Raw genomic sequence first — 72,089 nt, 5'->3', positions numbered from 1 at the left:
TTACAGTAAGAGATTTTCTATGATCGTTAAACCAAGTGAACGAAACAAACCTATATCTTTGTGTAATGTAATTTTGATCACTGCATAAAGGCTATTTAATGATTCCTGACTACATTTCTTGTACAATATAACGATGTGTACATTTTTTTTTTCCAAAATATACCGGTGTATTGGATCTATGGACCGTGTTCTTATGAAAAAATCAAAACACTGGCCAGACATCCACGGATAGGCGACCAGCTGTGTACACGGATCGCTGTATGTAGCCGTCCGGCTTTTGTTTGTAAACAAAACTCGGACAGCTCAGTACAGCCTGACACTCACGGACACGACACTGCCATTCCAAGTCAGCAGCATCTCCTTTCCGTCTTTTTTGTTTAGTATGGAGGAGATGATGACCCCTAAGGCTGAAAATGCCAATAGAGGAAACCCAGGTGGACCGATGGCGAGAATTTTCTTCCTCGTCCAGTTAGTATATGAGGAAAGATGTAGCCTGAAGGGCTTCACTCATTCAGCGGCACACTAAAGTTGCATGGTGCTCTATTACTAAGAAGGTATCTGAGACACTCCAACAGCAGGTTACATAAAGGTCCAAGGTCATCATTGCTGCACAGATGCATTTTCCATTGGCTAAATAGCACTGTAATTATCACTTAAATTACTAGCATCATTGCATCACTCCTTCCTGTGTGGCTCTCCAAAGCATCTCCTGCCAAATATGTCACAAATAACACTCCTGCAATCTTATTCTATATATGTCCAACAGTTCAGAGTCACTCAGATCATCGAGAACTTCCTTACGCGGCTGATAATTCACTATGTAACAAACTTTCACTTTTATCTTGTCCTTGGCCACAAACCACAATGTTCCAGTTATTTCCATCTAAACAAAATAGAAAAAAAGTTATTTTGATCCTAAAACTTTGCTTTTGTGGTTAGAACAATGAATTTACATTTTTGCCTTATTTCATTATAGTATGGGTTACTATTAGTTTTCATGTCAGGTAAAGATCTTTGCAAAATTTCAATTGCTTATCTAATTGCTTTTGAAATGTTGCAAATAAGTTAAAACAACGAAAGAAAGAATATAAAATGTTCTGAAGATTTTTAATCTTAATAAGATCATTCTTGAACTGACCAGATCGAGCAAAAAATTTCTCATACTTAGAAGAAGTTGTTTACATTTCAGAAATTTTCTCAAATCTTCCAGAATGTTCTACGAGACACTTTAAGAAGTTTCTAGAACATTTTAGGACATACTATTCAATATAAACATTTCCAGAATATTGTAGAACTTTCTAGAATACAGTAGAAATATGTAGAAGTATCAAGAATGTTCTAGAATCTACAAGAATTTTCTAGAATGATTCAGAATATTCTAAAGTAGGTTCAGGAATATTCTAGAAATATTGAGAACATTCTGGAACACATTCTAGAAAGACTAAGAATATTCTAGAGTACTGCTTGACAATATAAAAGTAGGGGCTTGCAGACCACCAATCAGTTCTGCTTTGGCTGCCTGAGAAGACACATCACAAGAGGTGAAATTTCATTAAGAGGGTGCAGTCATTTTCCAGATGTATTCTGCTACATATGTGGTCAATTCATCAAGACAAGAGCAAACAAGTTCTCTGTGACAGCATCTGGAAAAATGGTGAAATTTAGCTGTTTTGGGGCAAAAAAATAATTCTAAAAGCCACAAAAGCAAAGTTTGACAGAAATATTGAACATTTTCTATTATTTTGCAATGAAAAGAGTTGGAAAACAACACTTGCTTGTCAAAGACAAGAATCGTGTTACATAGAGGTAATTCTTGTGGTGGTGGGCTCGGGCTCGACGGTCTGCCATCTTTGTTTGGTTAACTTAGTCTTAGCGTAATTCTTAAAGTTGAGCAGACTTCGGACCTGTCTTTAAGACCTAGACTAAACACAACTTGGGAAGTTAAGCACAACTCTAAGCTTAAGAGTTGGGCTAAGTCTAAGTTAGGAGTATTTGTTAATACGGCCCCTAATGCTTATCACTTGGTGATTTGTCTTACGGAGCACTTGATGTCCTCGGCGATGAGCCTCTTAGTAAAGATTCCGTTACTAATTTGATGCCCTACCCATCCCATTCCCTTTATTTTCATTATTTTATATATTTAAGACTCAGTACTTTACTTACTAGTGCATGTCATTGCATGCATGCAGACAGCATTGTAGTCGTCTGTAATAAATGACCGAGTAAAACACCAATATAAGAAGGGCTGGGTAGCCATTTTTGTTGTGACATTATCAGAACACAGCGTACCACCTCGATTTGGGTAACCCCAGTCGCTCGAGCGGGCGACCCGCGCCGCGCAAACAGAGCGTTCAGTTGAGAATTGGGCGACCCAGGTAAACCGAGTCGCCCAACTAAATGCACCACCACTGGTTCTCAGCGACGAGGAAAACTTGACAAATTTTGTTATTTCTCATTTACTAGATCGATTTTTGCATTTTCCTTCCAGCTATAGTTGAAGAAAGAAATTATCTATCCACATATGCCTTCAGAATCATCATACATACCAGTATAACAGTGAAAAAATTTGTGATAGTATGGTTCGGAGCGATCGCAGGAATGGCTTGATCGGAGGCGAAGGGCGGAAATATTTTGGCTTGTAATATAGTTAACAGTGAGCATTTCTCACTGAACGTTTATGTGGAGACGCATGAATTATTCTTTTGTGTACAGTATTAAAAGAAACTTGAAAATCCATCCAGTTACTTTAGAAATTGAAAGTGCACGCACCTATGTCGAGGCCAGCGGAATCGCCGTCTAGGAGACGAAGTGGGAGATTTTATAATATTTGATAAATGAAAATTATAATAGTATCGCTGATATTTTCTTTATCCTTATACTAACGAATGATGAGCGCGCTTGTTCTAGAAGCAATATCAGTCAAAAATAACCCCCATAACCAAACCTAACTTAACCAAAATTGATTTAAAAAATTGCTGTCAGCATTATAAATAATTTGGTTTGGTCGACCTATCCCGAAGCGCTGAGCTGGAAAAGTGTTTAAAAAATCGGAAACAGCTACGTTGGTATTAGTAAATACTAACACCATGTTTAAAAAATCGGGAAACAGACTAATGAAAAGATGCATGAAATGAGACAGACAGACACCACCACCACTACCACCACCACCACGACCATCATGTCTATCGCACGCATAAGCAGAGACAGACACGAAGAAAACACATGACATGAGACGAATGTAAACCACCACCATCATCACTACCTCATAAACAGGATTATGCATATACATTCCCTCCACCACTTTCACCACCAACATCACCCCCACCAGCACCACGACCCTGATCTTTATCGTATGCGTAAGCAAAGACAGAGACGAAGAAAAAGATAGATGAAATGAAACGTACAAACACCACCACCACCACCACAACCACCACTACCAAAACCTTCACTATCTCACAAACAGGTTCATGCACTCATACCCTTCACTTCCTCCTCCTCCACCACCACCACCCACCGACAACCACACTGTGGCTCCACCTACGATATATATATATATATATATATATATATATATATATATATATATATATATATATATATATATATATATATATATATATATATATATATATATATATATATATTTTTTTTTTTATTTATTTATATATTTTATTTATTTATTTATTCTTTATGTAGGAGGGACACTGGCCAAAGGCAACAAAATTCAAATAAAAAAAAAAGCCCACTGAGATTCCAGTCCCATAAAAGGGTCCAAAGCGGTTGTCAAAAACTGAAGGATAAGTGTCTTGAAACCTCCCTCTTGAAGGAATTTAAGTCATAGGAAGGTGGAAATACAGAAGCAGGCAGGGAGTTCCAGAGTTTACCAGAGAAAGGGACGAATGACTGAGAATACTGGTTAACTCTTGCATTAGAGAGGTGGACAGAATAGGGATGAGAGAAAGAAGAAAGTCTTGTGTGCAGCAAGGCCGCGGGAGGAGGGGAGGCATGCAGTTAGCAAGGTCAGAAAAGCAGTTAGCATGAAAATAGCGGTAGAAGACAGCTAGAGATGCAACATTGCGGCGATGAGAGAGAGGCTGAAGACAGTTAGAGGAGAGGAGTTAATGAGACGAAAGCTTTTGATTCCATCCTATCTACAAGAGCGGTATGAGTGGAACCCCCCCAGACATGTGAAGCATACTCCATACATGGACGGATAAGGCCCTTGTACAGAGTTAGCAGCGGTGGGGGGGGGGGATGAGAAAAACTGGCGGAGACGTCTCAGAACACTTAACTTCATAGAAGCTGTTTTAGCTAGAAATGAGATATGAAGTTTCCAGTTCAGATTAGTTTCCAGTTCAGTAAAGGACAGACCGAGGATGTTCAGTGTAGAAGAGGGGGACAGTTGAATGTCACTGAAGACGAGGGGATAGTTGTCTGGAAGGAATGCACACACCACAAGGAAGGGTAGACGTAGACCTCACTTACTTACTTACTTATGAGTAAGGAGGAGCCTTCTTCTGTACTATCCTATCTTTGTTAGCGTAGATTAGTTACCCAAACAGCCTAGAAAGGACCTTACGGTCTGTTGCCATTTAGACTTTTTTGTATTCCTCTGTATTCCTTTGTATACCACCACCACCACCACCGCCATCAAACACCTCGCATGTACACACTGAACACGTAACACATTTCCTCGTCCCCTGCAGCGCCTCTTGTAGTTACCTGAGCGAGGACCCTGCCACGGGGAAGGTTGAGGAGATGACGTGCACAGAATGGGACTTCGATAACACCACCTTCACCTCCACAGTCACGTCAGAGGTTTGGAGGCAGGGACAGCTTACCTAGTGTGTGTGTGTGTTGGGGGTTTTTGGGGGCGTTTTTGTGAATGTGTACGTGGGTGAGTGGATGGATGTGTGTGTGTGTGTGCGAGTGTGAGTGTGTGTTTGTGGGTGGATGTGTCGGTATGTGAGTGGGTAGGTGAGTGTTTGCGTGTGTGTGTGTGTGTGTGTGTGTGTGTGTGTGTGTGTGTGTGTGTGTGTGTTTGAATGCAAGCGTGTGTGTGTGTGTGTGTGTGTGTGTGTGTGTGTGTGTTTGAATGCAAGCGTGTGTGTGTGTGTGTGTGTGTGTGTGTGTGTGTGTGTGTGTAGAGTATTATTAGTATATGCAGTTAAGCAACGCCTCTTCACTATACCTTTTTTGTCTTTTTTCTTTTCCTTGGCCAGAACCTCTTATGAATTAAAAAAAAAAAAAGCTTAACATACACAACTTGAGTCAAGATATTACCAAATTTACTCCATTCAAATAATAAAATCAGCTTCATTTCTTCGGTCCTGCTTTAGAGGCACCAGCGATGTGTCACTTCCTCACTATCAGTCGTCCTCCTTGAGAAAATAGTTATCCCACTAAGCCTAAGGTCACTAGATAGAGGAAGATGCAAGGGACAAACAACTGGGGGAGACTCGTGCATGGCGCCAACCCCTAACTTTAGGGAAGCAGCGAAAGGAGAAGACCTAGCTCACTAGATAGGAAAATTTGGCTACATTATTGTATCAAGCAGTCATTGTAGAACATATCACGCAGGGAAGCCACAGAACGCCTGACTTCTGATCTTTCTAAAATTTCTGACTGGGGCAGAGCAAACTTGGTATTGTTCAATGCCTCAAAAACTCAATTCCTCCATCTATCAACTCGACACAACCTTCCAGACAACTATCCCCTCCTCTTGAATGACACTCAACTGTCCCCCTCTTCTACACTGAACATCCTCGGTCTTTCCTTTACTTATAATCTGAACTGGAAACTTCACATCTCATCTCTAGCTAAAACAGCTTCTATGAAGTTAGGTTTTCTGAGACGTCTCCTCCAGTTTTTCTCACCCCCCCAGCTGCTAACTCTGTACAAGGGCCTTATCCGTCCATGTATGGAGTATGCTTCACATGTCTTGGGGTGGTTCCACTCATACTGCTCTTCTAGACAGGGTGGAATCAAAAGCTTTTCGTCTCATCAACTCCTCTCCTCTAACTGACTGTCTTCAGCCTCTCTCTCACCGCCGCAATGTTGCCTATCTAGCTGTCTTCTACCGCTATTTTCATGCTAACTGCTCTTCTGATCTTGCTAACTGCATGCCTCCCCTCCTTTCGCGGCCTCGCTGCACAAGACTTTCTTCTTTCTCTCACCCCTATTCTGTCCACCTCTCTAACGCAAGAGTTAACCAGTATTCTCAATCATTCATCCCTTTCTCTGGTAAACTCTGGAACTCCCTGCCTGCTTCTGTATTTCCACCTTCCTATGACTTGAATTCCTTCAAGAGGGAGGTTTCAAGACACTTATCCATCAATTTTTGACCACTGCTTTGACCCTTTTATGGGACTGGCATTTCAGTGGGCATTTTTTTTATTATATTTTTGTTGCCCTTGGCCAGTGTCCTTCCTACATAAAAAAAAAAAAAAAATGACACGATTTCCGGAACTCAATGAGGGAAGAAAACAGTGATTAAAGCGAGTATGATTCAGGGAATAAAATAATGTGAGGGAATGAAATAGTGTGATTTATGCTCTTATCTTTATGCTGATCGTCAATACTTTTAGCGAATATGGGAATTTAGGTCAATCTCTCCTCCTCTTGAGTAAAAAGACCTTGATACTGACCGCCAAGTATCTTACTGGCACAAATCACTGTCCTCATTAAGCGCCTGCTCGCCAATAAATAATCCCGCCAGAGTAATGATTTCTGAAAACATTCACGTACCGCCTTCTTTCTCCCAAAACTACTAATATATTCAGTCACGCCTTGCCCTTATCTTGAGTGCGTCACGCTGAGGATAAGGATAATGAGGTTTTCGTGTGTGTGTGTGTGTGTGTGTGTGTGTGTGTGTGTGTGTGTGTGTGTGTGTGTGTGTGTGTGTGTGTGTGTGTGTGTGTGTGTGTGTGTGTGTCTGTGTGTGTGTGTGTGTGTGTGTGTGTGTGTGTGTGTGTGTGTGTGTGTGTGTGTGTGTGTGTGTGTACTGTTGGAGAAAAACTAGCCTAGTATAAGAAATGCATGAAAAAGAAAAAGAAAAAATTAACGAACCATTTTGACAACATAGAAAAGTATTGATCTTCAGGTAAAAAGAGAGAGAGAAAAAAAAAAAATACAGTTTTGTGTTTCCACTCAAGCTTACGCTAACAAGTTAGAGTTTTCCCAATAGTACTTGAATGTGGTTCAGTCATACGTGCTTATGACCGATGTAATTTGGATCTTTCAGTCATTAATTTTTTTGTCTGCATTATGTTTTACCACGTGTTGATATTTTTTTTTTTTTTTGTAATTGCCTTCTTTATGTTATTTCCTTTCATTGTATTTACCCTTCCTGTTCTTTTTGTAGCCCAATTTATGTACAGTCTCGGCCAAAAGTCTGTTTATAAGTAGTGTTCTTTTCCACTAATTTAAGCGGTTTGCCTTAATCGTAAGTTCTCTGATGTCTTATTAGTCACATTATAAAACCTGATAACTGATAGCTCCTAAGATCAAAGAAAACTTGTGTTAGTAGTCACATTACAAAACATGACAATTAATAGATTCTAAGGAGATCAGAGAAAACTTTAGACAAGGAAAAATTAAACAGTGGAAGTGAGGATGGTCGCGACTGCCCATAAATATGCAGCCAAAGAGATAATGATAACAACACTAATCAATGCAAAAGGACATCTGTTAAATATAAATAATCTCAAGTACACCTTCTCTCAGTAAACTGGCTAAACTGATTCAAGTTGCTGAAATAAAATAAAAAATGTAATTTCTAGTCAAATGGTTACCAGCGTGTCAATCTACTGCAGGGTATTCGTCTTCTTAGTGTGTCTCCGTGTCCCTCAGTTCGGCCTGGTGTGTGAGTACCGGTACCTGAGGGCGGCGCACCAGAGCATCTACATGGGCGGCATGATGGTAGGGGCGTGTCTCAATGGATTCCTGGCTGATCGGTGAGTGTGTGTGTGTGTGTGTGTGTGTGTGTGAGTATGTTTTCCGTTCTGTATCAGTGTGTGTGTGTGTTTGTGTGTGTGTGTGTGTGTGTGTGCATTTGAGTATGTTTCCTTTTCTGTATCCGTGTGTGTGTGTGTGTGTGTGTGTGTGTGTGTGTGTTTCTTCAGTGGTTACCCTTGCTGTGTCATATTGTATGGATGTATATTTCCTTTACTGTGTCTCCCTGAGTTCTGTATGTTTCCCTTATTTTTTCATTCTGCTGCTCCTTCTGTTCCTTCTATTCCTCTATTTCCTGTTTCATCTGTTAATTTTTCTCCCTCTATTTCTTCTATTCCTTGTTCTTCCGCTTCGTGTATTGCACAGTAACACCTTAAGCCTTCCTCCTCCTCCTTCCCTAGATACCAAAAATGCCATATACCTTTCAGCTGTGCATTATATGATTTCTTTTCTTTTGAGATACTTTGCAATCTAATTTTTGGGTATTGCCTCCGGTCTGCGTTCATAAGGGAATGACACCTTCAGTGCTCCCCGTCTCTCTCTCTCTCTCTCTCTCTCTCTCTCTCTCTCTCTCTCTCTCTCTCTCTCTCTCTCTCTCTCTCTCTCTCTCTCTCTCTCTATGCATTTATGTATGTTGCCGAAGTAGATTACTTTTGAAGAGAGAGAGAGAGAGAGAGAGAGAGAGAGAGAGAGAGAGAGAGAGAGAGAGAGAGAGAGAGAGAGAGAGAGAGGGGGAATGAGGAGGTAGGCAGGCAGGCAGGCAGGCAGAGAGACATTAACGTCACGTCTCTATGCATTGTCACCTCCTCCTCTTCCTCCTCCTGATATACGAGTACGAGTGAACTATATTCCATCTCAGGGATTTTGACGTCCCTTCAATGCCACCCCAGTCATCCGTGCTGTAATCTCAGGCCACACTTATCACACCTGTCAAACCTTGCGCCAGAATGTGAAAAACGTGTGTATGAGTGTGTGGTGCTTTGTCTGGGCCATCCTGTGTGGGACTGCCAGCCTGATGAATATGTAGATATCTTCATGGGACATCGAATGAAACTGCAAAAATCTGGACCATCAGATCGGATTAGATGGTGTTTTTAGGTCTCTCATATCTTTTGTTCTTTCTTGTGTGTGTGTGTGTGTGTGTGTGTGTGTGTGTGTGTGTGTGTGTGTGTGTGTGCGTGTGCGTGTGTGTGTTGCGTTGTGTTGTGTTGTGTTGTGGTGTGTGTGTGTGTGTGTGTGTGTGTGTGTGTGTGTGTGTGTGTGTGTGTGTGTGTGTGTGTGTGTGTAGGCCATATTCTAAAACCTCCGCACCTCAACTATACATTCAAAAGATTCTATAGTTGAAGTTAAACGGATTTTAAAAGATGTTTGTACGGTTGTAGTGACAGATTAACAAGATTTAAATGTTACCAGCAGAAAAAAAAAAAAAAACTCTTGAGAACCCGGATAATCTCAGTGGCCTTTGTGAATAGTCGTTGTGAGAGAGCAAAGTGATTATGAATGGAGGCTTATGTAATTTTTTTAGAGATTTTTTTTGTAGTTGTTTATCATTCAGTTCAGTTCTTCTCTTCCTTCTCTCACCCTTTTTTAGAGAGTCCCTTGTATTTGTTTATCTTCCGGTTCTAGTCTTCCTCCCTTTCCTAGCCTTGAGATTCTCTTCTAGCTGTTTATCTTCTAGTTTTAATCCTTCACTCTCTCCTATTTTTGTTGTTTTTATTGTTTTTAGAGATTCTCTTCTAGTTGTTTATCTTTTAGTTCTAGTCCTTCACCTAAGCTTTCCTAATTTTTTTTTTTTTTTTAGAGAGAGAGAGAGAGAGAGAGAGAGAGAGAGAGAGAGAGAGAGAGAGAGAGAGAGAGAGAGAGAGAGAGAGATTCTCTTCTAGTTTTTGTCCTTCTCCCTTTCCTCACCCTCTTTTTAAAGATTCCCTTCTAGTTGGTTATCTTTTCGTCCTAGCGCTCCTCCTTTCTCTCACGCTTCACTGCGTCCTCCTCGTCAGGTTTGGCCGCTGGACCATGATCGCCATCTCGACTGTCACCTACACAGTCCTCGCCCTCGGCTCCGCGTGGCTACCGTCAATGGGCACCCTGCTGGCCGCGCGCTTCCTGCTGGGCACTATGCACCCCACCTCCCTCATGACGGGCTACATTTTAGGTACGGTGCGAGGCGGAGGTACAGGATGACGTGCCTTGTGTGTGTGAGAGGATCATATTCTAAAAGGCTTCTACACCGCATCCCGACTACTTTCAAAAGGTTCTGATTGAAGTTACAAGGGTTTTTAGTGGTGTTATTGCTGCTCTAGTAACATATAAACATAATCTCTACATTATTAACTGGAGAAACACTCTTGATAACCCAGCTAATCATCTTTGTGGCCCTCGAAAGTAGTCGTGGTGAGAGAGCAAAACGTTTCAGAATACGGGTCAGAGAGGGAACACTGAAGTCCTGAACTGTGTCCCGATGTGTAAAGGGAAGGGAACATAACACGTGAGCTACATGTTTTTTTTTTTTTCTGCCGTACTGTGCAGTGTTCTTTTTTAGTCTATTTTTTAATGGGACTGTTTTGGAGAGAGAGAGAGAGAGAGAGAGAGAGAGAGAGAGAGAGAGAGAGAGAGAGAGAGAGAGAGAGTGTGGGGGGGAGATACGTTCCGTTTATATTCAGTTGCTAGCCAGACATGAATGGTACAGAATTACAGACGGGCGTTCACTGTGTAGGAGACCTGGGGCCGTACTTATAAATCTCTACTAAGGTGCCATCCTAGTTAGGAAGAGAACTTAACCCGCGAGACTTAAGCGCTAAGTGACCATCCTGGCAGGAGACACTGCTAACCGCTAACATGAGCGGGCGTTGTGTAATGTTTTTCGAGGAATCTCCCAAGGAACGGTTGAAAATGCGGAAAGATGACATCTAAAGTAAAAAACATATATATTTATCTAATGAGTTTTCAATAATCATCTGTTCATTTTAAGCTTGATAATTGAAGGTTTACTGTTTACCGCTAGGATGGGATCTTAAGGAGCGCGCTGGCTGCTATGCCATTTCGGTTGGTGTCTTAGCAGTAAGACGCATCTCTAAGACTTAAGATGCTGTTTCAAGGATTGAAGACTAGAGTTCCGCCATTTTGATGACTCAAGACGATGATTTTACGGTAAAAGGGCAACTTAGTGTTTATAAGTACGGGCCCTGGTGGCGCTGCTGTAGTGTGCAACTCGCAGGCTGACGGAATGCTGTGGCTTTTATCCTGACTCAACAGTGTCTCAGCAGGAGCGATTGCATCCTCTCCCTCGTAACCTTAGCTGGGGTACAATAACATAACCTCAGTATTGTGGTGTTAGCTTGAAGGCTGTATTGTCAATTCGGGTTCAGTGAGTCAGAATGTTGCAATATCCTTTATTCATATGGATTCCAGCCTGTTGAAAACGTTATCTATTGGACATCTATCCCAAAGAGATAATTAAGCCACGTAAATAATTCTAGCCGAAATATGAATCATTACCACAATACACAAATATGAAACATGTGAACCCGAAGTAACCCACAATATTTTTAACTTTTCTGACCTTTATCAACATTCACATTGTGGGTCCATATGACCTATCAGTTTGCGTCAGCCTCCTTCAGTCGGTCCGGTCGTCATACTGTCATACTGTGATTACTTCTCGCAAAAGGTACTTGAGGCTTCCATCACCAGAATCTCATGTGGTTAATATTTCTGGCCGGAACCATGCCAAGTCTGTTACTCCAACTAGCCAAAAACTCCTTCATTAATAGAAAGTGTCAAACTATTTCAAGATCTAACTCCCCTCTTGACATCTGGCATATAGCCAAAAACATCTCCAATAACTTTGCTTCTTCTTCTTTCCCTCCCTTATTTTGATCAGATGGCACCACTGTCATCTCATCTATCTTTAAAGCTAAACTATTCGCTCAAACCTTAGTTAAAAACTCTATCTTGGATGATTCAGAGCTTGTTCCTGCCTCTCCTTCATCCATTGACTATTTCATGCTATCTATTAAAATTCCTTGCAATGATGTTTTCCATGTCCTCGCTGGCCTAAACCCTCTGAAGGCTTATGGACCTGATGGGGTCCCTCCTATTGTTCTCCGAAACTGCGCCTCCGTGCTTGCACCTTGCCTAATCAAACTCTTTCATCTCTGTCTGTCAACATCTATCTTTTCTTCTTGCTGGAAGTTTGCCTATCTGTTCCTAAAAAAGGTGACCATTCTAATCCTTCAAACTACCGTCATATTGCTTTAATTTCCTGCCTTTCTAAAGTTTTTGAATCTATCCTCAACAGGAAGATTCTTAAACATCTATCATTTCACAATCTCCTATCTGATCGCTAGTATGATTTCCGTCAAGGCCACTCTACCGGTGGTCTTCTGGCTCTCCTTACTCAGTTTTGGTCATCCTCTTTTAAAGATTTTGCTGAAACTTTTGCTGTTACATTAGACATATCAAAAACTTTTGATAGAGTCTAGTACAAAGCTTTGATTTCCAAACTACCCCCCTACAGCTTCTATCCTTCTCTCTGTAACTTTATCTCAAGTTTCCTTTCTGACCGTTCTATTGCTACTGTGGTAGACGGACACTGTTCTCCTAAATCTATTAACAATGGTGTTTCTCAGGGTTCTGTCCTATCACACACTCTCTTCGTATTATTAATCAATGATCTTCTAAACGAACTTCTTGTCCTCTCCACTCCTACACTGATGATACCACCCTGCACTTTTCCACGTCTTTTTGTAGACGTTCAACCCTTCAGGAAATAAATAGTTCACGCAAGGAAGCCACAGGTCACCTGACTTCTGATCTCTCTAAAATTTCTGAATCGGCCAGAACAAACTTAGTATTGTTCAATACCTCAAAATCTCAATTCCTTCATCTGTCACCTCGACACAACCTTCCAGACAACTATCCCCTCTTCTTCAATGACACTCAACTGTCCCCCTCTTCTACACTGAACATCCTTGGTCTGTCCTTTACTTATAATCTAGACTGGAAACTTCACATCTCATCTATAGCTAAAACAGCTTCTATGAAGTTCGATGTTCTGAGACGTCTCTGCCAATTTTTCTCATCCTTCTAGCTGCTAACTTTGTACAAGGGCTTTATCCGTCCATGTATGGAGTATGCTTCACATCTCTGGGATGGGTTCCACTTATACCCTTCTTCTAGACAGGGTGAAATCAAAAGCTTTTCGTCTCATTAACTCTTGTTTAACTGACTGTCTTCAGCCTTTTTCTCATCGCCGCAATGCTGCATCTCTTGCTATCTTCTACCTCTATTTACATGCTAACTGCTCTTATGATCTTGCTAACTGCGTACCTCCCCTCCTCCCGCGCCCTCGCTGCACAAGACTTTCTTCTTTCTCTGAACCCTATTCTGTCCACCTTTCTAATACAATAGTTAGCTAGTATTCTCAATCATTTATCCGTTTCCCTGATAAACTCTGGAACTCCCTGCCTGCTTCTGTACTTCCACCTTCTTTTGACTTGAATTCCTTGAAGAGGGAGGTCTCAAGACACTTATCCTTCAATTTTTTATCACTGCTTTGGACCAGCATCTCAGTGGGCCTTTTTTATTGGATTTTCGTTACCCTTGCCCGGTGCCCATAAAAAAAAAAACTACTTGTCACATTGTTCAATGTAGCATGGGAAACTGGAGGATTACCCGAGGTGTGGAGAAAAACCATGATTCACCCTGTTTTCAAAAAAGGAGACAAAACTAACTGTTCTGTCTAAAGAGGTACTTGCTTTCAGATGTAAAAATCTATGAAAGAATCCTTGAAAAGAAACTACATAGTGCGGTGGAAGTTGTCCAAGACGAATCCCAGCACGGTTTTAGACTAGGATGTTGGACAAATGATTAATGGAAAAACTATAGGAATGGAACATCCAAAACCTCTTGATAGAGTGCCCTGGCGGGCGATCCGTCAGACCAGTTTAACCATGTGTTGGTTAAGAATACGAACCAAAGAGTCTCACAATGTTCTTCTTCGCCGCAGTGACAGAGATAACAGAGATCAAGAAGAGGTCGGTCATGGCCATGCTGTCCCTAAGTGCGTGGTCGGTGGGCGCTACCTTGTGGGGGCTGTGGGCTTACTTGGAGAGGAACTGGCGGTGGCTGCAGACTTACGTGTCTCTCTTCTGCCCGATTTTCCTCCCTGCCCTCATGTACGTTCCTGGATCCTGTTACTACCATTAGTGTGTGTGTGTGTGTGTGTGTGTGTGTGTGTGCTAATGTCTGATTCAGAAATCTACAGATGCGAATTATTGTGCGCATATTATGTTTATTTATTTTGCAGTTGTAGATGTGGATGTCATCATCTTAAGAGTAATGAATAAAAAGATCAGTTGATAAATAAATAAACAAGAAGGCAGATGTGGACGTGGAAGCTTCTCTACCGCTAACAATATTTTTTTTTTGTTAGTCTTGAGTATTGATGTGTGGCTTTGGCTTTCCTCTCCCTTCACTGACCATCCTGGTGAACTAGCCTACAACTTTGCTATCCTCCATGACCTAGAGCAATTGGTGCAACACCCTACTCGTATTCCTGACCGTCTTGGAGACTTTTTCCTGACCTCTAATCCTTCTGCTTATGCTGTCACCCTTTCTTCTCCGTTGGGCTCCTCTGATCACAATCTCATATCTTTATCTTGTTCTATCACTCCAATCCCTCCTCAGGATCCCCCTAAGCGAAGGTGCCTCTGGCGTTTTGCCTCTGCTAGTTGGGGGGACCTGAGGAGGTATTTTGCTGATTTTCCTTGGAATGACTACTGCTTCCGTGTCAGAGACCCGTCTTTGTGTGCTGAGCGCATAACAGAGGTGATAGTGTCTGGCATGAAGGCGTACATTCCTCACTCTTTTTCTCGTACTAAACCTTCTAAACCTTGGTTTAACACAGCTTGTTCTCGTGCTAGACATGATAGAGAGGTGACCCACAAAAGGTACTTAAGCCTTCCATCACCAGAATCTCATGCACTTTATATTTCTGCCCAGAACCATGCCAAGTCTGTTCTCCAACTAGCCAAAACCTCCTTCATTAACAGAAAATGTCAAAACCTTTCAAGATCTAACTCCCCTCGTGATTTCTGGCATCTAGCCAAAAATATCTCCAATAACTTTGCTTCTTCTTCTTTCCCTCCTCTACTTCAACCAGATGGCACCACTGGTATCACATCTATTTCTAAAGCTGAACTCTTTGCTCATACCTTTGCTAAAAACTCTACCTTGGACGATTCTGGGCTTGTTCCTCCCTCTCCTCCACCCTCTGACTACTTCATGCCACGTATTAAAATTCTTCGCAATGATGTTTCCCATGCCCTCGCTGGCCTAAACCCTCGGAAGGCTTATGGACCTGATGGGGTCCCTCCTATTGTTCTCCGAAACTGTGCCTCCGTGCTTGCACCTTGCCTAGTCAAACTCTTTCAGCTCTGTCTGTCAACATCTACCTTTCCTTCTTGCTGGAAGTTTGCCTACATTCAACCTGTTCCTAAAAAGGGTGACCGCTCTAATCCCTCAAATGATTCTGGGCTTGTTCCTCCCTCTCCTCCACCCTCTGACTACTTCATGCCACCTATTAAAATTCTTCGCAATGATGTTTTCCATGCCCTCGCTGGCCTAAACCCTCGGAAGGCTTATGCACCTGATGGGGTCCCTCCTATTGTTCTCCGAAACTGTGCCTCCGTGCTTGCACCTTGCCTAGTCAAACTCTTTCAGCTCTGTCTGTCAACATCTACCTTTCCTTCTTGCTGGAAGTTTGCCTACATTCAACCTGTTCCTAAAAAGGGTGACCGCTCTAATCCCTCAAACTACCTTCCTATTGCTTTAATTTCCTGCTTATCTAAAGTTTTTGAATCTATCCTCAACAGGAAGATTCTTAAACATCTATCACTTCACAACCTTCTATCTGATCGCCAGTATGGGTTCCGTCAAGGCCGCTCTCCTGGTGATCTTCTGGCTTTCCTTACTGAGTCTTGGTCATCCTCTTTTAGAGATTTTGGTGAAACTTTTGCTGTTGCCTTGGACATATCAAAAGCCTTTGATAGAGTCTGGCACAAAGCTTTGATTTCCAAACTACCCTCCTACGGTTTCTATTCTTCTCTCTGTAACTTCATCTCAAGTTTCCTTTCTGACCGTTCTATTGCTGCTGTGGTAGACAGTCACTGTTCTTCTCCTAAATCTATTAACAGTGGTGTTCCTCAGGGTTCTGTCCTGTCACCCACTCTCTTATTATTCATTAATGATCTTCTAAACCAAACTTCTTGTCCTATCCACTCCTATGCTGATGATACCACCCTGCACTTTTCCACGTCTTTTCGTAGACGTCCAACCCTTCAGGAGGTAAACATATCACGCAGGGAAGCCACAGAACGCCTGACTTCTGATCTTTCTAAAATTTCTGATTGGGGCAGAGCAAACTTGGTATTGTTCAATGCCTCAAAAACTCAATTCCTCCATCTATCAACTCGACACAACCTTCCAGACAACTATACCCTCTTCTTCAATGACACTCAACTGTCCCCCTCTTCTACACTGAACATCCTCAGTCTGTCCTTTACTTATAATCTGAACTGGAAACTTCACATCTCATCTCTAGCTAAAACAGCTTCTATGAAGTTAGGTGTTCTGAGACGTCTCCGCCAGTTTTTCTCATCCCCCCCCCAGGCTGCTAACTCTGTACAAGGGCCTTATCCGTCCATATATGGAGTATGCTTCACATGTATGGGAGGGTTCCACTCATACTGCTCTTCTAGACAGGGTTGAATCAAAAGCTTTTCGTCTCATCAACTCCTCTCCTCTAACTGACTGTCTTCAGCCTCTCTCTCACCGCCGCAATGTTGCATATCTAGCTGTCTTCTACCGCTATTTTCATGCTAACTATTCTTCTGATCTTGCTAACTGCATGCTTCCCCTCCTTCCACGGCCTCGCTGCACAAGACTTTCTTCTTTCTCTCAACCCTATTCTGTCCACCTCTCTAACGCAAGAGTTAACCAGTATTCTCAATCATTCATCCCTTTCTCTGGTAAACTCTGGAATTCCTTGCCTGCTTCTGTATTTCCACCTTCCTATGACTTGAATTCCTTCAAGAGGGAGGTTTCAAGACACTTATCCACCAATTTTTGAACACTGCTTTGACCCTTTTATGGGACTGGCATTTCAGTGGGCATTTTTTTTTTATTAGATTTTTGTTGCCCTTGGCCAGTATTCTTCCTACATAAAAAAAAAAAAAAAAGGGTGTAAATACGCATGTGTATGAGGGACAATACTTTAACTGTAAAATACTGATATCAGTTTTTATTTCACCTCACAGTATATTCCCTTTATTATGTGGATGAGGATATCTCATGCATCTCGTGTGTGTGTGTGTGTGTGTGTGTGTGTGTGTGTGTGGGGTGAGAAAGGGAGGTGCAGCTGTCTTTGGCCTTCCTTTGCCGCCTCCTCCTGTAAGAACATAAGAACATAGGAACATAAGAAAAGAGAAGCTGCAAGAAGCCATCAGGTCTACACGTGGCAGTCGCTGCCTATCCCTATTTCTACCTATCATCCTCATCCATAAATTCATCAAATCTTCTTTTAAACCCCCCTATTGATTCGGCATTAACAACCTGATTACTGAGTCTATTTCATTCGTCTACCACTCTGAGAACCAATTCCTTCTTATCTCTCTCTTAAATCTAAGTATATTAACCATGAATTCATTATTTCTTGTCCTGTTCCGTAGTTCTTTGTGCCTTTCCTTCGTTTCCTCCTGTAGCTCCTTCTCCTCCTGGCCAGATTCCTGAAGGAGTCGCCGCGGTGGCTGGCGGTGATGGGCCGCCACCAGGAGGCTCTATCGGTCCTGCAGGTGGCGGCGAAGATAAACGGCACCACGCTGCCGCCCACCGACAAGATGTTGAGGATCATGCAGGAGGTGCAGCAGCAGGTGAGAGGAGGAGCAGGGAGAGGAAAAGGAGAAAGCAATAAAGGAGGAAGGGAATATGGGGGCGGAGGAAAGAATGGGGATTACAGTTAAGGAAGCGAAGAGGAAGGAGAATGGAAAGTGTGATAGCAAGGATGGAAGGAGGTAAACGGAGAGGGAGAAGTGAGAGCTCTACCAAGGAGCAAAGGAACGCAAGTATGAGACACCAATTTTAGCTTTTCTTCTACCATCAAGTATCCATTTTGCTTTGATTTGCTGAGTTATTCCTACTTTTCTTTGCTTATTCACATATTCATATTTTTCAGAGCAAGAGCGAGGTAGAAGCTCGATCCAATGTGCCCATGGCCCGACGAGTTTTAGACCAGGTGACCATACTGTTCAGGTGAGTCGTTGCGTCCCCTCACCTGGGCGTGCAATAGTGGAGGGAGAGTCGATATCAGTCCACCTAATGCAAAAGTTAACCGGTATTCTCAGTATTTTATCCCTTTTATAGGTATACTCTGGAATCCGTTACTTGTCTCTGTATTTTTATATCTATGACTTGAACTTTTGAAGATGGAGGTTTCAAGACACTTTTCCTCATGAGATTGGATAACACTTTTGATTACTCTTTGAGGACTGACACTTTACTTCGATGAGTCTTTATTTTTGTTGCCTTGGCCTGTCATGTTTAGTGTCCTGTCAGAGTTTGATCTTCGGCCTCCTCTTCTCATGGCTTCCCTTTGTCTCAAAACACGATGTATCCACTGGTGCCACCTCTGCAATGCCTTGTGTTTGAAACCAATGAAGAGTTTTATCTAAAGGGAAGCCATAAGATATGAAATTGCCTTTTTTCACGTGCTCCCTCGTGTTAAGTGGTTTACCTGCTCCCTGTCCACCTGCAGAACCCGCAAGCTGCTCACCATCACCATTGTCACGTGCATCGGCTACTTTTCCGTCGCCATGGTTTACTTCGGCCTCCTCCTCGCAGCCACCACCTACGATGTGGACCCGTTCATGTATGTGGCCATCTCGGGGCTGGTGGAGATCCCGTCAAACCTTAACATCTTCGTGGTGGAGATCATCGGTCGCAAGAAGTCCGGCATGGGATGTTTTGGTCTGTGCGCCGTGACGCTGCTCCTCCAGCCACTTGTGCCAAACAGTGAGTGTGTGTGAGGGAGCTTCCTGGGCAGGGCAGACGTTGAGTGGCTGGACTGTTTGTGATTTACTTTGTGACTTGTATTGATGACTGTACACAAGGAACGGCTTTTATTCTTTCCATAGTGCAGATAACTGGTCTTTCATACCAAACATATACATACACAGGAGTCAACCAGAATTCTCAGTCTTTCATCGTTTTCACTTGTAAACTCAGGAATGCCCAGCCTGCTTTTGTGTTTCTTCTTGCCTATGAATTAAACTTTTCAGGAGTGAGATTTCAAGACACTTCTTCAGATAATAATGGACTGCCTTTGAACTGTCTTCTTTAGGATATGGCACCTTTAGTGGGCCCTTTTCTCACCAGTTTTGTTGCCCTTGGCCAGAGCACTTACTACATAGAAAAGAAAAAAAAAAAAGGACATAAATGAGACCACAGTTGCTGACTACTTGCTTCTTTCAAGATCAAAGTTCCTCCACTTCGGAACTGAAACCTTCCCTCCATCCCCACTAGGCCTCAAGTGGCTGTCCATAACATTGGTGATGATCGGGAAGCTCTCCTCCACCGCCGCCTTCAGCGTCATGTTCCTCTACACGTCTGAACTGTTCCCGACGGAGATCAGGACACAGGGCATGAGCGCCGGCATGATATCCTCCCGAATCGGCGCCTTCATCGCCCCATTCTTCATGAGTGCCCTGGTACGAAGAGAGAGAGAGAGAGAGAGAGAGAGAGAGAGAGAGAGAGAGAGAGAGAGAGAGGGAGAGAGAGAGAGAGTGATGTAAGAACCATTTTCTGAAACACTTCTGCACCGCACCTCCACTACATTAAAAAGGCTCTAGTTAAAGTTACACGGGTTGTTTAGGATGATTTTACAGTTCTAGTGACAGATTAACAAAATTTCTACATTACTAACAGGAGAAACATCTTGAGAACCCGGATAAACATATCTGTGGTCTTTAAAAATAGTTGAGGTGAGAGAGTAAATCGCTTCTGAATAAGGGACAAGTTTGCAACCACATCAACACTTCCACGAGCTGTTCCTTGAGTGTTTACTATGCTATTAAGTAACCACACTGACCTGAGCCACGTCCCACAGGAGCCAACACACCCGTGGGCCGTCTCCGTGGTGTTCGGTCTGGCCGCCGCCGTCGCCGCCGTATCCTTCGTGCCGCTGTGGGAGACCATGAACACCTGCCTGCCAGACACCGTGGCGCAGCTGGAGGAGATGGACGTGCACGGGAAAGTCAGGCCGTGCTTCTCTGAGTAAGGAAGGAAGAGAGATTTGTTACACTATCAATATCACCTTACACCACCAATATCACCATCATTGTCTCTTTCGTCTTTTAGTTTTCTTCTGTTGCTGGTACTGGTGCTGTTGCTGCTGTTATTGTTGTTGTTGTTGTTGTTGTTGTTGTTGTTGTTGGTGTTGTGTCTCAAGATCAAATGAAGTAGATAGTTTCATTAGACCATCCTAAGACCTCGAAACTCAACAGGAGCGACGGCTTACAATTCAACCATCTTGTGTGCGTGTGTGTGTGTGTGTGTGTGTGTGTGTGTGTGTGTGTGTGTGTGTGTTTGATACAAGAGACAGAAATTTGTGTTACACCATTTTCTGAATGATAAAAGGATTTAGTACAAGAAAATTGCCTTTATTATTTTAATTTCCTTGTGCCGGTGTTGGGACACACACCGCACCCCACACCCTTAGAGTGATGCGCTAGCACATCCTTTAGTTATTACCAGTGTCATTATCCTGCGCATTATCCTTCTGATGTGCTTTTTTTATTTTGATCATGACGCATTTCCTTATTCTGTTTTTGCCTACTCCACTTTTTTATCGTGCATTTTTGTTATTATATTTCCCACTTTATATTCGTTTAAGTGGCCATTGTATTGCTTACTTCCTCTATTCTTTCCTGTTATCCTTTGTTTTATGCTCTGACATTCACACGTCCTTGTTTTCTTTGTCTCCCCTTACAGGCAGGATGAGGTGAACACCAAAGATGTCACGTCTGTGTGACTGCGTTAATGACTTGAGGGAGTGTGGCGAGCGGTGGTGTCGTCATGCTTCGGTGCTACTCCGACGCTGCTCAAGCCACGGGTCGCTGGTGCATCAAGCCAAAGCCACGAATTACGGCCACTTTGGTTGTCTACTTTTTTTTTTTTTTTTTTTTGCAGTTGACAATAAATGTTAGTGATTTTATACATTATTTTAAAAACATAAGAACGCAAGGGAAACTCCAAGAAGCATTATGAAGAGGAGGCAGTAAGAACCTGCCGAAACGATAATTACTCCCAGTGAGTTCTAAAGCACTGGATCAGGGGATGCTGTGAACTTATCATTAAGCCCAGCTGTGACCTCACTGAACGTTTCCCTTTGTGTCTCACAACACAAGGGGGCAGTCACAGCCTGCCCTCTAAAGACAACTCTCTTCCTCCACGCAAAACTACAATCACCTGATAACACACACACCCTTCACTCAAAATTTCAAATTTCATGGCGACTCCTACACCATCCTCGGAGTCCCCATCTGGGGAGGGGACCACAAATGTCCCCAGGTCGGACTGCTCTTCTGACGACGATCCTAAGTGTCTTGACATCACCCCCCTCAACTTTTTCTTCATTAAATTCTGCAACATTCGAGGTCTAAGATCTAATTTTCAATCTGCAGAACACCACCTCTCCTCTTCTAAACCTCATCTTCTTTTCCTCACTGAAACTCAGGTGTCTGAGGCAACTGACAGTGGCCCTTTTTCTGTTCCCTCCTACTTTCTCTATCCTTATTTTCGATCCAAAGCTGGATGTTGCGTTTATGTGCGCAATGACTTAACCTGCTCTCGTGCCTACGCTCTTGAATCTTCCAAGTTTTCCCCCATCTGGCTACGACTACAGAGTCACTCTCAAACTAAATTTATCTGTGCTGTATATCTTTCACCTAACTCCTCTGACTACAAGAAATTCTTTGAGTACTTAACTTCCAAAGTGGAGCACATTCTGACTCTCTTCCTCTTTGCAGAGCTCTCCATTCTTGGAGACTTCAATGTTCACCACCAGCTTTGGCTTTCCTCTCCCTTCACTGATCATCCTGGTGAACTAGCCTTCAGCTTTGCTATCCTCCATGACCTAGAGCAATTGGTGCAGCACTCTACTCGTATTCCTGACCGTCTTGGAGATACGCCCAACATTGTTGACCTTTTCCTGACCTCTAATCCTTCTGCTTATGCTGTCACCCTCTCTCCTCCGTTGGGCTCCTCCGACCACAATCTCATATCTGTATCTTGTCCTATTGCTCCAATCCCTCCTCAGGGTCCCCTCTAGCGAAGGTGCCTCTGGAGCTTCGCCTCTGCTAGTTGGGGGAACCTGAGGAGGTATTTTGCTGATTTTCCTTGGAATGATTACTGCTTCCGTGTCAGAGACCCGTCTTTGTGTGCTGAGCGCATAACAGAGGTGATAGTGTCTGGCATGGAGGCGTACATTCCTCACTCTTTTTCTCGACCGAAACCTTCCAAACCTTGGTTCAACACAGCTTGTTCTCGTGCTATATATGATAAAGAGGTGGCCCACAAAAGGTACTTAAGCCTTCCATCACCAGAATCTCATGCACTTTATATTTCTGCCCGGAACCATGCGAAGTTTGTTCTCCAACTAGCCAAAAACTCCTTCATTAACAGAAAGTGTCAAAATCTTTCAAAATCTAACTCCCCTCGTGACTTCTGGCATCTAGCCAAAAATTTCCCAATAACTTTGCTTCTTCTTCTTTCCCTCCTTTATTTCAACCAGATGGCACCACTGCTATCACATCTATTTCTAAAGTTGAACTCTTCGCTCAAACCTTTGCTAAAAACTCTACCTTGGGCGATTTTGGGCTTGTTCCTCCCTCTCCTCCACCCTCTGACTACTTCACGGTACCTATTAAAATTCTTCGTAATGATGTTTTCCATGCCCTCGATGGCCTAAACCCTCGGAAGGCTTACGGACCTGATGGGGTTCCTCCTATTGTTCTCCGAAACTGTGCCTCTGTGCTTGCACCTTGCCTAGTCCAATTATTTCATCTCTGTCTGTCAACATCTACCTTTCCATCTTGCTGGAAGTTTGCCTATATTCAGTCTGTTCCTAAAAAGGGTGACTGTTCTGATCCCTCAAACTAACGTCCTATTGCTTTAATTTCTTGCCTATCTAAAGTTTTGGAGTCTATTCTCAACAGGAAGATTCTTAAACGTCTATCACTTCACAACCTTCTATCTGATCGCCAGTATGGTTTCCGTCAAGGCCGCTCTACTGGTGATCTTCTGGCTTTCCTTACTGAGTCTTGGTCATCCTCTTTCAGAGATTTTGGTGAAACTTTTGCTGTTGCCTTGGACATATCAAAAGCTTTTGATAGAGTCCAGCATAAAGCTTTGATTTACAAACTATCCTCCTACGGCTTCTATCCTTCTCTCTCTGTAACTTCATCTCAAGTTTCCTTTCTGACCGTTCTATTGCTGCTGTGGTAGACGGTCACTGTTCTTCTCCTAAATCTATTTACAGTGGTGTTCCTCAGGGTTCTTTCTTGTCACCCACTCTCTTCTTATTATTCATCAATGACCTTCTAAACCAAACTTCTTATCCTATCCACTCCTACGCTGACGATATCACCTTGCACTTTTCTACGTCTTTTCATAGATGTCCAACCCTTCAATAAGTAAACATTTCACGCAGGGAAGCCACAGAACGCTAGACTTCTGATCTTTCTGAAATTTCTAATTGGGGCAGAGCAAATTTGGTATTGTTTAATGCCTCATAAACTCAATTCCTCCACCTATCAACTCGACACAACCTTCCAGACAACTATCCTCTCTTTAATGACACTCCACTGTCCCCCTCTTCTACACTAAACATCCTCAGTCTGTCCTTTACTTATAATCTGAACTGGAAACTTCACATCTCATTTCTAGCTAAAACAGCTTCTATGAAGTTCGGTGTTCTGAGACGTCTCCGGCAGTTTTTCTCACCGCCCCAGCTGCTAACTCTGTACAAGGGCCTTATCCGTCCATGTATGGAGTATGCTTCACATGTTCCACTCATACTGCTCTTCTAGACAGTGTGGAATCAAAAGCTTTTCGTCTCTTCAACTCCTCTCCTCTAACTGACTGTCTTCAGCCTCTCTCTCATCGCCGCAATGTTGCATTTCTAGCTGTCTTCTACCGCTATTTTCATGCTAACTACTCTTCTGATCTTGCTAACTGCATGCCTCCCTTCCCATAGCCTCGCTGCACAAGATTTTCTTCTTTCTCTCACCCTATTATGTCCACCTCTCTAATGCAAGAGTTAACCAGTATTTTCAATCATTCATCCCTTTCTCTAGTAAACTCTGGAACTCCCTGCCTGCTTCTGTATTTCCACCGTTTTATGACTTGTATTCCTTGAAGAAGGAGGTTTCAAGACACTTATCCTTCAATTTTTGACTACCGCCCTGGACCCTTTTCTGGGACTGGCATCTCAGTATATATATATATATATATATATATATATATATATATATATATATATATATATATATATATATATATATATATATATATATATATATATATATATATATATATATATATATATATATATATATATATATATATATATATATATATATATATATATATATATATATATATATATATATATATATATATATATATATATATATATATATATATATATATATATATATATATATATATATATATATATATATATATATATATATATATATATATATATATATATATATATATATATATTTTTTTTTTTTTTTTTTTTTTTTTTTTTTTTGCCCTTGACCAGTGTCCCTCCTACATAAAAAAAAAAAGTTCAGACATTGCCAGTCCCTGAATGAAACTACCTTTTTTTTTCCATCTATCATCCTCATCCATTAATTTGTCAAGTCTTCTAGAGCTCCCTGATAACTCAACACCAAAAATCTGATTACTGTGTCTGTTCTATTCATTTATCACTCTATTTGAGAACCAATTCTTTCTTATCTGTTTTTTTATTTAGTTTTAAGTTTTATTGTTATTATTATTGTATTATTGTTTGTTTAACTTTATCTCATTTAAAGATTTTCCCCATAACCTGCACCTGGCAAACAAGGTTGCGTCACATTATTCTTCAAGCGCAAATACACAAGGTATCATCAATCCAAGGCACAATGTATTCGGTTTTTGTTGGTGGTGTGTTGTATCTCAGTCCAGATTTTCTTTTCTTTTCTTTTTCTTATTTTTTACTTTTCTAAATATGAGTTCTGCAGCCAAGTTTATGAATGAATTTTCAGTATCTACGTTCAGGTTCTTGCAATTGTGCTTCATTAAAAAAAAAAAAAAAAAAAAAAAAAAAATATATATATATATATATATATATATATATATATATATATATATATATATATATATATATATATATATATATATATATATATATATATATATATATATATATATATATATATATATATATATATATATATATATATATATATTCATTAGTTAAAACAACAAAGCAATTTGGTGATGCATGTCGCTACTCAAGGGGGAATCTAAGGAGACAGGTTAGTCGACTGTCATTTTAACTAGCGGCACACTAAGCCAGTTAAAAATTAGATTTTTTTTTTACCCTAACATTTTCCAATCCCAGTCTTACTCCCCATTATCATACATATTCGTTAATTCCTTACTTTGTTCTCTGATATGTCCCTAATGTTTATCACACACTGCAACGTCCACCGGTGCGTGTGTGAGTGTGTGTGTGTGTGGTACTGCGCGGTGACTTTCGATTATTTCCTGTATTTCCGCTTTTCTTTCTTTGTATTCTCCTCCCACGCTGTTTTTTTTTTTTTTTCTCCTCTTCTTGTACCCGTTTGATGTAACTCAGTACACTTGTAGACTTACGTGGAGGGGTAAAACAACACAGCCCAGTCTCGTTTGCCTGAATAACGATACTCTTCACACACTTCACACTGATGATGGAGGCAAAAACTGAAGTGTGAAACCATCGATCTTACTACCGCCACAATTATTGTTATCATCATTACTATTACCATTACCATTACCATCAATGTAACCACCGACAGTTATTATCATCATTACTATTACATACCATCATTATTATTCATATTATTCTTACTGTTACTATTAACATCGATCTCACCACGGCAAAAATTATCATTATTATTATTATCATCATTATCATTACTAATGTTATTATTATTATTATTACTGTTACCATCATTACTATTTCACAATTAATAGTTATACCAATCCGTCAAGATCGCAGAAACGTGTGTCGCGTAAACAACCCTCAGATGGGGACGTGTACGTAAGGAAAGATGGTAATTCTGAAAGCTAACAATGATCATAGGATATGTAGCTGTCGTCATAGCTATTGCTACAGCTGCTCTTCTGCATCGTCCTCGACCTCGTCGTCAAAAATGAAAACGTATCGTCTTTATTTGGAGAGAGAAAAAGAACAAGAAGCGGGCTTTGGATTATAAGGGGAACTCGGTAATTTTCAATGGGGATGTTCTCTCTCTCTCTCTCTCTCTCTCTCTCTCTCTCTCTCTCTCTCTCTCTCTCTCTCTCTCTCTCTCATAAAGTGGTGCATTTTAAGCATGAACACTCTAGGTCCAAGAAAACTTTCATAGCGTAAACTGTGAAAATGAAACACGTATTTGACTGTGAAGAGAAGCGCTCGATCTTATGTGTTATCCTAAATTTACTCCATTATCCGAAATGCATATCAGTGCAACATAGATTGGCACTGGTTCATGGTTATCGTGGTTATTCAATCCTTACGTTAGTGTGTGAAACATACACGAATGACTCAGGTAAGCCAAGTTACCTTAGGGCGTAGAAAGACCTTGCGGCATCTCACCTGCCAGCCGTACGAAGTAGTACCCTCTGTAACATTCCTCACAAGATCAAACACAGTAACTAACCAACGCACAAAACTATGAAATACACATGGCTATATCCCGTGTAATCTCCATGGACACAGGAATAAAAAGCTTAAATATCAACAGGTAAAATACTAGTACGCAATCCTTCCTCCGAGCCCGTTCAACACACGGCAGTTTCCTCTCACAAGTGGAAGAGGCAGGAATTCATTATCTGTCTTTGGCGGCAGCATAGGCATCTCATCTTGGAAAGAAACAGATTCAAACCAGTCGACACAATGGCAGGAACGATCATTGAGAACCTCAGCGGCAGGAAATTGGGCATCCTCATCATATTTCTGATGTTGTGCCAAATGGTTTGCTTCCTGATCGGGACTTTGATCGGTGAGGGAAATTAGGGAACATGTATTGGGGAGGGTTTAGACGGGCAGTTCGCGGCTGCTTGCAGCTGGGATTGTGTAGCCGGGATTTGCTGAATTGCTGGAGCAGCCAGGAAACCGCTCTGTCGGTCTGCTGATCAGCTGCCATCCCGGCAGTTTTCCAGGGTCAAATGAGAACTATCAATATAAAATTGAAAATAGGAGGAATATTGTTGGAAAGTGTTTCGGTAATAACCATTGACCACCATTATATGCAATAGATAAAAGCTAATCTGTGTTACATACAAGCACGAAACTCACATGTCATGGAGAAGGGTTCGGTGACCTAAAAAAGAAAAAAGTGTCCAGTATGGCTGTAATAGCACTCGAGAGTGTGGAGAAATTCGATATTATCTAAGTCCAGCGAGATCTGCACCAGTCAAGAGTAAACATTGAAATGTTTATATATATATATATATATATATATATATATATATATATATATATATATATATATATATATATATATATATATATATATATATATATATATATATATATATATATATATATATATATATATATGTATGTATATATATATATATATATATATATATATATATATATATATATATATATATATATATATATATATATATATATATATATATATATATATATATATATATACTCGTATATATATATATATATATATATATATATATATATATATATATATATATATATATATATATATATATATATATATATATATATATATATATATATATATATATATATATATATATATATATATGTATGTATATATATATATATATATATATATATATATATATATATATATATATATATATATATATATATATATATATATATATATATATATATATATATATATATATATATATATATAACTGGAATTTGTGGATGGCGGCATATTAGGATTTTATGGTATCTATACAGTTGATCCTTCCAATCACACGTTGTCACTCGTGAGGCCATTCCTGAGGCCTCCAGTTACGACTTGCCATGGTAGGTTCAGTTACACTTTTCATTTATTTTAGAGACATGTCAGGCGTTCTGATAAAGGTGCACTGTCATTTGTTAATATGGTCACCCAGTGGAGGGAGTTGAAGCGAAGTGCCAGTGTTCAGCAGAAAAAAAAAAAAAAAGAAAATCACCATGTAAGATATTTATCAACAGCAATGGTTAAGGTGCGATATACAGACGTAAGGAAGAAATCACATGTGTTTATTAAGGAAGCCACCAAACTGTACCCACTTCCATCGCTCTGAGAATCTCCACATCACAGCGGTAAGGCATAACGGTATAATTTTTGAGGTGCCTCGTTAGGTTAGGTTATGCTAGGTTAGGTTAGAATAAGTTAGGTTATGCTAGGTCAGGTTAGATTAGGTTAGGTTATGCTAAATTAGGTTAACGCCCTAGTGGGGGAGGGGGCTCCAGGGGAGACGCAGCCCCACCACCTAGGTTAGGGTATGCTAGGTTAGATTAACGCCCAAGCGGGAGGGGTTTAGGGGCTAGGATATGTTAGTGAAATTCGCAATATTAAGGTAAATATCCTTATATCTTTGAACGCCCTTATTTCACTTATGTACACCTACCCCACAAAAAAATAATAAATAAATAAATAAATAAATAAATCCCCACAAGCCCCCAAGCTTGTTTGAGAGGTTAGGGAGGGTTGGGGATGGAATGGGAGGAGGGGTTGGACTTCTTATCAAGAAATATCTAAATAAATAAAATATTTAGATTTATTTATGAAAAAAAAAAATATATATATATATATATATATATATATATATATATATATATATATATATATATATATATATATATATATATATATATATATATATATATATATATATATATATATATATATATATCGCGGAACTGGTTTGTTTCCAGTCACTTAAAAAAAAACAGCGGCCCAGCATGTATACCATCACGAGCACAAGCAGCAAGGCCAGCAACGAGTTCACAGTATTTTTTTTTTTTTTTTTAAAGCACAGGAAAATCGCAGTTTTAGCAACCAACTCGGAGGAGGAAGACTCTATCTTGATTGCTTTTTTTTTTTTTATGCAGGCGGCTAGCAGGATAGTGACTGCTCTCGACCGTGTTAATGCTTTCGGCTGGAACCTGCCGGCTGCTCCGGGTGGCTGCAAACAGCCTGGTGGAAAAACAGCCCCGGGTAAACGCGCCGTAATTCTGATGTCTCCAATGCCTACAAAGGCATCGCTGGGAGCATCCTTCACCCCTTTCCACTGCCACTGCTCCCGGAGGCTGTCACGCCCCTCTGTCCCTTCCGCCGGCCGCTGGGTGTCGCTTCACGTCCCCTGGGCTTCGTGATGGCAAGAGAGGATCGTGGGATGAGTGAGGAAAGAAGGTAGAATGGCTGGAAAAGGAGGGCCGGGGAGGACGGCACGAAGGACGGTGGGCTGACTGCACATGATGTCTTGTCGTCAGTTAGGCGTCTTTGGATGTAAACACTATTTAAACAGTTTACAGTGTATGATGTAAAGAAATACTGAGGGAAGGAAGCAAGTGACGTGAATTAAGATGTTTGGTTGTGTGCGAGTGGTAATGTATGCTTTCCCGTACTTGAATTACACATTACATGTGTAGCATCACAATGCATGTTAGGTACGGACTGGGATGCGTTCATGAATCTAACGAATGAATAAAGTGTGTTGTTACTCTGCATGATATCTGACTTACTATTCTGCTTGTTCTCGAGTACATGAATGACTAGATTATTTTAACCAGTGTGTGTGGGTGTGTGTGTGTGTGTGTGTGTGTGTGTGTGTCCATCCCAGGAATAAATGGGGTAGAGGAAAGATGGTTCGCACTTGGCAATTCGCCAGTGGGGAGCGGAGCGGAGTCACTTCCCAGAACCAGGTAACTGCATGGCAGCGCCCTCCTGGATTGTAAGTCTTTGTTAGTGTCACGTGTATGATGATTATTAGATGATGACAGCTTTAGAAGTGGCAGTCGGTGTGTCTGGAAGAGATGACGGCCTCCTTAGGCTTTCCATTCACTTTCAACACGTGGTCTTTAAGCTTCATCCCACTCTAATATGTCGGGAGTGATTTTTACGAAGATTGTGTTCAAGAGAACTGGCGTTTAGCCAATTCTAAGTGTGTTTGAATGTGATAAAGATCCCTGCTGCTGATTGTTTGCTACCTCAATGTTTGAAAATTATAGAGTTCCATATATGTTACTGTCGTTATTTTATTTAATTGATATGTAAATGGGAACTGGTCAAGGGCAATAGAAAGAAAAAAATAATAATAATGATAAATAAATATATAAAAAGTGCATACTGAACATTCAAATTGCAAAACCAAATATCAATGAAAAAAAACATCCAAAAATACGGTACGTGTTACTTAACTTCTTTCCTATACTTCGTTCTCAGCTCCGGCGCCCTCCTCGGCCATGTCTGTGCTGGGAACTAAGTGTATTGACAAGAAGTACAACAAGGACAAATGGTATTATCCCCGTGGGAAGAAGCGCTGTCGGTCTATCTCCAGCCTCGATGAGGCTCTACTGGAACAAGACAACATTGAGGCCAATGACATCATCTTCACCTTCCAGGTCAACGCGTGCTCTATTCATTTCGTTTTTCTTGCGAAATTGAAAAACTGAGCAGAAAACTCTCTCTCTCTCTCTCTCTCTCTCTCTCTCTCTCTCTCTCTCTCTCTCTCTCTCTCTCTCTCTCTCTCTCTCTCTCTCTCTCTCTCTCTCTCTCTCTCTCATGTTATGTTCTTTCAGTTTTGCTTGTCGGGAATGGGAAACTGGTCAGCCCGTCCTCTCCTTGTTCAATTTTCGCGAACTTCTCTCAGTAGGAAAGAATTTCTCTCCGTCCCCCCCACTCTCTCTCTCTCTCTCTCTCTCTCTCTCTCTCTCTCTCTTACACTGTATGTTATTTCAATTTTGCATGTGGCGGGATAATGTTGCCTTGATGTTGGCTCTGTAATTACTCTAGTTTAATGTACTTTAAAGTAGACAAATTTATGGATGGGGATGATAGATGGAAATACGTATATTTCATACAGGGACTGCCACGTGTAGGCCTGATGGCTTCTTGCAGCTTCCCTTATTTCTTATGTTCCTATGTTCATAAGTGATGTGTCTTGTAAGCACTGAACCTTTTACATTGCATCACCTTGTGTAATGAAGAGGTCATGAACTCAACTGGATTCTTAATATACAGGATGCCTGACAAAAAAAAAAAAAAAAAAAAAAAAGTAGAAATTTGTTATGTTTTATTTAATCGTTGGAAACAAAACAGCTGTTAAACATTGTAAAAAAAAATGTTAGATGTGGTGTTTAAAATGCTTTCGGTGGGCAGCTGCACAACGACATAGACTGGTAAAACACGTGTATAAAATACATAATGTAATTTTTTTTTTAGGGGGGGGCCACACTGTAGTGAGAAAGAATTTCTCTCTCTCTCTCTCTCTCTCTCTCTCTCTCTCTCTCTCTCTCTCTCTCTCTCTCTCTCTTACACCATATTATGTTCTTTCAGTTATGCATGTGGTAGGGTAATATTCCCTTGATATTGGCACTGTAATTACCCTAGTGTACTTTCAAGTCATGTGTCTTGTAAGCACAACCTGTACATTGCGTCATCTTGTGTAATGAAGTGCATGAAATGAATCTCTAGGGAAAAGAAGTGAAGAGAGAGGGAATGTTGGAAGAATGAAGGCAAGCACCAGTTATCTTGTAATTATTTTTTCTTTGCTTTTGGTTTGGCTGATCAAGACATCTCAGTTTTACTTTGTAAAGTGAGAAAATAGGGACCAATACAGAGATATCTCCAGATAGTCCATGAATCATCAGCTTTCATGATTCCTTTAATTCTTTTATTATTCCTTTAATTCTCCTTGACCCTCAATATCTGCTTGCTGCCATTCTTTTAGTTCCTTTATAATTTTAATTTTCCTTGACCCTCGCTATCTCTGCTGGCTGACATTCCTTTGGTTCCTTTATAATTCCTTTAATTTCCTTGACCCTCACTGTGTTTGTTGGCTGTTTGTTTATTAAAAGCCACTCCAAGGAAGCTTATCTCATATTTACATCTATTTCTATGTTTCCTTTGCTTTTTTTTCACCATTCCTAGTATGCTATTGTTACTCAAATGGGCCAAGTATTATTTGTTCCACACATGACATCCTACTCATCTCCATTGTTTATTAATCCATTTACATATCCACTTATTTATTTTATTGTATTAAGATGTCATCAACATTGGATTGCTTCCTCATCCATCTCTGTATATTGTATTTACAGATCCCATTGCCAAGGGACAACATTGCTCTCGACTACTCTCGGTGGCAGCAGAGCCTCCTGTCTGTGTTGCATTTGGACATTTACTTTGATGATAATGTCAAATTTGGTAAGAAAATGTCGTACTTCTACGTTGCACGATCTTGCTGCGTCCTTAATCTATTGTGGGTTCAAGGGAACGTTTTTTATTTTATAATTATTACTTAATTTGTATTATTTACATATATTTACACTCAGACGATCATATATGACTTCTGACAACAACGAAAAAAAATCTCTTCAAATAAATTCCATTAAATATCTCGAACACTTCACATTACACTTCTGATTTAAATCACTTCACACATTTAATACTCAATGGTAAATCACATCCTACACAAACCTTGCAACTAATATTCAAACATATTCTACACCTATCCAATCCCTCTCTGTCAATATATAACACCAGCATTTTACTCTGACTTCATTACAACTGTCTGGCTCTTCTTACTGGTACTGTGACAGACGTCTTGCCCATCTTGATATTCTCTGGTCTGACAGCTCTGTCTAGCTTGTCTCTCTGTCTTCTTCTGTCTATTCCTGTCTCCTACACTTCATAATATACACGTGATGTTAGAGCGACCTTTTGCCCCAACAAGGCTTCCATAGCTATAAGATTTATTTTCCAATATTTCAGTCATATGGTTCATTTTCCTGTAACTTTCAATGAGGTTCATTTTTTAGTAACTATATGATTTTCTCATACTCTGATCATACGGTTCATTTTCCTATACTTTCCATAAGGTCCATTTTCAAGTAACTATATTCATCTTCCCATACTTCGATCATACAGTTTATTATCCCTTAACTTTCAATAAGGGTCATTCTCAAGTAACTTTGGTAATCACATCTTCTAATCAGGAACGAGGTGGTGGTGTTTCCTATGGTGTGCCAGCTGTCCATGCTGTCCACGTCATTTGCTTCCGATGACCTCTGATTCTTGTGTATGATAATTTAGTGATAACCACTTGGGCGTCTCTTCTTGTAAAATGCTGCTAATCTCCGGCTCTGTTAGTCTTGTGATGACTCACGCATCTTGTTGTTCTCCTCGGTGGTCACGTCTCGTCTCTTGATCTATCAGGGTGGCGATAGCTTCTTGGTACCAGCTTTCATGTTTATTGCCTTCTTCCCTCATTTATTTTTTTCTACTTCTTACTTCCTTCTTCATTTCTTCATTTCTTCTTTCTTTTTTCATTCTTCTTTCTTATCACATGTTTCATTTCTTCTTGTTTCTTGGTGTTACTGTACGTAAGGCGTATGTACCTCACGCGATTATCCGTCAGTAATCTTAAGTGAAATGTTCAATAGTTTTCTATTTGCATGAAAACGTGTAATATGTGTAAGTATCAGTATTCAATGCTATATGAAGCACCAAAACCGATGCTTGCTTGTTAGTATAGTGTGGTTAACCCACTGGTCACCTGCAGGCATCACTCATGGCCAAGTCGCGCTCAGATGAAGATGGGCGGGATGGTGACCGAGGTAAATACTTTAATTTTGTAGTAAAAACTAATTGTCATAGTGCCAAGGTTCTTATGGTCATGCCTACCTCATCAATAAACGTCAGAGAGAGAGAACTGCCTTTCCTCGACCCTACGATGATGGGTGTGATCAGTAAAACAGATCACCTGAGAGCTAATGAAGCCCTGCCGGTGCAGCTACACTTGGGTTACAACTGACATTGAGGAAAAATTTTTGTCTTCTCTGCCTAATGGTATTCTCTTTCTGATTAAAAACCACCTGTCATGCATTTTCCAGTCACATTCATAAAGTATTTATGGATTCATTCTTCAATTGTCTCTTGCTAATGAAGGTCTCCAAGAATTACAAGTTTTTTGGACTTTAAAAGTGTTACATTTTCTTATTAGATGTGATTTTCTAACTTTTAGAAGCCACTCCCTTTTCTAATATTTTGTTTGTATTTTTATTTATTTTGTGTGTGTGTGTGCAGAGAGATTTTATTTGAGGAATTTTTAGAAATGAGTCAGTCATAACCAAATTATAGGAATGCAAGATTACATGTCGTAAATGGATACATAATATGGTCTAGCTCCCAGAGTGTTGTGAGCTGTCCAGAGAGAAAGAGGCAGAAACCATTAGTCATATTCTCTTCCTTTCTCTAAACCCTAATGCAGTGATGACCCTTGAGGCGCGCCTTGGCTACCGCAACAAGGGTGACCCAGACACCAAGTGGACAGAGTATGCATCTTCTGTGGAAGAGAGAAGCCTTGATTGCTACATTGAACCCCACCACATGAAGTCTGAGTACATCTATAAGTGTTCCTCTGTGCCCATGTTTGAGCTGGGGTCACTTCACCACGATTTCTACCTCCTCAGCATTCGCCTCCCTGTGGACACTGCAAAAGAGTCTTGGGGAGAGAGCACCAGTGCTAACTTGGGCCGCCCAACAGACATGTGGGTGGTGGTGAGTGTCTCTGTGTACTTGGTTTTGTCTCAGAACTGATAATGAGAAGGAATGGTGATCAGAATTCTTTCAGGTCTCAGTTCCTGCATACTATGTTTGTGTTTATCTGTCTGTGTATGTCTTGTTATTATTTGTACTTTTATGGTTAAAATGATGCCTTAGTGTTCCTCAGGTTTCAGTTAGTTCTTTTATGTTCATTATTTTGAGGCTCAAATGGCTTGCAGCAACTGGTAATGAAAAGTGTAGAAATTAAAGATGCAAACTGAGAAAATAAAAAATCCCAACTTTAAATTTCTTAATAGCTTGATTCTAGCTTTACAATGTCAAAGTCTGTGTGTTAGAATATTAACCTGCAATTGTGTTCTCATAATGTTGAAAATTCTCCCCTCCCATCTGCTTACAGTTCATCCACCAAAATGGAGGTTTCACCAAGGTGTGGGTGTCCCTCAAGACCATCTTCTTCCCCACTATGGTGGCCATCATGGTGTGGTTCTGGCGGTGCATCTCCCTGCTGACTCGCCCCCCAGCCCTGCTGGAGTACATGCTGATGGTGCTTGGTGCTGCCCTCACCTTCCTCAACTGTGAGTCCATCCTGCTCTGGCCATGGTAGGATAGAAGCAAGGAAGCTTATTTGTGGGGAAGGTTCCATATGCTCATTTGTAATGAAGTCAAAGAAAGCTGTTGGTTTGTATGTATGTGGCTTGGATGACAAAGATTTTTTTATGCCAGGCACCATGCAGAGTGAAGTTCACTTACTCAATATATCCATTTGTCATACTCTTGTATTTGTAGAGTATAGGTAATAGCAATTTGCAATTTTATACTAGTAGCCTATGTAATTCTGAGTGTCATAGTACAGAAGATTTAACAGCTCAACTTTTCATATGCTTTAGGCAAAAGATAGTGATTTGTACTCAGTATTTCTTCTGATATCTCTCTTAGAATATGTATCAAAGAAAGATTGAGATTTCAAAGAACTGAATGACTCCTGATACACATCACCATCACCACCAGGCCCCTAGGAGTACCTGACACTGGTGTATGGCTGTCCCTGGATGACAGTGGTCAGCAATATCTGGCAGGGTCTCTTCTATGCCTCACTGCTCTCCTTCTGGCTCATCTTTACTGTAGAGCATCTCATGGTGGGTGGTGCAGCCCCTCCTGGTGCTTGATGGTGGCACAAGTCTAGGTGTGGAAGTGACAGATAATGCCTTAAACATGTTGCTTTCATTTTTTTTTTTTATCAATCCCATTCATGTTCTATGATAGAGAAAAGGAGATTTTTAATGATATCTTGATTTTATAAAAGAGGAAGCTCTTTTGTCACTGTTACTGCACTGAAGAAGTTGGATTACTTCTTCCATGAGAGGTGACAATACCACCAAAGGGGCTCATTCATGGTTTTCTTTCCGTAGAATTTCTGCTTCAAAACAGTCCTCTCATTGCTTATCCAGGTTTTGCTTTCATGGGTTCTTCTCTATTAGGAAGGATGTTGAGGACATGAGAAAAAAGCCTTGTGAAAGTGGGGGATAGAATATTTGGGTATTTTAGAGAATAAAGGAATTGGCAAGGGTATGTGTGAATAGCATCAAGTAAAGCGTTCTGTTATGACCATGAGTTTTAAGATAAACATGCCCTCTTTCTCTTCTATATTCATCATAATTCGCTGTGGCCATAAAGTCTTAGAAATTTTAAGTTTTCATTCTATCCTAGCTTTTTGATACAATAGGTGTTTTACTTCAACTTTTTGGAAACTATTGATCTCCCAGAGAAGAAGACTATTATGTATCACATGTGCTATGATTGTTTCTTGTTGCTTCTAAATCATCCACCAGGCAAGTATATCCTTTCTGTGCTGGCTTGTGCATGATGTAACTCTGGGATGATTACTTAGGTCCTACTCTGTCCTGCCTAACACTAGATACTAAGGCTGATGCAGTTCTTCCTGAATAACATCATATCTTCTACTTTCCATTCCATGTGCTGATAGCGGTAAGTGCCAGTCAGAAACTTGTGATTAATAAATATGGTCTTTAGGCATATTTTTCATTCCTCAGATTTATATTTCAAAAGATGAGCTCAGAAATTAATGAGCAGTATAAAACATTACTGTAAAAAATCAGTTAAATGCCTTCTGGGAGGAGGGATAGAAGCTTAATTAGATCCTCTTCAATTCAACAAAAAGAAAGGAATGGAAGAAAAGTCATATATATATATATATATATATATATATATATATATATATATATATATATATATATATATATATATATATATATATATATATATATATATATATATATATATATATATATATATATATATATATATATATATATATATATATTAGTATAGTACTAAGTATTTTGTACTGAGCACGTGGCCCTCTTCAGGATTGGGCTTCTCTACTGCCCTGCCAAATCTACACGTGCTGTACCTATGATGATCTGAGAATAACCCCACCCTCAATTAAAGGTCCACTACTGGCCTCTTCTTTTGTTTTTTTGTCAAAAATATTTTTTTTTGTACTGTGAAGCACACAAGAATGCATGGGAGGTACAGGAAGGAAAGTTTCCATTGTAGATGATGACCAGATGGAGTGATATTTGTCACTTGCCTCCTCCTAACCTTTGGTTGGTCACTGTATGACCTTGAAAGCATAGGAAAGCAGCATTGTCAAGTGTTTTGATATATACACCAAAATCATTGCCATTATTTTCAACGAAACAAACCAATTTTTCATCCTTATTAAAGAAGTGGATCTATTCGGATTGACTTTCAAGCAATAAATAGTTAATGTGTAGAGAGAAGGATGAGCATTGTGACTCATGTGGCAGATTGATAGACAGGGAAATTCCCAAAAGGGCCATGCCTAAATGCTCAGTACAAAATACATGAACTATAGTGTGAAACACTACAGTAACAAATCAATGAAACATTGCCTTCTGAGAGGAGAGGTAGGAGCTTGATTAAATCCTCTACAGTTCAGTAATAAGAAAGGAATAGGTGGAGGGAAAGTCATATATGTGTAACCTTTCCATTAATTCAGTGTACAATGTGTGTTACTCCCACAGGATGACATAGAGAGGAACCATATCCAAATGTACTGTCGCCACCTGAGTGCTGTGCTGGGTGGCTGGCTCTGCCTCTTTATTTTTGACATGTGTGAACGAGGTGTCCAGCTATGCAACACCTGCTCCATCCGGGTGACCCCCATTGGCACCAACCTGGCCCTTGCCTTCATCATGCTGGCAGGAATCTGTGCCGGCCTGTACTTCTGCTTCCTCTCCTACATGATCTGGAAGGCGAGTATTTTTTCTGTCACATTGCAAGCCAGATGTCTCTTATCTTCTGGATATGTTGTGGATCTAGCTGTTTGTTCTGTGTTTTTCTGTTTTGTTTTTGTCTGTTATTGTTGTATCCACATTTTTATGTTGTATATGTTCTTATTCTTGATGTATATATTTTTCAGGTCATATTGCTTCCCTATCTTATTCTTTTTTTTTATATTTTGTTTCATGTCTTTATTTGTCCTACTTTTGTGTATGCAACTTCCATTAGCTTTACATTTGACCAGGCATTCACTCATTTCTCACACTGATGTGGCTATTCCCAGCCATTCATCCACTGCCTCACTCACTCATCTAGCACATTCACTTCTCACTTCACTACAGTTACCTAATCCTCTTTAGTGCTCCTATAGGTCTTCATCAACATCAGCAGCAAGTGCCAGTCCTTCTCCGACATGTCCACAGCCTGCAGACTCCACTTTGTGAGCATCATCTATCGCATCAAGGTCCTCATGCTGGCCACCCTTATCTGTGCTGCCATGACTGTCATTGGCTTCATTCTAGGCCAGGTATAGCTTGTACATTGTTTTGCTTGCTTGTACTCTTGTTTGTAGGTTGTAGGGTTGTAGAATTGTACATGGTGTGCTCAGGGTGCTGCTTGAGGGTGCCAGGGAAACATAGATGTACAAAGACTGCCAAATATTAATAATAAATTGTTTTGGTACAAAGAGCGCCAGCCCGCCAGCATCCAGCTTGAGGTAAGGCTGGACACTGAATGCTCGGAGACGGTAAGGTGGATAGCAGGGGAATGCCACTGCGAAGTCCTGCCAAAACATGTCCGAAGGTGGACACAGCGTGGGGTGTGTGTCCAAATCGGGACAAGCATCTTACACTTTCTTCTTCCAGTAGTATCTAATTTACATCTCTGCCTAAACTTATTGATTAATTTGATGTTCTGTGAGTGACCTTTGGCCTTGTGGAAATACGTTGCCAGCTATGCTATGCCTAAGCTCGTAGCCTAAGTTCTAGTAGGGTTGTCTATGAGACAATCCCTTTCCACCAGTGGCTGAGGGGGCCAAGAGTGTGAATGAGTGTGTGGGGCTTTGTCTGGGATACCTGATGGTTGATTGCCATCCTGGTATATAGATAGATGGTTACAGATTGTGTATGTTACCGGCTTACCACATATACCATGTGTGCCTGCAGGTGTCAGAGGGACAGTGGTCATGGGATGATAACATCAAGCTGGAGTACACAAGCGCATTCTTCATGGGTGTGTATGGGATGTGGAACATCTACACCTTTGCCCTGATTTGCCTCTATGCACCATCCCACAAGCGCTGGCCCAAGGACCAAGGTGAGCTACTCCATGCATGACTAAACCTTGCAGTAGATAATTCATATTATTGGCTTGACACCTGTCTGACACACACACTATTATTATAGTCATTATTATTCAAGTAGACAGTTTTCTTTCACTGTAAAATATATTTTCATGCACACCTTTACTATATTGTCATGCATCAGCTTATCCAGGCGTGATGGAGAATAAATAGCCATGGTTATATATGCATCATATCAACTGGCACTTTATTTTAAAGGATATTGTTTCATTTAGGGTAATGCAGTATTGGTATAAAGTATTCAGGTGCAGGTCTTCAGGCCACACACTCTGGTGTAATACCTTTTCTGGTGCTTTGGAACTTAACTGAATGTCATTGTATGAACTTGTGTTTGTCTATGTTGATGATGGTGTCTAACTTTAATATTTTCACTTCAGACTGGGCAGTGTCAGACAACTGTGGTATGTTTCTCACAGGTCATGTGTGTTGTGGTGTAGTGATGTTGCTTTGTTTAACAGCATATTCCTTTAAATTTTTTAATTTTTTTTCTATTTATGTTTTGTTATGTAGATAACTATTAGTTTCATACTATTCATTGCCAAAACCAAAAGCAGTATTTTGAATAGATTTAAAGTGTAAATGTTTTTATTTCTAAAGGTTTGAAGCTGAGTTTTGTAATTTATGTAAGTACACATTTTTTTCCCTTCCAGTGTGTTACAGGCCATTAAAACCTTTGCTTCATTATCAGGTTTTATAGGAAGTTTTTTTTCATTCAAGTTTTGCTTTGTACGTATCTCAAAACAAGACAATCTGGGCAACTATGACCCCTTTCTGCTTTATGATTTTGTGTTCCTGTTCTAACCATCACCTTCATTGCTTCCAATCCTTTGTGGATGAAACCAGAAAGCAAAAATGTTTATTTTAGTTTGGTTCCTTTTACCAACTAAGCAGTAATGGTTGCATAATGTATGTAAGCATCCCATGGATTGCTTTGGTCAGTCCACAGACAGCAGATAACCATGCTTGAGATGTTTAAGATGATTACAGTCATGCCTAATAACAAGAATAGTTACAGCACTTAGTGATTAACCTATTGTTGGCTGGTCCCTTTGTACCTAATAGATGCCTATTTATTTGATTTTTTTCTTATGGCACACATTTTGAAAAGAAGGCAAATAATATCAAAGGACTGTAATTCTGAATACTATCTATCTATATAGTGCAGTGTGTTGAGGATAATCTGGCAGTGCTGGGTATGGCTGAGGGTAAGACAAAGGTTAGAGGTAGTCGGAAGCATGTTATCAAATGTCTAACCCCATGAAAAATGTTAAGCTGAAACATGAACAGATGATGTGTATCTGTCTATAAACTGGGCAGAGATCACCTTTTAGTGGAGTTTGGTAACATAGGAAATGATTTTTTTAGAAATCAACAAAAGAGCAAGGGAGAATGTTAGAATGGCTTTGAAGGAACAGCACCATCTCTGTAAAGCATGGGAACTGCAAAATCATGAAATGAGGGATTATAGAAAACATGGAATGCTTGCATACTCTTGTTTGAAGTTGTTTTATACTGTCAAGAAAGATGATAATATATCAGCAATTTAATTGCCAATATTTTATAATGTAGTTGGTTCAAGGGTTAAGGAAAAGTATTGAGCAAGAGCATCATGGAATGGTTCACTTGGCAGGTTCATGGTGATCCTTCTCTTGTGTTGTGTCTCCAAAGTGCTTTGCTTTCTCACATTTTATGTGCGCTCCTCTGTTTCCCTCATCATTTTATATAATCTTTGAAGGTATTTACAAGAGTATTTTTGAGTAAATTGTTCATGGATCTGCACATGCTATTTACAGTACAAGAAGCCCTTGCCTAGGAGTTATTCATTCTCTTTCACAGCGTCACTTTATCAGGCCTTCAGCCTCAGGAAGGGTTCATCAACAGGCCAAGTGGACAGACCGAGGATGTTCAGTGTAGAGGAGGGGGACAGTTGAGTGTCATTGAAGAAGAGGGGATAGTTGTCTGGAAGGTTGTGTCGAGTTGATAGATGGAGGAATTGAGTTTTTGAGGCATTGAACAATACCAAGTTTGCTCTGCCCCAATCAGAAATTTTTGAAAGATCAGAAGTCAAGCGTTCTGTGGCTTCCCTGCGTGATATGTTTACCTCCTGAAGGGTTGGACGTCTATGAAAAGACGTGGAAAAGTGCAGGGTGGTATCATTAGCGTAGGAGTGGATAGGACAAGAAGTTTGGTTTAGAAGATCATTAATGAATAATAAGAAGAGAGTGGGTGACAAGACAGAACCCTGAGGAACACCACTGTTAATAGATTTAGGAGAACAGTGAACGTCTACCACAGCAGCAATAGAACGGTCAGAAAGGAAACTTGAGATGAAGTTACAGAGAGAAGGATAGAAACCGTAGGAGGGTAGTTTGGAAATCAAAGCTTTGTGCCAGACTCTATCAAAAGCTTTTGATATGCCCAAGTCAATAGCAAAAGTTTCACCAAAATCTCTAAAAGAGGATGACCAAGACTCAGTAAGGAAAGCCAGAAGATCACCAGCTGAGCCAGTAGAGCGGCCTTGACGGAACCCATACTGGCGATCAGATAGAAGGTTGTGAAGTGATAGATGTTTAAGAATCTTCCTGTTGAGGATAGATTCAAAAACTTTAGATAGGCAGGAAATTAAAGCAATAGGAAGGTAGTTTGAGGGATTAGAACGGTCACCCTTTTTAGGAACAGGTTGAATGTAGGCAAACTTCCAGCAAGAAGGAAAGGTAGATGTTGACAGACAGAGCTGAAAGAGTTTGACTAGGCGAGGTGCAAGCACGGAGGCACAGTTTCGGAGAACAATAGGAGGGACCTCATCAGGACCATAAGCCTTCCGAGGGTTTAGGCCAGCGAGGGCATGGAAAACATCATTGCGAAGAATTTTAATACGTGGCATGAAGTAGTCAGAGGGTGGAGGAGAGGGAGGAACAAGCCCAGAATCGTCCAAGGTAGAGTTTTTAGCAAAGGTTTGAGCGAAGAGTTCAGCTTTAGAAATAGATGTGATAGCAGTGGTGCCATCTGGTTGAAATAGAGGAAGGAAAGAAGAAGAAGCAAAGTTATTGGAGATATTTTTTGGCTAGATGCCAGAAATCACGAGGGGAGTTAGATCTTGAAAGGTTTTGACATTTTCTGTTAATGAAGGAGTTTTTGGCTAGTTGGAGAACAGACTTGGCATGGTTCCGGGCAGAAATATAAAGTGCATGAGATTCTGGTGATGGAAGGCTTAAGTACCTTTTGTGGGCCACCTCTCTATCATATATAGCACGAGAACAAGCTGTGTTAAGCCAAGGTTTAGAAGGTTTAGGACGAGAAATAGAGTGTGGAGATCCCGTCAAACCTTAACATCGTGGTGGAGATCATCTGCCGCATGAAGTCCGGCATGGGATGTTTCGGTCTATGCGCCGTGACGCTGCTCCTCCAGCCACTGGTGCCAAACAGTGATTGTGTGTGAGGGAGCTTCCTGGGCAGTGCAGGCGTTGAGTGACTTGTATTGATGACTGGACACAGGGGACGATTCTTTATTCCATCCATAGTGCAGATAACTGGTCTTGCACACCAAACATATACACAGGCAGGAGTCAACCACAATTCTCAATCTTTCATCCTTTTTCATTGGTCAACTCAGGAATGCCCAGCCTGCTTCTGTTTCTTTTTGCCAGTGAGGTAAATGAGGTTTCAAGACACTTCTTCAGATAATAATGGACTGCCTTTGAACTGTCTTCTTTAAGACCTTTAGTGGGACGTTTTTCATCACTTGTTGCTCTTGGCAACATATCAACATACCATACATATCTTATCGTATCATATCTTACTACATAAAAAAAAAGACATAAATGAGGCCATAATTGCTGACCACTTACTTCTTTCAAGATCATTGTTCCTCCACTTCGGAACTGAAACCTTCCCTCCATCCCCATCAGGCCTCAAGTGGCTGTCCATAACATTTAGTGATGATCGGGAAGCTCTCCTCCACCGCCGCCTTCAGCGTCATGTTCCTCTACACGTCTGAACTGTTCCCGACGGAGATCAGATCACAGAACATGAGCCCCAGCAAGATATCCTCCCGAATCGGCGCCTTCATCGTCCCATTCTTCATGAGTGCCCTGGTACGAAGAGAGAGAGAGAGAGAGAGAGAGAGAGTTGTTGTTTGATAAATTTATTGCGCACAAGGCAGGCGTCAGACTATACATACGATCAAAAACAGAAGTTTACAGAAGAGCAAAAGGAGTAGAACAATAAGAACAATAATAACACTAACAAGAACAATAACAATAACCAAAACAAGAGTAGTTAGAACAGTAACAACAGAAAATAAATAAGTAAAAAAAATATAATAATAATAATAATAATAATAATAATAATAACAACAACAATATGGAAAATCAATAAAGAAAGAAAATTATATAAAGAAATAATTATAATAAAAAAGGAAATTAAACAAAGAAATAGGTAAAGAAATAAAGAAAACAAGAAATAAATAAACAATAAAATAAGAATTAATAAAAAATAAACAACAAAATAAAAGATTAGTACAACAGTGAAAAACTAGGAATGCTTAAGGCAAAAGGTGACATAAATAGTTGAGGGTTGGTAAAATGAAAGACACTGCTAACAGCCGCCAAACTGTGGGTGTTGGGCTAACATGAGGTCTAGATGGTCGCCTTGCAGCAGGTGTTGGCACACGGCGAGGAGAGGCTGTTCGCGCGGGAGCAGGTCTCCCACAGCAGGATAGTCAAGGCAGTAGTGGCGCAAATGATTCGAGTTGGGAGAGTGGCACAGGGGACAGGAGGTGTAGTGAGGCTCGTCTCCCAAGCCAGCCACCTGCCACAGAGGGCGGTAGCCGAGCCGATACCATATTATGCCTCCTCACCCATAGTCCCCGACGTCGATACTTGAAGCGATGGTGACGAAAGGCATCATAGTGCTGAATAGTGACGCTGGCCGCCCTCTGGTTGGCAGTCCTGTCGGCCGTAGAGAGTAGGGAGGCTGCTCGGATCCTGGTCCTGAGGTACCGGAGGGAGAGGGCAGGGCCAGCGTCGCAGGCAGGCAGGCCACAAGCAGCTTTAGCCAGGCGATCCACTGTGTCGTTGTAAGCTAGCGAGACATGGGAGGGGATCCAAAGAAACCTAATGACCAACAATCGGTCATGAGAGAGAGAGAGAGAGAGAGAGATGTAAGAACCATATTCTGAAACACTTCTGCACCGCATCTCCACTACATTAAAAAGGCTCTAGTTAAAGTTACGGTTACACGGATTGTTTAGGATGATTTTACGGTTCTAGTGACAGATTAACAAAATTTCTACATTACTAACAGGAGAAACATCTTGAGAACCCGGATAAACATATTTGTGGCCTTGAAAATAGTTGAGGTGAGAGAGTAAATCGCTTCTGAATAAGGGACAAGTTTGCAACCACATCAACACTTCCACGAGCTGTTCCTTGAGTTTGTACTATACCATTAAGTAACCACACTGATTTGAGCTACGTCCCACAGGAGCCAACACACCCGTGGGCCGTATCCGTGGTGTTCGGTTTGGCCGCCGCCGTATTCTTCGTGCCGCTGTGGGAGACCATGAACACCTGCCTGACAGACACCATGGCGCAGCAAGAGGAGATGGACGTGCACGGGAAAGTCAGACCGTGCTTCTCTGAATAAGGAAGGAAGAGAGATTTGTTACACCACCATTATCGTTTCTTTCGTCCTTCTTCAATTCTATTTCTTCTGTTATTGCAGCTGGTGCTGCTGCTGTTCATTATTGTTGTTGTTGTTGTTGTTGTTGTTGTGTCTCAAGATCAAAAGTATGTGGTTTCATATTAGACCATCGTAAGGCCTCGAAACTTAACAGGAGCGACGGCTTACAATTCAACCATCCTGTGTGTGTGTGTGTGTGGTAGAAGACACAAAAATGTTACATCACTTTCTGAAGGATAAACGAATTTACTACAAGAAAATTGTCATTATTATTTTAATTTGCTGTAGCTATAACAATTGTCATTGTCCTGCGCATTATCCATTTAATTTTTTTTTCATCGACGCATTTCCCTCTTCTGCCCTCTTTCCTGCCTACTCCACTCTCTTATTACTTACTGTTACTATCATTAGTATATTACAATTAACAGTTACCAATCCGTTAAGATAACAGAAACGTATGTCGCGTAAACAACCCACAGATGGGGACGAGTACGTAAGAAAAGATTGTAATTCTTAAAGCTAACAATGATCATAGGATATGTAGCTGTCGTCATAGCTATTGCTACAGCTGCTCTTCTGCATCGTCCTCGGCCTCGTCGTCACCAAGGAAAGTATCGCCTTTACTTGGAGAGAGCGGAAAAAAAGAAAAAAAAAAGAAACGGTCTTTGGACTTTAAGGGGTACTAAGTAATTTTCAAAAGGTTTGTTTTCTCTCTCTCTCTCTCTCTCTCTCTCTCTCTCTCTCTCTCTGATAAAGTGATGGTAGTAGGGCTCATAAAACTGTTATGCAAATCGTGAACACTCTAGGTCCAGGAAAACTTTCATATCGTAAACTGAAAATAAAACATATATTTGGGTGCTACTTAAGCGTGAGGTCTACCGCCATATGTGTCCTACCCAGGTGCAGCCTGAGGTCTACCGCATGACCCGCGTCCCTCCGGGACCCTCCCCGCACCTGTCCATCAAACATGTGACCTGTCCACGTGACCTGCCCATATAAAAGGAAGCAAATAGAGCTCCTAAATCAGATTCCTCCTCTGCCTAAAATAGTTAACATCGATTGAGGGTACTTCAAAATGTTGCAGGAGTTTTATAGAAGAGTCATTCTGACAGAAGAAGCAGCACTCACCTTTTTAAGGGAGCGCAGTCTCTTGGATACAGTTCAAGAAGCAGATCCATGTCATAAATGTGGTTCTGTTATGCAGGAAAAAAGAAAGCGTAACAGAGGAGGAGAATTCAAGCCTGTGTTACGTTGCCCTCGAAAGGGGTGTCAAACTACACAGTTTGTTCGTACAGGAAATGAATTTTTCCATTATGCGAACATGAACAACAAATTGCACTGCAATTTGAGCCTGTGTGAAATATTAGAATTAATATTTCTCTTTGTATTAGATATACCAATGTCCACAGTAACGACTCTCACAGGAAAATCTACCAGTAGTGTAACTGACTGGTTCAACATGTGCCGAGAGGTGTGTACAGCCATAGTTTCTCATCAACGACGAGGAAAGATGGTAGGAACAACAGATAACCCCATCCAAATTGATGAGGCAAGATTTGCTGGTCGACGGAAGTACAACCGAGGAAGGATGCTGAATGGAGACAACGCTCCTCTCTCCGAGGACAGTGACGCAGAACAAGAAAACAACAGAAACCATGGGCGTAGAATTGATGGGCCTTGAGTTTTTGGTCTTAAACAAGGCTCAGACTGTCGGTACTTTTGGGTGGAACGGCGTGACCGCAACACTCTAATCCCTATTATTGAAAGGGAGTGTGCATATGGTTCGGTGATTCATTCAGATGAGTGGCCTGCTTATAGCAACCTAAATGCCATGGGGTACCAGCATTTTACAGTGAACCACTAGCAACATTTTGTGGATCCAGTGACAGGAGCACACACAGGCATTTGAGCGATCATGGTTAGACGCTAGAACAGTGATTCTGAACAGAATGCGAGGTGTTGGTCGTCAGCTATTCCAGTCTCATCTTGATCATTTTTGCTGGAAGGCGATGAGAAAAAATTCCAATGATCTATTTGTGTCATTCTTAGAAGATGTACGAAGTGTGTATCGCTAGAATAAATGTATGGAAATATATGATAACATGTTTATTTTTACCTTTCTTCCTTATCTATTTAAGTCATTCCTAGGATATTTACAAATTAAATGTTTATCGCTAAAATAAATGTATGGAAATGTGTGATATTCATGAGGGAGGGATAATGCAGCGGTAGACCTCACGCTATAGTGCTAACAGGAGGTAGATCTCACGCTATAGTGTGGTAGACCTCACGCTAAAGTAGCACCTGCATATCAGTGTAACATATATCGGCACTGGTTCATGGTTATCGTGGTTATTCAATCCTTACGTTAGTTTGTGAAAGATGCACGAATGACTCTCAGGTAAGTCAGGTTACCCTGTAGGACGTAGAAATACCTTGCGGCAACTCACCTGCCAGCCGTACGAAGCAGTACCCTCTGTAATACCTCACAAAATCAAACACAGTAACTAAGTAACGCACAAAACTACGAAATACACATGACTATATCCCGTGTAACTTCTATGGACATGGGAATAAAAAGCTTAAATATCAACACGTAAAATCCTAGTACGCTATCCTTTCCCCGCTCAACGCATGGCAGTTTCCGCTCACAAGTGGGAGAGGGAGCAGTGTGCTATCGATCTCCTGCGGCGGCAGCGGGCATCTGATCTTGGAAGAAAACCTAGATTCAATCGACACAATGGCTGGGGCGATCATCGAGAACCTCAGCGGCAGGAAACTGGGCATCCTCATCGTGTTCCTGATGTTGTGTCAAGTGGTCTGCTTCCTGGTCGGGGCATTGATCGGTGAGGGAACTTAGGGAACACGTAACTCTAATGCCTTCACTGCCTACAAACAAAGGCATCGCTGGGAGCATCCTTCACCTCTTTCCTCTGCCGCTGCACCCGGAGGCTGTCACGCCCCTCTGTCCCTTCTGCCGGCCGCTGGGTGTCGCTTCACGTCCCCTGGGCTACGTGATGGGAAGGGAGGATCGTGGGATGAGTGAGGAGGAAGGAAGAATGGCTTGGGTGGGAGAGGGACAGCCGGGGAGGACGGCACGAGGGACGGAGGGCTGTCAGCACATGGTGTCTTGTCTGTCAATTAGGCGTCTTGGGATGTAAACACTAAGGCTGATGCGTGTTTCCTCCTTCCACTCTTGCCTTGGTCATCTCTTCGCCCTGTTGCACTTTAATGAACGAGATTGTGTAGTTTGCAAAGTATTGTGATTAGTGTTGGTGTGTCGCAGAGTTGTAGGATATGATCGTTTACATGATCTTGGTAGTTCGTGAGTTATTCCTGAAAGGTTGTTATTACAGGTTGGGTTCTTTTTTTTTTCATGTAAACGGCGTTGAATAAACTGGGGTTTTGCGGTCAGTGCGTAAAAATTGAGGTACGTTACTGGGAACAAGTTATTTTCGTCCGTTGTTAACTGGAAATTCGCCTTCACAAAATGGAAAGTTAGAAAACTTTTTCTTTAAAACCTGTACAACATGCATCTTCATCAGACTTAAGCAGTTTACAGTGTATGATGTAAAGAGCACTTGAGGGAAGGAAGCAAGTGGTGTAAATTAAGATGTTTGACTGTGTGCGAGTAGTAATGTGTGCTTGCCCGCACGTTGTATTACGTGAGTGTATCACATTGCATGTTAGGTACGGACTGGGGTGCGTTCATGAATCGAAAGAAAGAACAAAATTAAGTAAAGTGTGTGTTGCTACACTGCTTGTTACCTGACTTACTATACTGCTTTTTCTTGAGTACATGCATAGCTAGATTATTTTGACGTGTGTGTGTGTGTGTGTGTGTGTGTGTGTGTGTGTGTGTGTGTGTGTGTTCCCATCCCAGGAAGTAAAGGGGGTGGAGAATGTTTACAGAGTAGGGTGCGGAGCGGAGTCACTTCCCAGAACCAGCTAACTGCATGGCGGCGCTCTCCTGGTTTGTAAATCTTGGCTAGTGTCAAGGGTTTGGTGGTGATTAGATGATGACATCTTTAAAAGTGGCAGTCGGTGAGTGGGAGAGATGACGCCCGCCTTGTTCTCATTACTGGGATCTCCATCCCACTCTTCTGTCAGGAGTGATTTTTACGAAAATTGTGTTCATGAAAGCTGGTGTTCGGCCAGTGTGACATATGACGCTCACTACTGATTGTTTGCTACCTCAGTGTTTTGAAATCATAAAGGGTTCCATATTTGTCTTGTCCTAATGGCTGGGCTCTCCATTCACTATTGAAACGGTCTTTTTCAAGCTCTTCCCCACTTTTCTGTCGGGAGTGACTTTTACGAAGATTGTGTTCATGAAAGCTGGTGTTCGGCCAGTATGTTTTATGAGTATGATAAAGATCACTACTGATTGTTTGCTACCTCAATGTTTTTTTTTTTATTGTCATAAAGAGTTCCATTTATGTTAGTCATTATTTTATTTTATGTAAATGGAAATCTGGTCAAGGTCAATAGAAAAAAAAGCGTACTGAACATGTCAGATACAAAACCAAATATCAATAAGAACATCCAAAAACACGATGTGTTACGTAAATTCTTCCCGCTATGACAATGGTATCTTGACTTCGTTCTCAGCTCCGGCGCCCTCCTCGGCCATGTCTGTGCTGGGAACCAAATGCATCGACAAGAAGTACAGCAAGGACAAATGGTATTATCCCCGTGGAGAAAAGCGCTGTCGGTCTATCTCCACCCTGGATGAGCCTCTGGTGGAACAAGACAACATTGAGGCCAATGACATCATCTTCGCCTTCCAGGTCAGTGCGTGCTCTATTCATTTCGTTTTTTTTTTTTTTCTCGAAATTGGATAATTGAGTAGAAAATTATTATTATTATTTTCTCTCTCTCTCTCTCTCTCTCTCTCTCTCTCTCTCTCTCTCTCTCTCTCTCTCTCTCTCTCTCTCTCTCTCTCTCTCTCTCTCTCTCTCTCTCTCGTTTTTTTTTTTTTTAGTTTTGCTTGTCGGGACTAGGAAATGGGTCAGCCTGTGCTCTCCTTGTTAATTTTGTACTTTCAAGTCTTTTTTTTTTTTTTTGTAGGAAAGACACTGGCCAAGGGCAACAAAAATCCAATAAAAAAATGCCCACTGAAATGCCAGTCCCATAAAAGGGTCAAAGCAGTAGTCAAAAATTAATGAATGTGTGTCTTGTAAGCACATTACATTACATCATCTTGTGTAATGAAGAGCATGAAATGAATCGCGGGAGAAAAAAAAGAGAAGAGAGAGGGGATGTTGGAAAAATGAAGGCAAACACTAGTTATCTTGTAATTATTTTTTCTTAGTTTTTGGTTTGGCTGATCAAAAATATATGTTTTACTTTGTAAAATGAGAAAATGGGGACCAATACAGATATATCTCCAGATAGTTCATGAATCATCCGCTTTCATGATTCCTTTAATTCTTTTATTATTCCCTTAATTCTCCTTGACCTGCAATGTCCCTGCTGGCTGCCATTCCTTTAGTTCCTGTATAATTAATTCAATTACCCTTGACCCTCACTATCACTACTGGCTGCCAATCCTTTAGTTCCTCTATAATTCTTTTCATTTCCTTTGACCCTCACTATCTATGCTGGCTGCTATTTTTTTAGTTCCTTTAAAATTCTTTTCATTTCCTTTGACCTTCACTCTCTCTGCTGGCTGCCATTCCTTTAGCTCCTTTATAATTCCTTTCATTCCCCTTTACCCTCACCATCTACTGGCTGCCAATTCTTTAGTTCCTTTATGATTCTTTTCATTCCCTTTGACCCTCATTATCTCTTCTGGCTGCCATTCTTTTAGTTACTTTATAATTCCTTTAATTTGCCTTGATCCTCACTATCGCTCAGCTGCCATTCCTTTAGTTCCTTTATAATTCCTTTAATTCCCCTTGACCCTCACTGTGTCTGTTGGCTGCTTATTTATTAAAGGCCACTTCAGGGAAGCTTATCTGATATTTCTATCTATTTCTAGATAGAAATAGACACCATTCCTAGTGTGCTGTTGTGTTACTCAAAAGGTATATATATTATCTGTTCCACACATGACATCCTGTTCATATCCATTATTTATTAATCCATTTATATACCACTTATTTTTTATTGTATTCAAGATGTTGTCATCATTGGACTGCTTCCTCATCCATCTCTCTATATTGTATTCACAGATCCCATCGCCAAAGGACAACTTTGCTCTTGACTACTCTCGGTGGCAGCAAAACCTCCTGTCTGTAATGCATTTGGACATTTACTTTGATGATAATGCCAAATTTGGTAAGAAAAGACACTGAGGAAAATTTTTTCTCTTCCCAAATTGACTGAAAACTTTCTGATTAAAAACCACCTGTCATGCAGTTTTCAGTCACATTCATAAAGTACCCTATTTGATGGCTCATAAGATGCACGGGCTCATAAGACACACCCAGTTTTGGCAGACATTGAAATGAAAAAAAAGATAAATGAGCAGATTTAAGCTCTGAATATGAGGTGAAGGATTTCACCTGACATTTGAAGACTCTCATATGCATTTAGATCATTGTTAGACCCCAATATTTTGCATATGAAAACTTTAATATTTGCTAGTAGCCTATGTACCAATCCTGTTGTGAGATGTATACATGTACCTGACATAAGGCATCAGCAGTGACTGTGAGAGACTACAGGGGTAATAAAGCTTGTTCATAAGAACGTTAAAAGATAGGTGCAATTTTAATTGTATGAAAATGTGTCTTACCTCAAGGAATAACGGCATAACGGCATCACACTGTAAAGAACACAGTGAAGCTTGCCCGTGTCACTGGATTTGGCGCGTAACCAACCGCGTGTTTGTTTTGGTACATGCAATACGTGGTGCATGGTCACTTAGGCAAATTCTTCCTGACTGGTGTCATTCTACGTGAATTACTGGTAAGTATGACCTATTATATATTGTTACCTTGAAAGAAAGAGATGTATTGTGATGTAGTACCAATCATCACTTTGTTTACATGTGCAAAGATGTCTGGGGTTTGAATTTAAAGCCTCTGTTGCCATAGACTTACCCCCAACCACTGGCTCACTGGTGAACCTTGGCCTCATAGGACACAGGCTCATTTCCTGAGACTTTTTTTGGAGAAAAGGTGCATCTTATGAGCCATCAATTACAGTACATGTTTTGTTTGTATGCTTATATATTTTGTGTGTGTGTGAAGAGAGATTTTCTTTGAGGAATATTTAGAAATGAATTGGTCATAACCAAATTATAGGAATGCAAGATTACATGTCATAAATGCATACATAATATGGTCTAGCTCCCAGTGTGTTGTGAGCTGTCCAGAGAGAAAGAGACAGAAACCATTAACCATGTTCTCTTCCTTTCTCTAGACCCCAACGCAGTGGTGACCCTTGAGGCACGCCTTGGCTACCGCAACAAGGGTGACCCAGACACCAAGTGGACAGAGTATGCATCTTCTGTGGAAGAGAGAAGCCTTGATTGCTACATTGAACCCCGCCACATGAAGTCCGAGTACATTTATAACTGTTCTTCTGTGCCCATGTTTGAGCTGGGGTCACTTCACCACGATTTCTACCTCCTCAACATTCGCCTCCCTGTGAACACTGCAAAAGAGTCTTGGGGAGAGAACACCAATGCTAACTTGGGCCGCCTAACAGACATGTGGGTGGTGGTGAGTGTCTACGTGTGCGTGGTTTTGTCTCAGAATTGATAATGAGAAGGAATGGTGATCAGAATTCTTTCAGGTCTCAGTTCCTGCATACTATGTTTGTGTTTATCTGTCTGTGTATGTCTTGTTATTATTTGTACTTTTATGGTTGAAATGATGGCTTAGTGTCCCTCAGGTTTCAGTTCCTTCTTTTATGTTCATTATTTTGAGGTTCAAATGGCTTGCAGCAACTGGTAATGAAAAGTGTAGAAATTAAAGATGCAAACTGAGAAAACTAAAAATCTCTACTTCAAATATCTTAATAGCTTGATTCTAGCTTAACAATGTCAAAGTCTGTGTGTTAGAATATTAAACTGCAATTCTGTTCTCATAATGTTGAAAATTCTCCCCTCCCAACTGCTTACAGTTCATCCACCAAAATGGAGGTTTCACCAAGGTGTGGGTGTCCCTCAAGACCATCTTCTTCCCCACTATGGTGGCCATCATGGTGTGGTTCTGGCGGCGCATCTCCCTGCTGACTCGCCCCCCAGCCCTGCTGGAGTACATGCTGATGGTGCTTGGTGCTGCCCTCACCTTCCTCAACTGTGAGTCCATCCTGCTCTGGCCATGGTAGGATAGAAGCAAGGAAGCTTATTTGTGGGGAAGGTTCCATATGCTCATTTGTAATGAAGTCAAAGAAAGCTGTTGGTTTGTATGTATGTGGCTTGGATGACAAAGATTTTTTTATGCCAGGCACCATGCAGAGTGAAGTTCACTTACTCAATATATCCATTTGTCATACTCTTGTATTTGTAGACTTTAGGTAATAGCAATTTGTAATTTTATTATCAGAGGTTTATGTAATTCCGAGTGTCGGAGTACAGAAGATTTAACAGCTCTTAATTTCCTTATGTTTTAGGCAAAAGATAGTGATCTGTACTCAATATTTCTTCCAATGTCTCTCTTAGAATATGTATCAAAGAATGATTGAGATTCCAAAGGAAAACTGAATGACTCCTGATCCACATGTCCATCACTACCAGGCCCCTTGGAGTACCTGACACTGGTGTACGACTGTCCGTGGATGACAGTGGTCAGTGATATCCGGCAGGGTCTCTTCTATGCCTCACTGCTCTCCTTCTGGCTCATCTTTACTGGAGAGCATCTCATGGTGGGTGGTGCAGCCCTTCCTGGTATTTGGTGGTGGCACAAGGATGTGGGTGGAGGTGACAGATAATGCCTTAAACATGTTGCTTTCATTTTTCATCTATCCCATTCATGTTTTCTGATGGACCAAAGGAGATTTTTAATGATATCTTGATTTTATAAAAGTGGAAGCTCTTTTGTAACTGTTACCACATTGAGGGAGTTTGATTGCTTCTTCCATAAGAGGTGACAATACCACCAAGGGGGCTCATTCATGGTTTTTTTTCTGCAGAATTTCTGCTTCAAAACAGTCCTCTCATTGCTTATCGTGGTTTTGCTTTCATGGATTCTTCTCTATTAGGAGGGATGTTGAGGACATGAGTAAAAAAGCCTTGTGAAAGGGGTGGATAGAATATTTAAGTATTTTAGAGAACAAAGGATGGAATTAGTGTGGACAGCATTAAGTAAAGACTTCTGTTATGACAATGAGTTCTAAGATAAACATGTTCTCTTTCTCCTCTTTGTTCATAATTTCCTGTGGCCTTGTAAGTTTTCATTCTATCCTGACTTTTGATATAGATGTTTTATTTCAACTTTTTGGAAACTATTGGTCTCCCAGAGAATAACACTATTATGTACCACATATGCTATGATTGTTTCTTGTTTCTAAATCATCCACCAGGCAAGTGTATCCTTTCTGTGCTGGCTTGTGCATGTCTGACAATGGGATGATTGCTACAGTCCTACTCTGTCCTGCCTAACACTAGATACTAAGGCTGATGCAGTTCTTCCTAAATAACATCATATCTTGTTCTACTTTCCGTTTCATGTCTGATGATGATGGTCCATGCAGATAGCGGTAAGTGCCAATCAGAGACTTGTGATTAACAAATATGGTCTTTAGGCATATTTTCCATTCCTCAGATTTACATTTCAAAAGATGAACTCAGAAATTAATGAGTAGTATAAAACATTGCAGTAAAGAACCAGTAAAATGCCTTCTGGGAGAAGGGGTAGAAGCTTGATTAAATCTTCTTTAATTCAACAAAAAGGAAGGAATGGAAGAAAAGTCATATACATATAATATAGTAAGTCTATTTTGTATTGACTGTGTGGCCCCCTTGGGGATTGGTCTTCTCCACTGCCTTGCCAAATCTACGTGTGCCACACCTGTGATGATCTGAGAATAACCCCACCTTCAGTTAAAGGTCCACTACCAGCCTTTTCTTTAGGTATACATTTTTTTTTTTTTTTTTTTTTCTCAAAAATAAAAAAAATAATTTTTTTTCTCAACGTTGAAGCACACAAGAATGCATAGGAGGTACAGGAAGGAAAGCTTTCATTGCAGATGATGACCAGATGGAGTGCCCTTTGTCACCTACCTTTTTTTTTTATATGGAGGGACACCAGCCAAGGGCACCAGAAATCCAATAAAAAAAAGAAAGGCCCACTGATATGCCAGTCCCTGAATAGGGTCCAAAGCATTAGTCAGAAATTGAAGGATAAGTGTCTTGAAACCTTCCTCCTTAAAGAGTTCAAGTCATAGGAAGGTGGAAATAAAGGAGCAGGCAGGGAGTTCAGAGTTTACCAGAGAAAGGGATGAATGATTGAGAATATTGGTTAATTCCTGCATTAGAGAGGTGGACAGAACAGGGATGAGAGAAAGAAGAAAGTCTTGAGCAGCAAGGATGTGGGAGGAGGGGAGGCATGCAGTTAGCAAAACCAGAAGAGCAGTTAGCATGAAAATAGTGGTAGAAGATAACAAGAGATGCAACATTGCAGCAATGAGAAAGAGGCCAAAGACAGTCAGTTAGAGGGGAGGAATTGATAAAACGAAAAGCTTTTGATTCCACCCTGTCTAGAAGATTGAAATGAGTAGAAGCTGTTTTAGCTAGAGATGAGATGTGAAGTTTTCAGTTTAGATTATAATGAAAGGACAGAGTGAGGATGTTCATTGTAGAAGAGGGGGACCTGTAGCTGGTCACTGTATGATATTGACAACGTCAGAAACCAGCATTGTCAAGTGTTTTGATATATACACTAAAATCATTGCCATTATTTTCAAAGAAACAAACCAAATCATTCATATTTTTCATCCTTATGAAAGAAATGGATATATTTAGATTGTTTTTCAAGCAATAAAGAGTTAATGTGTTAGAAAGAAAGATGAGCATTGTGACTTATATCACAGAATAGGCAAGGGAATTCCCAAAAGGGCCATGCCTAAATGCTCAGTACAAAATACATGAACTATAGTGTGAAACACTACAGTAACAAATCAATGAAACATTGCCTTCTGAGAGGAGAGGAAGGAACTTGATTAAATGCTCTACAGTTCAATAATAATAAAAGAATAAGTGGAGGGAAAGTCATATATGTGTAACCTTTCCATTAATTCACAATGTACTATGTGTGTTACTCCCACAGGATGACATAGAGAGGAACCGTATCCGAGTGTACTGGCGCCATTTGAGTGCTGTGCTGGGTGGCTGCCTCTGCCTCTTTATTTTTGACATGTGTGAACGAGGTGTTCAGCTACGCAACCCCTTCTACTCCATCTGGGTGACCCCCATCGGCACCAACCTGGCCCTTGCCTTCATCATGCTGGCAGGAATCTGTGCCGGCCTGTACTTCTGCTTCCTCTCCTACATGATCTGGAAGGCGAGTATTTGATTTGTCACATTGCAGGCCAGATGTTGTGTGTCTCTTATATTCTGGATATGTTGTGGATAGTTGTTTGTTCTGTGTTTTTCTGTTTTGTTTTTGTGTGTTATCATTGTATCCACATTTTTATGTTGCATATGTTCCTATTCAAGATGTATATACTGTTTTTCAGTTCATATTACCTACCTATCTTATTCTTTTTTACATTTTGTTTCATGTCTTTATTTGTCTTACTTTTGTGCATGCAACTCTAATTAACTTTACATTTGACCAGGCATTCACTCACTGCTTACACTGATTTGGCCATTCCCAGCCATTCATCCCCTTCCTCACTCACTCATCTAGCACATTCACTTCTCACTTCACTACAGTTGCCTAATCCTCTTTAGTGCTCCAACAGGTTTTCATCAACATCAGCAGCAAGCGTCAGTCCCTCCCTGCCATGTCCACAGCCCGCAGACTCCACTACGAGGGCATCATCTATCGCTTCAAGGTCCTCATGCTGGCCACCCTTCTCTGTGCTGCCATGACTGTCATTGGCTTCATTCTGGGCCAGGTATAGCTTCTTACACTTTCTTTCTCCAGTAGTATCTAATTTACATCTCTGCCTAAACTTATTGTTTAATTTGATGTTCTGTGAGTGACCTTTGGCCTTGTGGAAATATGTTATGCTATGCCTAAGCTCCTAGCCTAGGTTCTAGTAGGGTTGTCTATGAGACAATCCCTTTCCACCAGTGGCTGAGGGGGCCAAGAGTGTGAATGAGTGTGTGGGGCTTTGTCTGGGATACCTGATGGTTGATTGCCATCCTGGTATATAGATAGATGGTTACAGATTGTGTATGTTACCGGCTTACCACATATACCATGTGTGCCTGCAGGTGTCAGAGGGACAGTGGTCATGGGATGATAACATCAAGCTGGAGTACACAAGCGCATTCTTCACGGGTGTGTATGGGATGTGGAACATCTACACCTTTGCTCTGATTTGCCTCTATGCACCATCCCACAAGCGCTGGCCCAAGGACCAAGGTGAGCTACTCCATGCATGACTAAACCTTGCAGTAGATATTCACATTATTGGCTTGACACCTGTCTGACACACACACTATTATTATAGTCATTATTATTCAAGTAGACAGTTTCCTTTCACTGTAAAATATATTTTCATGCACACCTTTACTATATTGTCATGCATCAGCTTATCCAGGCGTGATGGAGAATAAATAGCCATGGTTATATATGCATCATATCAACTGGCACTTTATCTTAAGGGATATTGTTTCATTTAGGGTAATGCAGTATTGGTATAAAGTATTCAGGTGCAGGTCTTCAGGCCACACTCTCTGGTGCTTTGGAACTTAACTGAATGTCATTGTATGAACTTGTGTTTGTCTGTGTTGATGATGGTGTCTAACTTTAATATTTTCACTTCAGACTGGGCAGTGTCAGACAACTGTGGTATGTTTCTCACAGGTCATGTGTGTTGTGGTGTAGTGATGTTGCTTTGTTTAACGGCATATTCATTTAATTTTTTTTCTCTCTTTTTCTGTATTTATGTTTTGTTATGTAGATAGCTACTAGTTTCAGAGTATTCATTGCCAAACCAAAAGCAGTATTTGGATAGATTTTAAAGTTCAATATTTTTATTTCTAAAAGTTTGAAGCTGAGGTTTGTGATTTATGTTGCTATACATTTTTTTCCCTTCCAGTGTGTTATATATAGGCCATTAAAACCTTTGCTTCATTATCAGGTTTTATATACAGCAAGTTTTTCATTCAAGTTTTGCTTTGCACGTGTCTCAAAACAAGACAATCTGGGCAATTATGACCCCTTCCTGCTTTATGATTTTGTGTTCCTGTCCTAACCATCACCTTCATTGCTTCTAATCTTTAATGGTTGAAACCAGAAAGCAAAAATATTTATTTTGGTTTGGTTACTTTTAACAACTAAGTAGTAATGGTGTTATGTATGTAAGCATCCCATGGATTGCTTTGGTCAATCCACAAACAGCAGATAATCATGCTTGAGATGCTTAAGATGATTACAGTCATGCCTAATAATAAGAATAGTTACAGCAGTTAGTGATTAACCTATTGTGAGCTGGTCCCTTTGTACCCAGTAGATGTTTTTTTTTAATTTTTTTTTATGGCACACGTTTTGAAAAGAAGGCAAATAATATCAAAGGACCTTAACTCTGAATACTATCTATCTATGTAGTGCAGTGTGTTGAAGATAATCTGGCAGTGCTGGGTATGGCTGAGGCTAAGGCAAAGGTTAGAGGTAGTTGGAAGCATGTTATCAAATGTCTAACCCCATGAGAGATGTAAAGCTAAAACATGAACAGATGATGTGTATCTGTCTATAAACTGGGCAGAGATCACCTTTTAATGGAGTTCGGTAACAGGAAATTATTTTATTTAGAAATTAACAAAGGAGTGAGGGAGAATTTTAGAACAGCTTTGAAGGAACAGCACCATCTCTGTAAAGCATGGGAACTGCAAAATTATGAATGAAGTGAGGGATTATAGAAAACATGGAATGCTTGTATACTCTTGTTTTAAGTTGTTTTGTAATGTCAAGAAAGAAGATAACATATCAGCAATTTAATTGCCAATATTTTATAATGTAGTTGCTTCAAGGGTTAAGGAAAAGTGTTGAGCAAGAGCATCATGGAATGGTTCACTTGGCAGGTTCATGGTGATCCTTCTCTTGTTGTGTTGTGTCTCCAAAGTGCTTTGCTTTCTCACATTTTATGTGCACTCCTCTGTTTTCCTCAACATTTTATATAATCCTTGAAGATATTTACAAGAGTATTTTTGAGTAAATTGTTCATGGATCTGCACATGCTATTTACAGTACAAGAAGCCCTTGTCTAAGAGTTATTCAGTCTGTATTGCAGCATCACTGTATCAGGCCTTCAGCCTTGGGAAGGGTTCATCATCAGGCCAAGGGTTTGTCAACTTTCAGCTGTGTGCTGTTTCCACATTTATATTTGTGTATTTGCCTGATGTCATGGATGTTACTGTCTTTGCTTCAGGATGAATTTTTTTGCAGTGGAAAGAGTCTTCAAGAAGATAGACTTTTCTCTTTATAAATTAATTACTACTTGCTATTTTTTTTTCACTTGGTTACTAGTGATTCCTATAGCTCTTATGTTCTCAGTAATGAATCATTGTTGATAAACAAGGGCCACTTGTACCTAAATAACTATTTTTTGATAAGGCATACACTATATGCTGTACCACCTATTTCAAATGTACTGCAAGAAATCAGTAACTTAGTCTTATTGCTAATCTTTTGTTATGTACATATTCATTGCAGTAACAGCTTATAATCAGTGGTGTACCATTATCCAGCATGTCTTGTGTAAAATTGTTGATATAAACCAAAAATAAAATCCTGTCCTGCAGGTTGCTTGATGCAGGCAGCTGACTTTATAGAGGCTAGAAAAGACACTGGATAACATACACTTTTTGACTTTCTTGCTTTGAAGCAGTTGAATTGAAGTCAGTGAGTTCAAAATCTTCATAATGCAGTCATTCAGTGTCTTTTCTTGTCTTGAGGTAATTATTGACTCCTGGTACACTTGATTAGCCCACTAACCTCTGCACCCTGGCACTGTTTCCTAGGTCTAGCTTCCATACACGGAGCACTCTTGGCACGAGGTAAGACTTGCTTACTCTGGGAGGAGGGTGACCCATCACCCTCTTGTAGGGAAGTGACAGTTTGACACCTGCTCTTTTGTTACTTCAGAAAGATGGCTTTCTCACCAGTTATTGAGACTTGACACTCATTCTGATAGTTATATTTCTGCTATATTTCAATGCATGATATATATATATATATATATATATATATATATATATATATATATATATATATATATATATATATATATATATATATATATATATATATATATATATATATATACACACCATATATTTTGGCGGATAAGATGACTTTCAGATAAGACTACCCGGTAATTTCAGTCAGAATTTTATGGTTTTAGCTGATATTGGTGGTATAAGTCGACACCCAAACTACTAAACCATCTGTGGTGAAGTTTGGCTCAATGGGCACCAGACAACTGAGACAGTGATATACCAGTACAATGAATAAGATACCTTGAATGTATTACTGGTAATAAGGTACCATAATCTTCAAGTGCAAAGTTAAACCTAAAATAAAGTTCCCACGAGTTGTTTTTGTACATTTTCATGAAAAAGATGATGGACTAAGATGCTATAAAGTTATATATGGTACAATCAGTTTTCCCAACAAACCCTTGCCTTGTGCCGCTGGCATGTGTCAGGCTGTCAGCCATAATCTCCTATATGTCATGTTTCTTTTGATTAGCCCATACAACATCGCAAGCTGGAGAGATTCATCTTACCCACAGTTTGCTTTCCTATACTGCTTAGCTTGGGGTTCCATGCCTTGAAGACCTTTATATAGCTCCTTCTTCAGCTTCAGGAAAAACTGAGGAATATTCACACAGCCTCCTGCTTTATCCATTCATATACAATGCCTGCAGAGGTTTGTTGTCGTTGTACATTAAATTTTGTTTACACACTATTCAATGGGAGTATGTTTCAGCACATTTTCTCAAAATGGATTCCTATTTTACTTCCCCAAAAGTCATAATATAAGATCATTGTTTACTTACAATGGTATTTTGTGTGAAATTTTAAGGTCATTGTATCTAGCATATAGGATGACCCCCTTTTTTTTTTTTTTTTTTTTTTTTTTTTAAGGATTTAACTATCGTCTTATATGCCAAAATACACAGTATATATATATATATATATATATATATATATATATATATATATATATATATATATATATATATATATATATATATATATATATTATACATATATATATATATATATATATATATATATATATATATATATATATATATATATATATATATATATATATATATATATATATATATATATATATATATATATATACACACACCATTCAAGAAGACAGTTTATATGAACAAAAGTATACTTGTATTTTATTATGCCATTTATTGGTACATTTGAAGTAAACAGTTGAATGGATAATAATTTACACCTGAATGGAAATTTAATACTTAAGAATTGTAGAAAGGCTCTCCTGTCAGAAGTAATATTCATGATTAAATCCTTGCACATAAATTGATAGTAGTTTAGATCATCTGGTGTGGTAACACAAATTATTAATCTCTCTTACTGTTACTTCAAAGAAGAAATGTTCCCTTGATTTGTAAGTCTACAGTAAAGACAGTGCCCCTCACCACAAGAGAGCTCTGCTAAATAGTTTGTATCAAGCACCACCTGCTACAGATATACCACCTGCTACACATAATCCACAGCTGTTCCTCGAGTACTAAGTCTGTGGATAGTAGACACTTCTTTCCCAGTGTAGCCTTTTCATAAGTGAAAAGTGCCTTCCATTGTCAAGTAGTAAAGTACAAATGATGTCTTTGACTGAGGGTTCAATAGTACTGCAGACTTCCTCATATCCAGGGCAGTTCAACTTAAAAGCATCAGATGTGCAAAAAAATATGGATATGGAAAAGTAGTGCTTAAGTAGGACAATTTACAATCATGTGGGTGGCTGTGTACAGATCCTGTGTGATTGTCACTTCCTAGGTTCTTATCAAGGCTGAAAATACATGTAATTTTCTTCATGAGACCCTTTAGTTACGTAGTCATCAGCATCTTTCTTTATTGGTGTGCTCCATTCATTGGCATTGCCTAAGGGTGGGACTTGACACAAGCAGAAAAGTTGAGTCAGACAGTAATGAGCCTTGTACAAGGGAAAGTTTGGTAGCATGTCTGAGTTTGTAAGCTTGATGCTGTCAGTTTTGTGGCAGCATATAACTTGAATTGGAGGGTGGATTGTAAGCTCCTTGAACTACTGTACTTGAAAGGCAGATAATTTTTTGGTTTGGACTGGAGATAGAGTGCTTGATAAGCTCTAGTATGATGTCCACATGACTTTTGTCAATGAAAAACAAAGAGGGTAATTAAAAACCTTCACAAAAATGTTTGGAACCACACTCACATGTGCCACCCATATGGTTATCATTATTTTCCCTTATACAATGATATGTTGTATAATACAGTGTTGGATATCAGGAAGCTCTCTGTATTTGTAAATTTCAGAGATAGTGGGAGTGATGCCATTTGGCTCCATGCTGTCGGAAGAGGAATTCCACAAAATTTTGCATTGTGACTAAGAGTTTATGTGTAGTACTGTTGATTCAGTATTATGTTTTTGTTAAACTATCCTTATTTTGATGTGTGTTGTGAATCTTCATGAAAAATATGGATTCTGGATAAATTTTTGAACTTAAAAAACATGAAATCACCTCCCCTTGAATTGATAAACAGTTCAGTGTGTGCAGGTGTGATGCAGATATAGTGCCACATTATGACTTAATGTCACCCCATTACTCGTTTGGCAGCACAGGGATAGTCTTCTACTCTCCTATTTTCTGTGACACTAAAGGCAACAGGTATAATGAATCCTGCTTGGAAATTAATCTTGAATTGAACATTTGCAGCTTTGGTTTGTTATCGTAACTAACATGCCTGTTGGTTTCGTGATACTACATTTGATGGAAGCTTTAGGTGTTTAAAAAAAAATTATGGATTGGAACATTAACTTGGTGTGTGTGTGTTGAGTAGTACACAGCAGTGCTCCTTCATTAATGAGTTTGTGTCACCTGAGAGGTAAGAGAATGTGATATTGTGAATGCTGGTACAGGTCCTTTTGCAGATATTTTTACATCAAACTGTTGCCTTGATGGGTCACCCTTTGATGTGGTTAAGTTCTACCTTCCTAAATAATAAGCTTTTTGGTAATGTACACCATGAATATTGTACTGCACTAGCTGTCAAATGGTTGTGTCAGGAAGGCTGCTTATCTGCTAATATCTGCTCACAAAAGGCAAGCGTAGAACAAGTCTTCATTTTATCTTTGATTTTCCCTCTTCACAACAGCTAATGGTTGTGAATTTCCTACGTATTTTACAGAAACTTACAGGAATATATAGTGTTACGTAATCTCACTAAAAGTACCTTAAAATACTGCAATATATTGACATCTGGTCTTTGATTGTATTAAATCATGACAATGATAGAAAATTAAGTCTGCTTTTGGAAAAGACTTAGTTTTTTTCCAAAAGAATGCATAGAATTGTGGAGTTTTATTATAAAAAAGTTCCCCAACTGCCTTGTGTGGCAGAGATCATAATTGTGGCTGTAGTGTGCTCATGCCCTCATTTGACATACAATTTGTAGAAGAAATTTGCAGACAAATTTACGAAGAGGCTTGTTTCTCTGGACAAGATGACGTCATCCTACACTGTGACGGGTCACTCATAACTAAACACACTGTCTGAGAAGTTACCTCTTGTCTTTTTCATGGTGAATTGTCTGTCAGGATTCAGGTTCAGGACAGGTGATGGGAATGCTTCTTTAAGCAACTGTACACTATCTGCCTAACCTAGTTATGCCTCATGCCTGTGTATCGGTGTGGTTGTTAAGGAAAACTGTGGGTGAATTATACACGTGAAAAATTTTATATTTGTATATGATATTATGCATATAATATCAAGATTTCAGCACAATAATGTCAGTTGTACATGATATATGAAAGTCAAAGGGAGTTGATTTCATGTCTTGATATATTGACACTGATAACCTTTGTCCCATAGGCACAGGCCTCTTATCTGTTCTTATTACAGCCTTATCACTTTTCTCCCCTCGCAGAAGACCCAAACTTGGTCCCATCACATTATGACTTGAGACCCACCCTCTCTTTCCTTCCCATAATGTCAGTTACTCATTCTCACAAGAGACCTTTTCTCCCACCACAAGAAAGGCAGGAGGGGATGCAGGTGAGGGATGGCTTTGATGACACTCACCCTTAATATTGCAGACACACAGAGCAGCACAGGAGAGGAGATCGAGTTCAGCCGACTGGCCACTGAACCCTCCGAAATGTCCTCCATAACTGCTTTTGCCAAAAAGACTGCAGCAGACTAAGAGGAGTCTCAGCAGGCTGTACTATTGGGAAGGGTGGCAGCTGGAGACTGAATTAAGAAGCTTTTTGCATGAGTTATTGATGGTAATTTGTAGGCATGCAGAGGTAGCCATGTTTTTATAAAGAATTTTGTATGTGATTTATTTACTACTTACTACATATTTTAGCTTTTAAGCTTTGTGACCAGAGAAGTGAAGGAGAAAAATCCACAAAAAAAACAGATGATTTTTTTACATATTACTTTTATAATGCCTGGATATGATTGGGAGATTGCTTAACATAGTTCCTTGTGAAGCTTCTGTGAAAACCTGCCGAATAAAATAAAATTTTTGTGAGAAATGGAATTATACTAAGGAAACATGTAGAAAATACTAATTTTTGATATACATTAATATCTTTGCATACATACTTGAGCTTCAGATGATCATATTATTTTTATCCATGAGTGACAGAAATGAGCCTGCAGGGGGAAGTCACAGTCCTGGGAGGGGAGGGTTGCAGCACACTGGGGGTGGGGGGCAGGGTTGTGTGGGGACACCAGTGTGACTCTTCATGGCAATCCTCTTACTGGAAAATTAGACAACATTAGATCTAGGCATGCAGTATTAGTATTATATGATAAGAAATACTAATCACAGCGCTTTGTGAAGAACCTACAGTAGTTATTGATTTGCTTTCTCATAGTGTAGAGCATCAATTAACATTACATGCATACTATAATAGCCAAACCCTGTATTGCTGTTGCGTAGCACAGGTTGTGATGGGCAACAGACACCAGCTGGGAATATACTAAGTGTTGATAGAACACACAAAACAGATATCTTCAGATCAAAATAAAGGGAAAGAAGTGAAATGATCTTGAGTAAACATGTCCAGGATGTACAGTAACTTATATGGATTACTTCTAAGTTAAGTAAAATGTGTGACCTGTAAGTTATGTGGATTATTTAAGTGCTGGTGGGATTTGTTGATTTTTAAGTCAGTAGAGATGTGAAGACTCTGTGGAAAACATGTCAGTGCTTTGGGTCACAAGGGTTATGTGTTTCTAGAATGTCAATTGGTCCCAACACAGAACAAGAGAGGAAGACTGTATAAACTATAAGAATTATGTCTATACTTCCATTATTGTTGGGATGAAGAAATCAGAAATGGAGGAGAGAGAGAGTAATTAATTTTGATTAAGGAGGTAAGGCATTCAGTTGTATAAGCTGTAATAAGGGCATTTTGAATAGAGCAAGGCTAATGATGTAAGATTTAATAATGATGAGTGGAGTGCATCTGAAAAAAATAACTGAAATTTTACAGTAGCTTATGAATTTGAAGTGAAAATGGGCACGAGGTAATTGGTGTAGAGTGATAGATAATTGATAAGCACAAATGATTTTTGGGTATTAATGTGAGTTATGATAGTTCTCTTATTTGAAGTTTTTATGATAGTAAGAGGAATGAAATTATTAATCGCATGTGGAGTATAGTTGTACAGAGGAAGGTTACAAATGTAATGATATGGGAAGTTATAAAAGGAAGGCTAATGAGTTATGATAGTGGAATGGAGACACTGATCACATGAAGAGGGAGGTTGTAAAAGAGGAAAATGAGCGAGTTGTAATGGTAAGTGGAATGCAGTCACTCCCAGCACCTCCATGATGAGCCAATGTGACATAACATGTACAGTGGACGACTGACTGCCCAGCATGAGGCAGAGCAGCTGGTATTTGGGGCCACCAACCAATAGTATAAACACCAATCATCTTGTGTTACTTGTTCTCTCTCTCTCTCTCTCTCTCTCTCTCTCTCTCTCTCTCTCTCTCTCTCTCTCTCTCTCTCTCTCTCTCTCTCTCTCTCTCTCTCTCTCTCTCTCTCTCTCTCTCTCAGCACAAATAAGCAGTAGTCAGTAAGCAAAGTGTAACAAGATTTCACTCATTCCTCAGCAGCCACTCTGTTCCAGTTTCCTATTCTTTGCATTGTCATAGCATCCGTGGTTGTGTGTCTCCCTTGCCGCATGTACCCCCAGCAGAGGGGAAGCACTTAACATTATTGTCCTTACCTTTTCCACAAATGAGAGAACATTGAAGTGGGTGAATCTTTGTCCTTGAGAAGTCCTTAGCTGGTTAGCTTTACTACTTTGCTACTCCCACTGGGTGAGTTTCCTTCAGGCTTGTGCATCCAAGAGAAGTGTTGAGCTAGGAGTGCATGCCATGTTCCTTTCTCAATTTAAGCTTACTTGTGTATACTGTAATGTTAGATGTGCAAGACTAATTATAATAGGTTGTCGTTTGGCATTTCCTCCTCCTTCATTCAGCTTTCCAAGTCAAGAATTGCCTTCACCATCAACACCTTATCATTCTTATGAATGTACTACTACTACTATTTCCATTACTTCCACTATAACTATTACCGCTAGTGTATAAATATAAACCCAGTCCTAACGTCACACCAAGTGCATATCACAAAATACAATGCTGAACTACTGATGATGTGTAGTTCTTTGGGTGTAGAAATTGAATAGAGCCATACAATGTGTGTGCATATGTGTGAGAGGGCTTGAAGTGCACAAAGCAAAGGCACCTGCTCCTGCAGTGTGCTGAACGTACAACACACTTCACGTAGCTACAAAATACCACAACCTCAGGTGCTTCGGATAGCTATCAGGCCTTGTTTGTTCCTCATGTTCTTGATATCAAAACAGGATAGAAAGAGCAGTAACTACATAACGCACACTTGCACATCCACACAACCTAAAAATAGAAGCAAAGACTGCATCCATAATGCACATCCATACACACACTTAAGTCTTTGGAAATTAATGTATTAATCAAAAGGACTGGAAGCTCTTATAGATCTCTTATAGAGCCTTTCTGACCCAAGGGATTGGCACTGCTTTGTGTGTCTCAAGTCTTGCATTCCTGCTACAATTAGAAATTGTGTCCATGTCTTAAGCATAATATAGAGATCAAATATTTTTTTTACTATGTATTACTGTAACATTTACAGTGAAGAGAAGAAGAATGTGTACTTACCTGCACACTTTATTTTACCTTTGTACTCTCAATTCTGTGGATTTAGAGATGTTTTCTGGGAGACTCCTTACCTTCCTTCATCTGCTTTTTCTTTTTCTTTTTTTTTTCAGTAATCAGAGTAGTCAGTATTGCTCTTCTCAACCACATCACTACTTACTTTTCATTATGTTCCATGACTCAGACAGTATTCTCAACCAAAGTGCTTTTTTTATGTGCCAAGTGTATTCTCCTTGCGTGTTATTCATCGAGTCATTTGCTTGTCGTCCACACAGAGCAAAGGTCAGCATGTGTCTTATCTGCAGCTTTTTTTTTTTTTTTTTTTATGTATTGTGTATTGTGTATTTGTATGTTTTCTTTTCCTTTATTGTACTATATCAGGACCTTACATTACATATATTTGGCAGATGATTACAGTTTTTTTTAATAAATGTCACTTAAATTATATGATTTGCTTAACCTAAGGTGGAGACCATAGTAACAGCATAGAAAATATTTGTATAGGTGTGGGCATGTGTGTATGTACTTCATACATACATACAAAATTGTGACATATCTTCCCAAAGACTTCACCTGAGACAAAAAAGATAATACCATAGGTTTTATTTCCCCCTGAAATATTGAGATTTTGGGTCAATATTTCTTACTCTCTTGTTTTATGCCCAGGAATAATGCAAGGCTGGGGATCTGCTCAATCTTGTCTATTTTTTCCTGTTCTACAAGTGGTAATGGGTATTCACAAGTGCATAGAAGAAACTGGGTCTCTGTGCGGATTATTGGAACTACTGCAGATGCATTAAAGCCATGGCTATGTTGAGTGGTAGGGAGTTATGAAGAGTCTGGGTGCAGTGCTGGCAGTCTTCCTCAGGTGCTCTTAGATATGTAGTGTTCCTATGATATGGGTACATGGAGCTATATGGAGTATGCAGAGTAAGTTGTGGTCTTGTTCATTTTTTTTTTTTTTTAATGAGTGCTCTCATCATATTTTCTGTGGAAATGTGTAGCTGTAGGGAGTATGAAAAGTATTGGTTTTAGGGTAATCTTCCCCAGAAGCTCTTGGATATGTTGGTTGTTCCCATGGTATTTTCTAGATACATGCAACTGTAGGAAATATATAGTCTGTATACTGAGGGGGTCATATTTAGAGGCTCTTGTATATTGTTCTTATGATATTCGCTAAGTACGTGCAGCTGTAGGAAGCATGCATTCTGGGTTCTGGGGTAGTCTTGCTCGGAAGTTCTTGCATATGTTGAGTGTTCCTATGATATTCACACAACAAGATATACACGACAATCTTAATGCCAGTAATAATCTGTATTTGTGGTACAGTGATCAATAATAAGCAAACACTTTTTTGTCCTTTTTTTGTTTGGTTACATAAATAATAGTAATAATAAAATAATAAATAAAAAGTTGAATAAAGCACTCAAATCCCAGTCAATGGAACTGCAAGTGATCTACTCCCAAGTTTACAGCCAAATTGCCTCCTCCTTGTAGGAGGCGGCAGTAGACACCTGCCGAAACGATAATTACTCCCAGTGAGGTCTAAAACACTGTTCAGGGGGTGCTGTGAACTTATCATTAAACCCAGCTGTGACCTCACTGAACGTTTCCCTTTGTGTCTCACAACACAAGGGGGCAGTCACAGCCTGCCCTCTAAAGACAACTCTCTTCCTCCACACAAAACTACAAGCACCTAATAACACACACACTCTTCACTCAAAAATTTTAAAATCATCATGGCAACTCCTACACCAGCCTCGGAGTCCCCATCTGGGGAGGGGACCATAAATGTCCCCAGGTCGGACTGCCTTTCTGTCGACGACCCTAAGTGTCTTGACACCCCCCTCAACTTTTTCTTCATTAACTTCTGCAACATTCGCGGTCTAAGATCTAATTTTCAATCTGTAGAACACCACCTCTCCTCTTCTAAACCTCATCTTCTTTTCCTCACTGAAACTCAGGTGTCAGAGGCAACTGACAGTAGCCCCTTTTCTGTTCCCTCCTACTTTCTCTATCTTCATTTTCGATCCAAAGCTGGATGCTGCGTTTATGTGCGCAATGACTTAACCTGCTCCCGTGCCCACGCTCTTGAATCTTCCAAGTTTTCCACCATCTGGCTACGACTACAGAGTCATTCTCATACTAAATTTATCTGTGCTGTATACTTCTCATCTAACTCCTCTGATTATAAGAAATTCTTTGACTACTTAACTTCCAAAGTGGAGCACATTCTGACCCTCTTCCCTTTTGCAGAGATCTCCATTCTTGGAGACTTCAATGTTCACCACCAGCTTTGGCTTTCCTCTCCCTTCACTGACCATCCTGGTGAACTAGCCTTCAACTTTGCTATCCTCCATGACCTAGAGCAATTGGTGCAACACCCTACTCGTATTCTTGACCGTCTTGGAGATACGCCCGACATTCTTGACCTTTTCCTGACCTTTAATCCTTCTGCTTATGCTGTCACCCTTTCTTCTCCGTTGGGCTCCTCCGATCACAATCTCATATCTTTATCTTGTCCTATCGCTCTAATCCCTCCTCAGGATCCCCCTAAGCGAAGGTGCCTCTAGCGTTTTGCCTCTGCTAGTTGGGGGGACCTGAGGAGGTATTTTGCTGATTTTCCTTGGAATGACTACTGTTTCCGTGTCAGAGACTCGTCTTTGTGTGCTGAGCGCATAACAGAGGTGATGGTGTCTGGCATGGAGGCGTACATTCCTCACTTTTTTTCTCGTCCTAAACCTTCTAAACCTTGGTTTAACACAGCTTGTTCTCGTGCTATACATGATAGAGAGGTGGCCCACAAAAGGTACTTAAGCCTTCCATCACCAGAATCTCATGCACTTTATATTTCTGCCCGGAACCATGCAAAGTCTGTTCAACTAGCCAAAAACTCCTTCATTAACAGAAAATGTCAAAACCTTTCAAGATCCAACTCCCCTCGTGATTTCTGGCATCTAGCCAAAAATATCTCCAATAACTTTGCTTCTTCTTCTTTCCCTCCTCTGTTTCAACCAGATGGCACCACTGCTATTACATCTATTTCTAAAGCTGAACTCTTCGCTCAAACCTTTGCTAAAAACTCTACCTTGGACGATTCTAGGCTTGTTCCTCCCTCTCCTCCACCCTCTGACTACTTCATGCCACGTATTAAAATTCTTCGCAATGATGTTTTCCATGCCCTCGCTGGCCTAAACCCTTGGAAGGCTTATGGTCCTGATGGGGTCCCTCCTATTGTTCTCCGAAACTGTGCCTCCGTGCTTGCACCTTGCCTAGTCAAACTCTTTCAGCTCTGTCTGTCAACATCTACCTTTCCTTCTTGCTGGAAGTTTGCCTACATTCAACCTGTTCCTAAAAAGGGTGACCGTTCTAATCCCTCAAACTACTGTCCTATTGCTTTAATTTCCTGCCTATCTAAAGTTTTTGAATCTATCCTCAACAGGAAGATTCTTAAACATCTATCACTTCACAACCTTCTATCTGATCGCCAGTATGGGTTCCGTCAAGGCCGCTCTACTGGTGATCTTCTGGCTTTCCTTACTGAGTCTTGGTCATCCTCTTTTAGAGATTTTGGTGAAACTTTTGCTGTTGCCTTGGACATATCAAAAGCTTTTGATAGAATCTGGCACAAAGCTTTGATTTCCAAACTACCCTCCTACGGTTTCTATCCTTCTCTCTGTAACTTCATCTCAAGTTTCCTTTCTGACCGTTCTATTGCTGCTGTGGTAGACAGTCACTGTTCTTCTCCTAAATCTATTAACAGTGGTGTTCCTCAGGGTTCTGTCCTGTAACCCACTCTCTTCTTATTATTCATTAAGGATCTTCTAAACCAAACTTCTTGTCCTATCCACTCCTACGCTGATGATACCACCCTGCACTTTTCCACGTCTTTTCATAGACGTCTAACCCTTCAGGAGGTAAACATATCACGCAGGGAAGCCACAGAACGCTTGACTTCTGATCTTTCTAAAATTTCTGATTGGGGCAGAGTAAACTTGGTATTGTTCAATGCCTCAAAAACTCAATTCCACCATCTATCAACTCGACACAACCTTCCAGACAACTATCCCCTCTCCTTCAATGA

At 40.2% G+C, this 72,089-nt stretch overlaps 2 protein-coding genes, 1 long non-coding RNA gene and 1 pseudogene across 5 annotated transcripts in view; 3 read left to right on the top strand and 1 right to left on the bottom strand.

The window, feature by feature from the left end:
- The window catches only part of LOC135102236 (solute carrier family 22 member 7-like), a 35,072-nt gene extending 13,852 nt beyond the window's left edge, over nucleotides 1–21,220 (top strand). The window contains exons 4-13 of the mRNA XM_064007112.1: nucleotides 4,707–4,818; nucleotides 7,852–7,955; nucleotides 9,951–10,105; nucleotides 13,961–14,129; nucleotides 17,735–17,882; nucleotides 18,185–18,261; nucleotides 18,764–19,020; nucleotides 19,531–19,715; nucleotides 20,114–20,280; nucleotides 20,998–21,220. Coding sequence (XP_063863182.1) covers nucleotides 4,707–4,818; nucleotides 7,852–7,955; nucleotides 9,951–10,105; nucleotides 13,961–14,129; nucleotides 17,735–17,882; nucleotides 18,185–18,261; nucleotides 18,764–19,020; nucleotides 19,531–19,715; nucleotides 20,114–20,280; nucleotides 20,998–21,037 — 1,414 coding nt within the window. The 3' untranslated portion in view covers nucleotides 21,038–21,220. The remainder of the gene's footprint in view (nucleotides 1–4,706; nucleotides 4,819–7,851; nucleotides 7,956–9,950; nucleotides 10,106–13,960; nucleotides 14,130–17,734; nucleotides 17,883–18,184; nucleotides 18,262–18,763; nucleotides 19,021–19,530; nucleotides 19,716–20,113; nucleotides 20,281–20,997) is intronic.
- Nucleotides 19,456–20,251, bottom strand: LOC135102237 (uncharacterized). The gene is made up of 2 exons (XR_010269596.1): nucleotides 20,096–20,251; nucleotides 19,456–19,712 (listed from the first exon to the last, which is right to left on the bottom strand). It is a non-coding gene; the product is annotated as an uncharacterized LOC135102237 (long non-coding RNA).
- A 4,298-nt stretch (nucleotides 21,221–25,518) lies between the features above and the next one.
- On the top strand, nucleotides 25,519–45,467 carry LOC135102235 (protein wntless-like; annotated as a pseudogene).
- Nucleotides 45,468–47,773: 2,306 nt separating this feature from the next.
- LOC135102234 (protein wntless-like) lies at nucleotides 47,774–66,845 on the top strand. Of its 3 annotated transcripts, XM_064007108.1 has the most exons (12): nucleotides 47,774–48,320; nucleotides 50,086–50,264; nucleotides 51,651–51,756; nucleotides 52,846–53,147; nucleotides 53,551–53,728; nucleotides 54,167–54,294; nucleotides 56,697–56,930; nucleotides 57,334–57,489; nucleotides 57,812–57,962; nucleotides 58,368–58,391; nucleotides 60,563–60,598; nucleotides 64,884–66,845. In XM_064007108.1, the coding sequence occupies exons 1-12, from the start codon at nucleotides 48,215–48,217 to the stop codon at nucleotides 64,988–64,990; spliced, it is 1,707 nt and encodes a 568-aa protein (XP_063863178.1). In that variant the 5' UTR covers nucleotides 47,774–48,214; the 3' UTR covers nucleotides 64,991–66,845. The 3 variants fall into 3 exon arrangements, with proteins under 3 accessions (XP_063863178.1, XP_063863179.1, XP_063863180.1); XM_064007109.1 differs by lacking the exon at nucleotides 60,563–60,598 and having other exon boundaries at nucleotides 47,775–48,320; XM_064007110.1 differs by lacking the exons at nucleotides 58,368–58,391; nucleotides 60,563–60,598 and having other exon boundaries at nucleotides 47,781–48,320.
- The last annotated feature ends 5,244 nt before the right edge of the window (nucleotides 66,846–72,089 follow it).

Source organism: Scylla paramamosain, chromosome 7 (genome assembly GCF_035594125.1).
Source record: "Scylla paramamosain isolate STU-SP2022 chromosome 7, ASM3559412v1, whole genome shotgun sequence".
NCBI lineage: Eukaryota > Metazoa > Arthropoda > Malacostraca > Decapoda > Portunidae > Scylla > Scylla paramamosain.
The sequence above is the reverse complement of the archived record's forward strand: the minus strand, read 5'-3'. Positions and strand labels throughout refer to the sequence as shown.

Excerpts from the sequence above, each read along its gene's own strand:
- LOC135102234 (XM_064007108.1), top strand. The coding sequence starts at position 48,215 with ATGGCTGGGGCGATCATCGAGAACCTCAGCGGCAGGAAACTGGGCATC. Across the intron at positions 53,148-53,550 it reads TAACAGACATGTGGGTGGTG|TTCATCCACCAAAATGGAGG; the intron begins GTGAGTGTCTAC and ends AACTGCTTACAG. Across the intron at positions 57,963-58,367 it reads GCGCTGGCCCAAGGACCAAG|ACTGGGCAGTGTCAGACAAC; the intron begins GTGAGCTACTCC and ends TTTTCACTTCAG.